The sequence below is a fragment of the Rhinoderma darwinii genome, assembly GCF_050947455.1.
Source record: "Rhinoderma darwinii isolate aRhiDar2 chromosome 4 unlocalized genomic scaffold, aRhiDar2.hap1 SUPER_4_unloc_3, whole genome shotgun sequence".
Lineage (NCBI taxonomy): Eukaryota > Metazoa > Chordata > Amphibia > Anura > Rhinodermatidae > Rhinoderma > Rhinoderma darwinii.
In genome coordinates, this window is record NW_027461758.1 from 116,641 (window position 1) to 188,729 (window position 72,089).

General features: G+C 41.7%; 1 long non-coding RNA gene across 1 annotated transcript; it reads right to left on the bottom strand.

Moving 5' to 3' along the window:
• Positions 1-13,204: 13,204 nt before the first annotated feature.
• LOC142684068 (uncharacterized) lies at positions 13,205-51,784 on the bottom strand. The gene is made up of 3 exons (XR_012853979.1): positions 51,722-51,784; positions 50,336-50,440; positions 13,205-13,264 (listed from the first exon to the last, which is right to left on the bottom strand). It is a non-coding gene; the product is annotated as an uncharacterized LOC142684068 (long non-coding RNA).
• Positions 51,785-72,089: the final 20,305 nt, after the last annotated feature.

A 72,089-nucleotide genomic window follows, 5' to 3' on the forward strand; every position in this document is an offset into this window, starting at 1 on the left:
CTGAAAGACGCGGAAGGAAGCGCCAAAACCTGAAAGACGCGGAAGGAAGCGCCAAAACCTGAAAGACGCGGAAGGAAGCGCCAAAACCTGAAAGACAGGGAAGGAAGCACCAAAACCTGAAAGACGCGGAAGGAAGCGCCAAAAACTGAAAGACTGAGAAGGAAGCGCCAAAACCTGAGAGACGGGGAAGGAAGCGCCAAAACCTGAGAGACGCTGGAGGAAGCGCCAAAACCTGAGAGACGGGGAAGGAAGCGCCAAAACCTGAAAGACGCGGAAGGAAGCGCCAAAACCTGAAAGACGCAGAAGGAAGTGCCAAAACCTGAGAGACAGGGAATTAAGCGGCAAAACCTGAAATACGCGGGAGGAAGCACCAAAACCTGAAAGACGGAAAAGGAAGCGCCAAAACCTGAAAGACGGGAAAGGAAGCGCCAAAACCTGAAAGACGGGGAAGGAAGCACCAAAACCTGAAAGGCGTGGAAGGAAGCGCCAAAACCTGAAAGACGCGGAAGGAAGCGCCAAAACCTGAAAGACGCGGAAGGAAGCGCCAAAACCTGAAAGACGCGGAAGGAAGCGCCAAAACCTGAAAGACGCGGGACGCGCCAAAAGCTGAAAGACGCGGAAGGAAGCGCCAAAACCTGAAAGACGCGGAAGGAAGCGCCAAAAGCTGAAAGACGCGGAAGGAAGCGCCAAAACCTGAAAGACGCGGAAGGAAGCGCCAAAACCTGAAAGACGCGGAAGGAAGCGCCAAAACCTGAAAGACAGGGAAGGAAGCGTCAAAACCTGAAAGACGCGGAAGGAAGCGCCAAAAACTGAAAGACTGAGAAGGAAGCGCCAAAACCTGAAAGACAGGGAAGGAAGCGCCAAAACCTGAAAGACGCTGAAGGAAGCGCCAAAACCTGAAAGACGCGGAAGGAAGCGCCAAAACCTGAAAGACGCGGAAGGAAGCGCCAAAACCTGAAAGACGCGGAAGGAAGCGCCAAAACCTGAAAGACGCGGAAGGAAGCGCCAAAACCTGAAAGACGCGGAAGGAAGCGCCAAAACCTGAAAGACGCGGAAGGAAGCGCCAAAACCTGAAAGACGCGGAAGGAAGCGCCAAAACCTGAAAGACGCGGAAGGAAGCGCCAAAAACTGAAAGATGGAGAAGGAAGCGCCAAAACCTGAAAGACAGGGAAGGAAGCGCCAAAACCTGAAAGACGCTGAAGGAAGCGGCAAAACCTGAAAGACACGAGAGGAAGCGCCAAAACCTGAAAGGCAGGGAAGGAAGTGCCAAAACCTGAGAGACGCGGAAGGAAGCGCCAAAACCTGAAAGATGCGAAAGGAAGCGCCAAAACCTGAAAGACGCGGAAGGAAGCGCAAAAACCTGAAAGACGAGGAAGGAAGCGCCAAAACCTGAAAGACGGGGAAGGAAGCGCCAAATCCTGAAAGACGGGGAAGGAAGCGCCAAAAACTGAAAGACGGGGAAGGAAGCGCCAAAACCTGAAAGACGGGGAAGGAAGCGCCAAAACCTGAAAGACAGGGAAGGAAGCGCCAACACCTGAAAGAATCGGAAGGAAGCGCCAACACCTGAAAGACGGGGAAGGAAGAGCCAAAACCTGAAAGACACGAGAGGAAGCACCAAAACCTGAAAGACACGGAAGGAAGCGCCAAAACCTTAAAGACAGTGAAGGAAGCGCCAAAACCTGAAAGGCAGGGAAGGAAGTGCCAAAACCTGAGAGACGCGGAAGGAAGCGCCAAAACCTGAAAGATGCGAAAGGAAGCGCCAAAACCTGAGAGACGCGGAAGGAAGCGCCAAAACCTGAAAGACGCGGAAGGAAGCGCCAAAACCTCCAAAACCTGAAAGACGGGGAAGGAAGCGCCAAAACCTGAAAGACGGGGAAGGAAGCGCCAAAACCTGAAAGACGCTGAAGGAAGCGGAAACTACTGATCAATAGATGGAGGAATAACCAGAAGAATAAGGTCTTGAGGAGCGGGACCCTGTTTGCGATACTATTTCTCCCACATAAAACAAGGCCTCATACGGCCACGTCAATGAAAACATAATAAAGTTCTGGCTGCTAAAAGGCAGAGAGGCAAAAACAGAAAAATGGCGCTGGTCATTAAGGTCTTTTCAGGCCCAGTCACTAAGGGGTTAAAAACCGGACTAGCTTCATTATATATGCTGCGGACACCCCACTATTCTGCTCTACCCCTCCATTACACGGCTAGGACATCATATATATACATAGACATCCTCTTACTATATTCCATATATCGCTCTCTTCTCACCCGTCAGCCCATGTGGGTTCCGTACAGTACGCATGCGCTACTAGACATTGTCAGTATCCCCATGACATCGCATTTCTCCATTATGCGCATGTGCCAGCCTCCGACATACCATAGAGACATACCATAGAGTCAGACCATAGAGACAGAGACAGACCATAGAGACAGAGACAGACCATAGAGTCAGAGTCAGACCATAGAGACCTACCATAGAGTTGCTTTCACTGCTAAACAGGTGCACCTGCGCAAACCTCCCAGTCACCATAGAGTTTAAACACTCTGGACACCCGACTCTTCCCCTCCCACGACGTTTCCTCAGACCACATTTAAGTAGACAGTTCACCGCGCTCCCACATGATCACCCGTGGTACAAGTTCCCCATCGTCATAGTGCCATTTCCTATAAGGTTTTTCTATTGACCTGCAGCAACAGGTGAGTACAGGTGAGGCTCCTATAGTAGGTAACTATGGACAGTGGCTTTACATAGCTCCTGTTTTCCTCTGACCTCTGCTACTCTGTGGTTTTACATAGCTCCTGTTTTCCTCTGACCTCTGCTGCTCTGTGGTTTTACATAGCTCCTGTTTTCCTCTGACCTCTGCTACTCCGTGGTTTTACATAGCTCCTATTTTCCTCTGACCTCTGCTACTCCGTGGTTTTACATAGCTCCTGTTTTCCTCTGACCTCTGCTACTCCGTGGTTTTACATAGCTCCTGTTCTCCACTGACCTCGGCGACTCCGTGGTTTTACATAGCTCCTGTTTTCACTTGACCTCTGCTGCTCTGTGGTTTTACATAGCTCCTGTTTTCCACTGACCTCTGCTACTCCGTGGTTTTTACAGTTTGTCGTGTGGATTCCGCTTTACATTGTGTCCGGCTGTGTTACATCTGTATCACAAGGTTTTCTTAACTTACCGAGCGGCGTTGTCCCACGGCTAGAGAAGAGGAGCCCCGTACCTCAGGGCATGCAATATTTCTTGTATCTGTGTTGTTATTTTTCCGTATGAGCGCTTGTACAATTCTTTGACGATTGTCGCCATCTCTTATACTGCCCCTCCCGCGGCTGTATAAATCATTATGTAAAACGTTCCTCCTGTGCTGGACGTGGATATCCACGCCACATTCCGTTTTTTCAGTTTTCTCTTTTTTGGTACATACTTGTTGTGTATATACTCTGTTACTAATGTGTATACTATTTCTGCATTTTGTTTTGATAAGGGCCGGATTGTGGCTGAAACGTTCCACCTTTTCTCTTATTTATAATAAACCTATTTTGCATATTTCAACCGAAGGCGTGCTTGAGTTTTTCATTGCAAGTCAACGTCTGTAGACTGCGCAAAAGATCTTTATCCTGAGAGGTGGGGGCATGAAATACAAGACAGAAGGGAAGAGGTAGTGGCTGGTGGCGATGACCTTCACCTGAGGTTTATTACTTCTCACTTACCACACGTCCTATCAATCGGAAGCAATAGAACTGACGTCGTCATATTCGGAGGATCCTTCGTATGGTTGTGGTGGGAACAGAAAATTTTGGCGATCTGAAACAAGAGGGACAAGATGATTATTAATAGTGATAATTTCTGTGTAGAGCGTGCGGAGGGGGAAGAGAAAAAATACAAAAATATATGATGAAAAACCATGGCCACTGGAGCCGACGGTCTAAAGACAGTGGTGGAGGGGCAAACTAATGGCCCTAAATAGAAGTCATTAATGCACAAAGCCCAGAACATGTGGACGTATCTCTACCATGGTGGAGGGGTAAGAAGCCTCTGGAAACTAGTGAGGAGATGCCCAAAGGATCCAGAATAGAGAAGACACTGGGTTCTGGATGAATGGTCGAGGTTCTAGACTGCGCTCGTAAACATCGAAATAACCATCCATACAGTGCATTACTCTTTATACTACTCAATACCATGTGATGTCCTCCCCTTGTGCGCGTGATGTCCTCCCCTTGTGCGCGTGATGTCCTCCCCTTGTGCGTGTGATGTCCTCCCCTTGTGCGCGTGATGTCCTCCCCTTGTGCGCGTGATGTCCTCCCCTTGTGCGCGTGATGTCCTCCCCTTGTGCGCGTGATGTCCTCCCCTTGTGCGCGTGATGTCCTCCCCTTGTGCGCGTGATGTCCTCCCCTTGTGCGCGTGATGTCCTCCCCTTGTGCGCGTGATGTCCTCCCCTTGTGCGCGTGATGTCCTCCCCTTGTGCGCGTGATGTCCTCCCCTTGTGCGCGTGATGTCCTCCCCTTGTGCGCGTGATGTCCTCCCCTTGTGCGCGTGATATCCCCCCATTATGTACATAAGCTCCCCTTCTCTGATATTAGGGATTCAGATAAAAGGATCGGTGGTGTGGTGAGAAACATAAGACGTGCAGACACCATGAGAGGACTCATCGTCAGCTGCTTTCTCTAATGTCAAGTGTGGGGAGACCGAGAGGCAGAATTTCGGATGTTTGTGGTTGGGGTCTCCACACAGTAGTAGTAAATGTTAGGATTTTATCGCCTCTCAGTTTTGAGGGTTTTATGATAGTTTAACTTTCAAAATGTTGTTTTTCGAATGTTCATAAAGTCCCTGAAACTTTGTTAACGTTAACATTGATGTATTTCCCAGGATTCACCGGAGCCGGGTCTATGGGATGGGGGGAATATAATGTAGGAGATACAGGCTTCAGTTCTCTGAGGGAGTTTGGTATGTGAAGGTTGACCCTAAGGAAGTGCAGCTTTACTGTAATATAGAGGTGACAATGGGTCTTCTGTACATCAAGGTCCAGGATAGAAGCTCATATACTGTACTCCTCCCCGGTGCTGTGCTCCATAGAAAGAGATTATATCAACTACTTCTGAAGGTATCTCCCCAACATCCGTCACCAACGTATAAAAAAAAATAATGATCAACCCCCATTCCCAAAATTAAATACTCGCCTCCTTGTCTGTAATTTTCATACCAGTTCTGCTCTTCTGATGACGTGCTGGACGACCTCTTTGAGTTTGTTGACCCTACAAACAAACAGAAGGGACATTTGTGTTAATCAAGTGAACAAAGTGGTGAGTGTGGATGATAAAATGAACGTGGTGGTTAGGGGGGAGTATCAGGTGTACGTGGAGGGGAGTATCAGGTGTACATGGAAGTGAGGGGTGATGATCAGGTGTACGTGGAGGCGAGTATCTGGTTTGCGTGGAGGCGAGTATCTGGTGGAGGTGAGCGGTATCTGGTGTACGTTGAGGTGAGCGGTATCTGGTGGAGGTGAGGGGTGAGTATCTGCTGTACGTGGAGGGGAGTATCTGGTGTACGTGGAGGTGAGTATCTGGTGTACGTGGAGGTGAGTATCTGGTGGAGGTGAGTATCTGGTGTACGTGGAGGTGAGTATCTGGTGTACGTGGAGGTGAGTATCTGGTGTAGGTGGAGGTGTGTATCTGGTGTAGGTGAGTGGTGAGTATCTGGTGTAGGTGAGTATCTGATGTACGTGGAGGTGAGTATCTGGTGGAGGTGAGTATCTGGTGGAGGTGAGTATCTGGTGGAGGTGAGTATCTGGTGGAGGTGAGTATCTGGTGGAGGTGAGTATCTGGTGGAGGTGAGTATCTGGTGGAGGTGAGTATCTGGTGGAGGTGAGTATCTGGTGGAGGTGAGTATCTGGTGTAGGTGGAGGTGAGTATCTGGTGTAGGTGGAGGCGAGTATCTGGTGTAGGTGGAGGCGAGTATCTGGTGTAGGTGGAGGCGAGTATCTGGTGGAGGTGAGGGGTGATTATCAGGTGGAGGTGAGTATTTGGTGTACGTGGAGGTGAGTATTTAGTGTACGTGGAGGTGAGTATCTGGTGGAGGTGAGTATCTGGTGGAGGTGAGTATCTGGTGGAGGTGAGTATCTGGTGGAGGTGAGTATCTGGTGGAGGTGAGTATCTGGTGGAGGTGAGTATCTGGTGGAGGTGAGTATCTGGTGGAGGTGAGTATCTGGTGGAGGTGAGTATCTGGTGGAGGTGAGTATCTGGTGGAGGTGAGTATCTGGTGGAGGTGAGGGGCGAGTATCTGGTGTAGGTGGAGGCGAGTATCTGGTGTAGGTGGAGGCGAGTATCTGGTGGAGGTGGAGGCGAGTATCTGGTGGAGGTGAGGGGTGATTATCAGGTGTACGTGGAGGTGAGTATTTGGTGTACGTGGAGGTGAGTATTTGGTGTACGTGGAGGTGAGTATCTGGTGGAGGTGAGGGGTGAGTATCTGGTGGAGGTGAGTATCTGGTGGAGGTGAGTATCTGGTGGAGGTGAGTATCTGGTGGAGGTGAGTATCTGGTGGAGGTGAGTATCTGGTGGAGGTGAGTATCTGGTGGAGGTGAGTATCTGGTGGAGGTGAGTATCTGGTGGAGGTGGAGGTGAGTATCTGGTGGAGGTGGAGGCGAGTATCTGGTGTAGGTGGAGGCGAGTATCTGGTGGAGGTGGAGGCGAGTATCTGGTGGAGGTGAGGGGTGATTATCAGGTGGAGGTGAGTATTTGGTGGAGGTGAGAGGTGATTATCAGGTGTACGTGGAGGTGAGTATTTGGTGTACGTGGAGGTGAGTATCTGGTGGAGGTGAGTATCTGGTGGAGGTGAGTATCTGGTGGAGGTGAGTATCTGGCGGAGGTGAGTATCTGGCGGAGGTGAGTATCTGGCGGAGGTGAGTATCTGGCGGAGGTGAGTATCTGGCGGAGGTGAGTATCTGGCGGAGGTGAGTATCTGGCGGAGGTGAGTATCTGGCGGAGGTGAGTATCTGGCGGAGGTGAGTATCTGGCGGAGGTGAGTATCTGGCGGAGGTGAGTATCTGGCGGAGGTGAGTATCTGGCGGAGGTGAGTATCTGGCGGAGGTGAGTATCTGGCGGAGGTGAGTATCTGGCGGAGGTGAGTATCTGGCGGAGGTGAGTATCTGGCGGAGGTGAGTATCTGGCGGAGGTGAGTATCTGGCGGAGGTGAGTATCTGGCGGAGGTGAGGGGCGAGTATCTGGCGGAGGTGAGGGGCGAGTATCTGGTGTAGGTGGAGGCGAGTATCTGGTGTAGGTGGAGGCGAGTATCTGGTGGAGGTGAGGGGTGATTATCAGGTGTAGGTGGAGGCGAGTATCTGGTGGAGGTGGAGGTGAGTATCTGGTGGAGGTGAGTATCTGGTGGAGGTGAGTATCTGGTGGAGGTGAGTATCTGGTGGAGGTGAGTATCTGGTGGAGGTGAGTATCTGGTGGAGGTGGAGCTGAGTATCTGGTGTAGGTGGAGCTGAGTATCTTGTGTAGGTGGAGGCGAGTATCTGGTGGAGGTGAGGGGTGAGTATTTGGTGTACGTGGAGGTGAGTATTTGGTGTACGTGGAGGTGAGTATTTGGTGGAGGTGAGAGGTGATTATCAGGTGTACGTGGAGGTGAGTATTTGGTGTACGTGGAGGTGAGTATCTGGTGGAGGTGAGTATCTGGTGGAGGTGAGTATCTGGTGGAGGTGAGTATCTGGTGGAGGTGAGTATCTGGTGGAGGTGAGTATCTGGTGGAGGTGAGTATCTGGTGGAGGTGAGTATCTGGTGGAGGTGAGTATCTGGTGGAGGTGAGGGGTGAGTATCTGGTGTAGGTGGAGGTGAGTATCTGGTGGAGGCGAGTATCTTGTGTAGGTGGAGGTGAGTATCTGGTGGAGGTGAGTATCTGGTGGAGGTGAGGGGTGATTATCAGGTGTACGTGGAGGTGAGTATCTGGTGGAGGTGAGTATCTGGTGGAGGTGAGTATCTGGTGTACGTGGAGGTGAGTATCTGGTGGAGGTGAGTATCTGGTGTACATGGAGGTGAGTACTCGCACACATCCAGTTATGCAGACTCACAAATACACACTTGTACACAGACACTAATGCGCACCCAGTTCTACCCACACATATAAACCTATACATACACCCCTATCCACTCTTACTTATCTCCCCGCAGACACTTTTATAGCGTGGTGACTACGTTAGAGAAAATAAGGGTTTATCTCAGTGTATTCAGATCTTACTTTCTGGTTGTAGTATTAGTGTTGGCCGAGGCTTCTTGGTGGGCACTTGGTACGAGGGTCGGGTTGTTAGAGTGACTTCTATATTGTACAGAATAAAAATAAGACCGCACTTCTTAGGGGACCCCCCTCGTGTAAACAAACTGAATACACAGGGGGGAGCCTGACCGCTGACCGAGAGAGATGGAAGCTTACACCTGTAGCTCCGTCTCACTTGTGCAAGAGTAGGTACTAACGTAGCTCTGCGAACACTGACATGGTAAAAACCAACCCCCAAAAATGTGGGGACCCTCCTGACACCCCCAGATCCGAAAGTAGACAAGCAAGCATGCAGAAGTTCTTCAACAAATGGCAGGTGCAGTCTCCTGCTCGATCTCTCAAGATGACGGAGGGTGCGCGAGCTACAGCAGATAAATCAGACATGGAGAGCCTCCCGGGCGGTGACCACTCAGTCTAACGCTGCTCCGATATCCAAGGTCTTATTAAGGAAGACCTTAATACAGGCTCTGCAAAATGTAATGGCTGAATTAGTGGACATTAAGACTGAAATACTTTATATAGGCGATCGAGTGGAAACACTTAAGACCACATGTGTCGGCATAGCCTCCTTCTCTGAGGAGCTTACACCTCATATTGCGCAGCAGAAAGAATACATAGACAAGGCCTTGTTACTGATCGAAGATCAGGAAAAATGAAGCAGGAGACAAAATGTCCACATTAAAGGTGTGCCAGAAACTTGGGTGACAGACACCCTTCCCAAAGAGGCTGCGGAGCTCTTTACAGACCTCCGGGGACAGGAGTGGGCCTCCGGGGACAGGAGAGGGCCTCCGGGGGTTTCACAGAGCCTGGCATTCAAGACCACGTGCAGACGACCCTCCGAGGGATAGAATATGTGGGCTACTTTCTTACTCTGATACCACTGCGATTCTGAAAGTGGTCAGAGAGACACCAGAAATCAAATATGGCAACGCCACGTTGTCCTATCGGGACATTGAACCATCTACGTTGGCTGAACGCGGCTACTGAGACTGTTACTGGACGCACTAAGAACGAAAAATCTACAATATACTTGGCTCATTCCGTTTGGCCTTACTATACTACAAAATGACAGGCGAATCATCATTCATACAACTGAAGAGCTGGAAGGGGCTTGGCCCTCACCGGACATCTCTTCGATAAAAATTCCATTGTGGATGCCAAGTCATGAGGGTCTAACTCAACTATCGAAAAGTGAACCGTGGAGGCCCTTCACCAAAGCTGAAATCTCCCGAATGTAAGAAGACAGCCACTGAATCTACACCAATGGAGACCTGAGTAGCTGCAGGACACTGACATTGCTCTGTTCGGATCGGATACAATGATGGGGGGGGCACGTACTTTTCTCCATATACTGTATATAAGGACCGTTCTACCATTAATGTCTGTAACGTGATTGCATGGCGAGTGCCGGATGTTATACACCGGTGGGGGGTGGGGGGGGCAGGGGGGGGACACTGGGATACAATGATGAGGGGAGGCACATACTTTTACTTCTTGTTTGATTCCCGCTTCTTCCTACAAACCCAGGGAACGGCGATGGGGACAACCTGTGCACCTACCTTTGCCAATCTGTTCCCTGGATGGTGGGAAGAGGAAATTGCCCTTCCAGATGTATATAGAGAAGATTTCGATTTCGATATGGCGAAGATATATTGACGATATCGTGTTCATCTGGAGGGGCTCGGAGGGCGAATTACACAATTTCATTAAGGAACTTAATACCAATGACTTGAATCTAAAACTGACCCTAAACTATAGCAAGCAGGAGGTAACATTCCCAGATATTAAAATTGGTACTGATCACAATCGTGATATTATCACGAACCTGTATCGGAAAGTGACAGCTACTAACAGCCTGCTAGATGCAAACAGTGCTCACCTCAAGAGAACAATTAGAGGGGTCCCAAAGGGGAATTCCTCAGATTAAGGAGAAACTGCTCTACCTTTGAAAATTTTAAGAAGGGAGCAGTAGACTTGAAAAAAAGACTTAAGGACAGACATTATTCTGGACACCAGATAAAACAGGCATACAACATTGCACTCAGGACAGACAGGGACACATTGCTGGTTACAAAGGCAAAGTTGAAAAGTGAAAATACAGTGAGGTTTATCACCACACTGCACGAAAAGTGGCAAGAAATGCACAACATCATGGCAAAACATTGGCAGATTTTACTACTGGACGAAGATCTCCAACAATATCTGAGCACAACAATCTCCTCAGGATACAGAAAAACCAACACTATAGAACAACACATTGTTAAAAGTCATTTTTCTAGGGATTGTATAAAAAAGAAACAACACAAATACCCAGGGTTCTATCCATGCGGCCTCTGTACAGCCTGTAAAATCCTTATAAAAAAGCAGGGTTTCAAGAATGGAACGGGAGATCATTACAAAATTCAGGAACACATCACCTGTGCCACCAAGGGGGTGATATATGTCCTAAGATGTACGTGTAACCTACATTATGTGGGGAAGACTAAGAGAGATCTCAAAACTAGAATAAGGGAACACATTGGAAGTATAAGAAATTATGACAAATTGGAAATGGAGACAAAAAAACAAAATAAACTGTTTCAACCCACACCAGTGGCCAGACACTTCAAATACAGCCATAATCTCAACCTTAAAGAACTATCAGGCTGGGCCATTTGCCACCTCACCACGGGAATCAGAGGTGGGGATGTGGACTCCATGCTGCTGAAAGAGGAGAGCAAGTGGATCTTTAACATGAACTCTGTGAGCCCAAATGGACTCAATGAATCCTTCAATTTTGGCTGCTTTTTTTAAATATGTGACACTTCCACATTTACTCTATCCACAATATATTCAACTTGCTTATACAAACGATGCCATATGATGTGTTAAAACATGATGTCATAAGCCAAGCTAATAACACAATAAGAAGCCCATTAAAAAACCAGATATAAGAGAGAATTATCATGGCTATATACAATACTGTGCCATGATTTAAAGGAATATCCATAATAAGGGTACATGAAATACAGGATTGGAATATTAAAAGTATTGTAGATGGTTAAAACCTCTGGAATATTAAGGGTATAACAATCATGGGATTGACAAATAAGTGGCAGTGATATCTATACGAACATACTCCATATTAATTCATGTGGAATTATAGCTAATAATCATTTATGTTTGATTCTATTTTAAAAAATTCTTTAACAGTGTGCGAAGAATGCATTATATACACACATGGTTTCTATAAAGAATTATCATAAATGGTATATGGAATACAGCATTTTACCTATAAGGGTTAATTAATAATAAAAATAATAACAAATACAAAAATAACCAAAAACAATATAAAAAGAAAAAATTTAAACTATAAAATGTCACAATAAATAATATTAAAATTAATATACCAAAAAAAAAAAAATGTGAAAGATAATAAATAATAAAATACTTTGGTAGATAATTAAATATAATTTATTGAATGACTTATTAATATGGAGGATAAGAATAGATATCAATTTAGTGAAAAACATGTCGGATTCATTTGCTTGCTTAAATAAACAAGCAAATGCTGAAGAATTTAGTCAATCCATCAAATATTGCTGAAGATAATTTTGTATTTAATGGTGTCAGGTTGCAACTTCTAACAAGGACACATATCAGAGCTTCCTTATCAGAGGAAACAGTGTAACAAGTCACCTCGTGCTGATTGGCTATATTCAACGTCAATCTAATCCTGGGCTATAACAAGCTCTAGAAACAAAGCGCTCCCGCCCCCGGAAGAAGCTGACTCAGTTCAGTGAAACGCGTGTCGGGACATACCGACCCTGACAGTAGGGAAAGATTACAGACTATAGAGGGCAAGATTAGCCTCAATGAAATGTAAAAACGAATCTCACCGCATTTAAGTTCGCTCCTTACATAGCTGGAACGAACGTACGTGGTGGCAATATCACTACAGGCTACTGAGCTGGTAAGTGCCCATGACGTCGCGGCACTCACAGCTAATATTCTGATAGTTTGCCGGCGTAAATAGCCAGCAAGCTTTACAATCTTACGAAGCAGGGCAGTCTGTCTATCAGCCTAAACGCAGCTAAAGCTAATATCTCTGCACTGCCGCCGAATTGAGAATCGCTGAGAATACAAAATACAATATCCTCGGTGACCGGCCAGCTGCTCACTCAGATTGATTACTATTTGTCCGCGTTGCTGTTTAAGTTGTTGCTCCAATTAGGATTGAAATGGTAATGCTGGGAACATAATACATAAAACGCACTTGATGACTAATCAATTGCTCACTGATACAAATCCTAATCTTTTTTGCGCTGCTGCACAACCAATAGATTGGAGCGGCAATGCTAAAATAGGCATTCAGTGACCAGGCAGCTGCTGATCGAGACTGAACACAACCTCCTGCGGAGCGCATATGCAGGGTATTTCACAGTTATAATATAATAATAACCCTTGCAGCACCACCTCCTATATTTCCACTAAAGTAGTAGAGCAAAAAATAGGCTTTCTACTCAGTGGAATCTGATGAAAGTCGTAATTACACTTTGTATTAATTCAATAAAAATACTATGCAATGTGGCAATAAAAGGGGACATTGCACAACATAATCCTTCTATTATACTAGTCGGTATCAATAGAAAAATTGAAGGCGACATTTAATCCACCATGCTCTCTCTTTTTTCCCTCTCTCCCCATAGCTATAATTTCTACGATTCATTAGGTGGTGTACACCTGAGCATGGAGGGATAATTCAATTCAACATCTAAGATTAATAAAAATTGGAGGTCTCCTCTACCAATTACTTTTCTCCATATACTGTATCTACACACACAACCAGCACACTTCTACCCCCAGGCACTTCTATCCACACACAGACACGACCTCCTGTCACACTAGTTCCCTCACGGTTTTGTATTGGGGCAATAGGACGGAGCATCTTACGGAGCCTTCTCAGCCGGTTCGGGTCACCATGTTCGGCCTTCGCTGCTCCTTTTTCTTCTGGATTTGGGGAGGAATCTGGAAAGTATTTTTGAAGGGTTTTTTTTATTAAAGATTCAGAAACATAAAATACAGAGCAGTGTTTAGCTGCGGAGACCTTGTTATAATGGGCCATGTCCACCAGATAATGATAATGCTGTAAAGACCCTCCCCCATGTTTGAGTTCTTACCGTGTCTGCATCTAGAATGTCAACATTTTTTTAATGCAATTAGTTTTCATCTATTTTAGGAACAGATATTTGCGCCTCACGAGGCCGTGTTTAAGAAACGGGCGTGGCTTAATGGCGCAAGCCAAAACCTAGCCAATCAAGAAGGGGTATAAGGAAGAGAAAAGAGTCTCCATCAAGAACTATATCATACAGCGCGTGTGATATATATGGCGCATCTTCACACCGCCTGGTCTAAGTTGATGTGGTTGAAATCTCAGTCCGCTTAGTAAATGTGCCCCGTAGAGTCTTCTGTCTGCGGTCACCTGATGCCTGTACACCCGAGAGACGGGCAAGGTCTGACTAGCCTCTTATATCAGACGCTGGACATATTTATATCCGGCACCAAGAGGAGTGAGCCGGGAGATCAGAACAGAGTGGGAGCCACAAGGGAAGAGCAGGCAATGGCGGATCATAATATGTGCGCTTCAGGCAGCCACCCAGGGAAACCATGCAGCATTGGTATCTGGCCGGTTTGCCAAGGTTTTCACAAACCGGATGTTAAAGTTACAGCTAGATTGGAGAACAGGGGAGAAGCGGGACCCAGAACCGTTCCACTGCACTCAATTGTATCCACGTCCTTAGGACGCGGATACAATTTATCAATCTAGCGTTGGCATGGCACAGAAAATGACCGTTCCCTGCCCCACCATTCGGCACTTTACCAATGATACAGACGTCACATTGCGTCGTCATAATGGAGGATTAATCATGAACGGGGACAGGTGAGCATGTAATGTTTTTTTGTGTTTTGTTTTTTTCTTTAGTGAGCACTGTGAGTGGCACAACCTACAGGGGGCGGTATATGGGGCACAACCTACAGGGGGCACTATATGGGGCACAACCTACAGGGGGCACTATATGGGGCACAACCTACAGGGGGCACTATATGGGGCACAACCTACAGGGGGCACTATATGGGGCACAACCTACAGGGGGCGCTATATGGGGCACAACCTACAGGGGGAGCTATATGGGGCACAACCTACAGGGGGCACTATATGGGGCACAACCTGCAGGGGGCACTATATGGGGCACAACCTACAGGGGGCACTATATGGGGCACAACCTACAGGGGGCGCTATATGGGGCACAACCTACAGGGGGGCGCTATATGGGGCACTATCTACAGGGGGCACTATATGGGCCACGATCTACAGGGGGCTCTGTGTGTGGTGTTATGTAGAGGGGGAAATTTGTGTGACACTTACTATAGGGGGCACTGTTGGTGGTTCAATTTATTTACAGTGTTTGACACAATTCTATTCAGGAGCGCAGCGTATAGTACTATTATATTCAGGAGTGCAGTGTATAGTACTATTATATTCAGGGGCACAGTGTATAGTACTAGTATATTCAGGAGTACAGTGTATAGTACTATTATATTCAGGAGTACAGTGTATAGTACTATTATATTCAGGAGTACAGTGTATAGTACTATTATATTCAGGAGCGCAGTGTATAGTACTATTATATTCAGGAGTACAGTGTATAGTACTATTATATTCAGGAGTACAGTGTATAGTACTATTATATTCAGGAGTACAGTGTATAGTACTATTATATTCAGGAGCGCAGTGTATAGTACTATTATATTCAGGAGTACAGTGTATAGTACTATTATATTCAGGAGCACAGTGTATAGTACTATTATATTCAGGAGTACAGTGTATAGTACTATTATATTCAGGAGCACAGTGTATAGTACTATTATATTCAAGAGTACAGTGTATAGTACTATTATATTCAGGAGTACAGTGTATAGTACTATTATATTCAGGAGCACAGTGTATAGTGCTATTATATTCAGGATCACAGTGTATAGTACTATTATATTCAGGAGTACAGTGTATAGTACTATTATATTCAGGATCACAGTGTATAGTACTATTATATTCAGGAGTACAGTGTATAGTAATATTATATTCAGGAGTACAGTGTATAGTACTATTATATTCAGGAGCACAGTGTATAGTACTATTATATTCAGGAGTACAGTGCATAGTACTATTATATTCAGGAGCACAGTGTATAGTGCTATTATATTCAGGATCGCAGTGTATAGTACTATTATATTAGGAGTGCAGTGTATAGTACTATTATATTCAGGAGTACAGTGTATAGTACTATTATATTCAGGAGCACAGTGTATAGTACTATTATATTCAGGAGTCCAGTGTATAGTGCTATTATATTCAGGAGCACAGTGTATAGTGCTATTATATTCAGGATCACAGTGTATAGTACTATTATATTAGGAGTGCAGTGTATAGTACTATTATATTCAGGAGCACAGTGTATAGTACTATTATATTCAGGAGTACAGTGTATAGTACTATTATATTCAGGAGTACAGTGTATAGTACTATTATATTCAGGAGCGCAGTGTATAGTACTATTATATTCAGGAGTACAGTGTATAGTACTATTATATTCAGGAGCGCAGTGTATAGTACTATTATATTCAGGAGTGCAGTGTATAGTACTATTATATTCAGGAGTACAGTGTATAGTACTATTATATTCAGGAGCACAGTGTATAGTACCATTATATTCAGGAGTACAGTGTATAGTACTATTATATTCAGGAGTGCAGTGTATAGTACTATTATATTCAGGAGTACAGTGTATAGTACTATTATATTCAGGAGTACAGTGTATAGTACTATTATATTCAGGAGTACAGTGTATAGTACTATTATATTCAGGAGTACAGTGTATAGTACCATTATATTCAGGAGTACAGTGTATAGTACTATTATATTCAGGAGTGCAGTGTATAGTACTATTATATTCAGGAGTACAGTGTATAGTACTATTATATTCAGGAGTACAGTGTATAGTACTATTATATTCAGGAGCACAGTGTATAGTACTATTATATTCAGGGGCACAGTGTATAGTACTATTATATTCAGGGGCGCAGTGTATAGTACTATTATATTCAGGAGTACAGTGTATAGTACTATTATATTCAGGAGTACAGTGTATAGTACTATTATATTCAGGAGTACAGTGTATAGTACTATTATATTCAGGAGCACAGTGTATAGTACTATTATATTCAGGAGTACAGTGTATAGTACTATTATATTCAGGAGTGCAGTGTATAGTACTATTATATTCAGGAGTACAGTGTATAGTACTATTATATTCAGGAGTACAGTGTATAGTACTATTATATTCAGGAGTGCAGTGTATAGTACTATTATATTCAGGAGCGCAGTGTATAATACTATTCAGGATTACAGTGTATAGTACTATTATATTCAGGAGTACAGTGTATAGTACTATTATATTCAGGGGCGCAGTGTATAGTACTATTATATTCAGGAGCGCAGTGTATAGTACTATTATATTCAGGAGTACAGTGTATAGTACTATTATATTCAGGAGTACAGTGTATAGTACTATTATATTCAGGAGCGCAGTGTATAGTACTATTATATTCAGGAGCGCAGTGTATAGTACTATTATATTCAGGAGCGCAGTGTATAGTACTATTATATTCAGGAGTACAGTGTATAGTACTATTATATTCAGGAGTGCAGTGTATAGTACTATTATATTCAGGAGTACAGTGTATAGTACTATTATATTCAGGAGCGCAGTGTATAGTACTATTATATTCAAGAGTACAGTGTATAGTACTATTATATTCAGGAGCACAGTGTATAGTACTATTATATTCAGGAGCGCAGTGTATAGTACTATTATATTCAGGAGTACAGTGTATAGTACTATTATATTCAGGAGCGCAGTGTATAGTACTATTATATTCAGGAGTACAGTGTATAGTACTATTATATTCATCACAGTGTATAGTACTATTATATTCAGGAGCACAGTGTATAGTACTATTATATTCAGGAGCGCAGTGTATAGTACTATTATATTCAGGAGTACAGTGTATAGTACTATTATATTCAGGAGCGCAGTGTATAGCACTATTATATTCAGGAGTACAGTGTATAGTACTATTATATTCATCACAGTGTATAGTACTATTATATTCAGGAGTACAGTGTATAGTACTATTATATTCAGGAGTGCAGTGTATAGTACTATTATATTCAGGAGTACAGTGTATAGTACTATTATATTCAGGAGTACAGTGTATAGTACTATTATATACAGGAACACAGTGTATAGTACTATTATATTCAGGAGCACAGTGTATAGTACTATTATATTCAGGACTGCAGTGTATAGTACTATTATATTCAGGAGTGCAGTGTATAGTACTATTATATTCAGGGGCACAGTGTATAGTACTATTATATTCAGGAGTGCAGTGTATAGTACTATTATATTCAGGAGCGCAGTGTATAGTACTATTATATTCAGGAGCACAGTGTATAGTACTATTATATTCAGGAGCGCAGTGTATAGTACTATTATATTCAGGAGCGCAGTGTATAGTACTATTATATTCAGGAGTACAGTGTATAGTACTATTATATTCAGGAGTGCAGTGTATAATACTATTATATTCAGGGGTACAGTGTATAGTACTATTATATTCAGGAGTACAGTGTATAGTACTATTATATTCAGGAGTGCAGTGTATAGTACTATTATATTCAGGGGCACAGTGTATAGTACTATTATATTCAGGAGTGCAGTGTATAGTACTATTATATTCAGGAGTACAGTGTATAGTACTATTATATTCAGGAGCGCAGTGTATAGTACTATTATATTCAGGAGCGCAGTGTATAGTACTATTATATTCAGGAGCGCAGTGTATAGTACTATTATATTCAGGAGTACAGTGTATAGTACTATTATATTCAGGAGTGCAGTGTATAATACTATTATATTCAGGGGTACAGTGTATAGTACTATTATATTCAGGAGTACAGTGTATAGTACTATTATATTCAGGAGTGCAGTGTATAGTACTATTATATTCAGGGGCACAGTGTATAGTACTATTATATTCAGGAGTGCAGTGTATAGTACTATTATATTCAGGAGTACAGTGTATAGTACTATTATATTCAGGAGCGCAGTGTATAGTACTATTATATTCAAGAGTACAGTGTATAGTACTATTATATTCAGGAGCACAGTGTATAGTACTATTATATTCAGGAGCGCAGTGTATAGTACTATTATATTCAGGAGTACAGTGTATAGTACTATTATATTCAGGAGCGCAGTGTATAGTACTATTATATTCAGGAGTACAGTGTATAGTACTATTATATTCATCACAGTGTATAGTACTATTATATTCAGGAGCACAGTGTATAGTACTATTATATTCAGGAGCGCAGTGTATAGTACTATTATATTCAGGAGTACAGTGTATAGTACTATTATATTCAGGAGCGCAGTGTATAGCACTATTATATTCAGGAGTACAGTGTATAGTACTATTATATTCATCACAGTGTATAGTACTATTATATTCAGGAGTACAGTGTATAGTACTATTATATTCAGGAGTGCAGTGTATAGTACTATTATATTCAGGAGTACAGTGTATAGTACTATTATATTCAGGAGTACAGTGTATAGTACTATTATATACAGGAACACAGTGTATAGTACTATTATATTCAGGAGCACAGTGTATAGTACTATTATATTCAGGACTGCAGTGTATAGTACTATTATATTCAGGAGTGCAGTGTATAGTACTATTATATTCAGGGGCACAGTGTATAGTACTATTATATTCAGGAGTGCAGTGTATAGTACTATTATATTCAGGAGCGCAGTGTATAGTACTATTATATTCAGGAGCACAGTGTATAGTACTATTATATTCAGGAGCGCAGTGTATAGTACTATTATATTCAGGAGCGCAGTGTATAGTACTATTATATTCAGGAGTACAGTGTATAGTACTATTATATTCAGGAGTGCAGTGTATAATACTATTATATTCAGGGGTACAGTGTATAGTACTATTATATTCAGGAGTACAGTGTATAGTACTATTATATTCAGGAGTGCAGTGTATAGTACTATTATATTCAGGGGCACAGTGTATAGTACTATTATATTCAGGAGCGCAGTGTATAGTACTATTATATTCAGGAGCGCAGCGTATAGTACTATTATATTCAGGAGTACAGCGTATAGTACTATTATATTCAGGAGTACAGCGTATAGTACTATTATATCAGGAGCGCAGCGTATAGTACTATTATATTCAGGAGTACAGTGTATAGTACTATTATATTCAGGAGCACAGTGTATAGTACTATTATATTTAGGAGCGCAGTATATAGTACTATTATATTCAGGAGTACAGTGTATAGTACTATTATATTCAGGAGTACAGTGTATAGTACTATTATATTCAGGAGTACAGTGTATAGTACTATTATATTCAGGAGTACAGTGTATAGTACTATTATATTCAGGAGTACAGTGTATAGTACTATTATATTCAGGAGTACAGTGTATAGTACTATTATATTCAGGAGTGCAGTGTATAGTACTATTATATTCAGGAGTACAGTGTATAGTACTATTATATTCAGGAGTGCAGTGTATAGTACTATTATATTCAGGAGTGCAGTGTATAGTACTATTATATTCAGGAGTACAGTGTATAGTACTATTATATTCAGGAGTGCAGTGTATAGTACTATTATATTCAGGAGTGCAGTGTATAGTACTATTATATTCTGGATTACAGTGTATAGTACTATTATATTCAGGAGTGCAGTGTATAGTACTATTATATTCAGGAGTACAGTGTATAGTACTATTATATTCAGGGGCGCAGTGTATAGTACTATTATATTCAGGGGCGCAGTGTATAGTACTATTATATTCAGGAGTACAGTGTATAGTACTATTATATTCAGGAGCGCAGTGTATAGTACTATTATATTCAGGAGCGCAGTGTATAGTACTATTATATTCTGGAGCGCAGTGTATAGTACTATTATATTCAGGAGCGCAGTGTATAGTACTATTATATTCAGGAGCGCAGTGTATAGTACTATTATATTCAGTAGTACAGTGTATAATACTATTATATTCAGGAGCGCAGTGTATAGTACTATTATATTCAGGAGCGCAGTGTATAGTACTATTATATTCAGGAGCGCAGTGTATAGTACTATTATATTCAGGAGCGCAGTGTATAGTACTATTATATTCAGGAGCGCAGTGTATAGTACTATTATATTCAGGAGCACAGTGTATAGAACTATTATATTCAGGAGTACAGTGTATAGTACTATTATATTCAGGAGTACAGTGTATAGTACTATTATATTCAGGAGTACAGTGTATAGTACTATTATATTCAGGAGCACAGTGTATAGTACTATTATATTCAGGAGTACAGTGTATAGTACTATTATATTCAGGAGCACAGTGTATAGTACTATTATATTCAGGAGCACAGTGTATAGTACTATTATATTCAAGAGTACAGTGTATAGTACTATTATATTCAGGAGTACAGTGTATAGTACTATTATATTCAGGAGCACAGTGTATAGTGCTATTATATTCAGGATCACAGTGTATAGTACTATTATATTCAGGAGTACAGTGTATAGTACTATTATATTCAGGATCACAGTGTATAGTACTATTATATTCAGGAGTACAGTGTATAGTAATATTATATTCAGGAGTACAGTGTATAGTACTATTATATTCAGGAGCACAGTGTATAGTACTATTATATTCAGGAGCACAGTGCATAGTACTATTATATTCAGGAGCACAGTGTATAGTGCTATTATATTCAGGATCACAGTGTATAGTACTATTATATTAGGAGTGCAGTGTATAGTACTATTATATTCAGGAGTACAGTGTATAGTACTATTATATTCAGGAGCACAGTGTATAGTACTATTATATTCAGGAGTACAGTGTATAGTACCATTATATTCAGGAGTACAGTGTATAGTACTATTATATTCAGGAGTGCAGTGTATAGTACTATTATATTCAGGAGTACAGTGTATAGTACTATTATATTCAGGAGTACAGTGTATAGTACTATTATATTCAGGAGTACAGTGTATAGTACTATTATATTCAGGAGCACAGTGTATAGTACTATTATATTCAGGAGTACAGTGTATAGTACTATTATATTCAGGAGTGCAGTGTATAGTACTATTATATTCAGGAGTACAGTGTATAGTACTATTATATTCAGGAGTACAGTGTATAGTACTATTATATTCAGGAGTGCAGTGTATAGTACTATTATATTCAGGAGCGCAGTGTATAATACTATTCAGGATTACAGTGTATAGTACTATTATATTCAGGAGTACAGTGTATAGTACTATTATATTCAGGGGCGCAGTGTATAGTACTATTATATTCATCACAGTGTATAGTACTATTATATTCAGGAGCACAGTGTATAGTACTATTATATTCAGGAGCGCAGTGTATAGTACTATTATATTCAGGAGTACAGTGTATAGTACTATTATATTCAGGAGCGCAGTGTATAGCACTATTATATTCAGGAGTGCAGTGTATAGTACTATTATATTCATCACAGTGTATAGTACTATTATATTCAGGAGTACAGTGTATAGTACTATTATATTCAGGAGTGCAGTGTATAGTACTATTATATTCAGGAGTACAGTGTATAGTACTATTATATTCAGGAGTACAGTGTATAGTACTATTATATACAGGAACACAGTGTATAGTACTATTATATTCAGGAGCACAGTGTATAGTACTATTATATTCAGGACTGCAGTGTATAGTACTATTATATTCAGGAGTGCAGTGTATAGTACTATTATATTCAGGGGCACAGTGTATAGTACTATTATATTCAGGAGTGCAGTGTATAGTACTATTATATTCAGGAGCGCAGTGTATAGTACTATTATATTCAGGAGTACAGTGTATAGTACTATTATATTCAGGAGCGCAGTGTATAGTACTATTATATTCAGGAGCGCAGTGTATAGTACTATTATATTCAGGAGCGCAGTGTATAGTACTATTATATTCAGGAGTACAGTGTATAGTACTATTATATTCAGGAGTGCAGTGTATAGTACTATTATATTCAAGAGTACAGTGTATAGTACTATTATATTCAGGAGCACAGTGTATAGTGCTATTATATTCAGGATCACAGTGTATAGTACTATTATATTCAGGAGTACAGTGTATAGTACTATTATATTCAGGATCACAGTGTATAGTACTATTATATTCAGGAGTACAGTGTATAGTAATATTATATTCAGGAGTACAGTGTATAGTACTATTATATTCAGGAGCACAGTGTATAGTACTATTATATTCAGGAGTACAGTGCATAGTACTATTATATTCAGGAGCACAGTGTATAGTACTATTATATTCAGGAGTACAGTGTATAGTACTATTATATTCAGGAGCGCAGTGTATAGTACTATTATATTCAGGAGTCCAGTGTATAGTACTATTATATTCAGGAGTGCAGTGTATAGTACTATTATATTCAGGAGCGCAGTGTATAGTACTATTATATTCAGGAATACAGTGTATAGTACTATTATATTCAGGAGCACAGTGTATAGTACTATTATATTCAGGAGCACAGTGTATAGCACTATTATATTCAGGAGCACAGTGTATAGTACTATTATATTCAGGAGTACAGTGTATAGCACTATTATATTCAGGAGCACAGTGTATAGTACTATTATATTCAGGAGTACAGTGTATAGTGCTATTATATTCAGGATCACAGTGTATAGTACTATTATATTAGGAGTGCAGTGTATAGTACTATTATATTCAGGAGTACAGTGTATAGTACTATTATATTCAGGAGCACAGTGTATAGTACTATTATATTCAGGAGTACAGTGTATAGTACCATTATATTCAGGAGTACAGTGTATAGTACTATTATATTCAGGAGTGCAGTGTATAGTACTATTATATTCAGGAGTACAGTGTATAGTACTATTATATTCAGGAGTACAGTGTATAGTACTATTATATTCAGGAGTACAGTGTATAGTACTATTATATTCAGGAGCACAGTGTATAGTACTATTATATTCAGGAGTACAGTGTATAGTACTATTATATTCAGGAGTGCAGTGTATAGTACTATTATATTCAGGAGTACAGTGTATAGTACTATTATATTCAGGAGTACAGTGTATAGTACTATTATATTCAGGAGTGCAGTGTATAGTACTATTATATTCAGGAGCGCAGTGTATAATACTATTCAGGATTACAGTGTATAGTACTATTATATTCAGGAGTACAGTGTATAGTACTATTATATTCAGGGGCGCAGTGTATAGTACTATTATATTCAGGAGCGCAGTGTATAGTACTATTATATTCAGGAGTACAGTGTATAGTACTATTATATTCAGGAGTACAGTGTATAGTACTATTATATTCAGGAGCGCAGTGTATAGTACTATTATATTCAGGAGCGCAGTGTATAGTACTATTATATTCAGGAGTACAGTGTATAGTACTATTATATTCAGGAGTGCAGTGTATAGTACTATTATATTCAGGAGTACAGTGTATAGTACTATTATATTCAGGAGCGCAGTGTATAGTACTATTATATTCAAGAGTACAGTGTATAGTACTATTATATTCAGGAGCACAGTATATAGTACTATTATATTCAGGAGCACAGTGTATAGTACTATTATATTCAGGAGCGCAGTGTATAGTACTATTATATTCAGGAGTACAGTGTATAGTACTATTATATTCAGGAGCGCAGTGTATAGTACTATTATATTCAGGAGTACAGTGTATAGTACTATTATATTCATCACAGTGTATAGTACTATTATATTCAGGAGCACAGTGTATAGTACTATTATATTCAGGAGCGCAGTGTATAGTACTATTATATTCAGGAGTACAGTGTATAGTACTATTATATTCAGGAGCGCAGTGTATAGCACTATTATATTCAGGAGTACAGTGTATAGTACTATTATATTCATCACAGTGTATAGTACTATTATATTCAGGAGTACAGTGTATAGTACTATTATATTCAGGAGTGCAGTGTATAGTACTATTATATTCAGGAGTACAGTGTATAGTACTATTATATTCAGGAGTACAGTGTATAGTACTATTATATACAGGAACACAGTGTATAGTACTATTATATTCAGGAGCGCAGTGTATAGTACTATTATATTCAGGAGCGCAGTGTATAGTACTATTATATTCAGGAGCACAGTGTATAGTACTATTATATTCAGGAGCACAGTGTATAGTACTATTATATTCAGGAGCACAGTGTATAGTACTATTATATTCAGGACTGCAGTGTATAGTACTATTATATTCAGGAGTGCAGTGTATAGTACTATTATATTCAGGGGCACAGTGTATAGTACTATTATATTCAGGAGTGCAGTGTATAGTACTATTATATTCAGGAGCGCAGTGTATAGTACTATTATATTCAGGAGTACAGTGTATAGTACTATTATATTCAGGAGCGCAGTGTATAGTACTATTATATTCAGGAGCGCAGTGTATAGTACTATTATATTCAGGAGCGCAGTGTATAGTACTATTATATTCAGGAGTACAGTGTATAGTACTATTATATTCAGGAGTGCAGTGTATAATACTATTATATTCAGGGGTACAGTGTATAGTACTATTATATTCAGGAGTACAGTGTATAGTACTATTATATTCAGGAGTGCAGTGTATAGTACTATTATATTCAGGGGCACAGTGTATAGTACTATTATATTCAGGAGCGCAGTGTATAGTACTATTATATTCAGGAGCGCAGCGTATAGTACTATTATATTCAGGAGTACAGCGTATAGTACTATTATATTCAGGAGTACAGCGTATAGTACTATTATATCAGGAGCGCAGTGTATAGTACTATTATATTCAGGAGTACAGTGTATAGTACTATTATATTCAGGAGCACAGTGTATAGTACTATTATATTTAGGAGCGCAGTATATAGTACTATTATATTCAGGAGTACAGTGTATAGTACTATTATATTCAGGAGTACAGTGTATAGTACTATTATATTCAGGAGTACAGTGTATAGTACTATTATATTCAGGAGTACAGTGTATAGTACTATTATATTCAGGAGTACAGTGTATAGTACTATTATATTCAGGAGTGCAGTGTATAGTACTATTATATTCAGGAGTACAGTGTATAGTACTATTATATTCAGGAGTGCAGTGTATAGTACTATTATATTCAGGAGTACAGTGTATAGTACTATTATATTCAGGAGTGCAGTGTATAGTACTATTATATTCAGGAGTACAGTGTATAGTACTATTATATTCTGGATTACAGTGTATAGTACTATTATATTCAGGAGTGCAGTGTATAGTACTATTATATTCAGGAGTACAGTGTATAGTACTATTATATTCAGGGGTGCAGTGTATAGTACTATTATATTCAGGGGCGCAGTGTATAGTACTATTATATTCAGGAGTACAGTGTATAGTACTATTATATTCAGGAGTGCAGTGTATAGTACTATTATATTCAGGAGCGCAGTGTATAGTACTATTATATTCAGGAGCGCAGTGTATAGTACTATTATATTCAGGAGTACAGTGTATAGTACTATTATATTCAGGAGCGCAGTGTATAGTACTATTATATTCAGGAGCACAGTGTATAGAACTATTATATTCAGGAGTACAGTGTATAGTACTATTATATTCAGGAGTACAGTGTATAGTACTATTATATTCAGGAGTACAGTGTATAGTACTATTATATTCAGGAGCACAGTGTATAGTACTATTATATTCAGGAGTACAGTGTATAGTACTATTATATTCAGGAGCACAGTGTATAGTACTATTATATTCAGGAGCACAGTGTATAGTACTATTATATTCAGGGGCACAGTGTATAGTACTATTATATTCAGGAGCACAGTGTATAGAACTATTATATTCAGGAGTACAGTGTATAGTACTATTATATTCAGGGGCACAGTGTATAGTACTATTATATTCAGGGGCACAGTGTATAGTACTATTATATTCAGGGGCATAGTGTATAGTACTATTATATTCAGGAGTACAGTGTATAGTACTATTATATTCAGGAGCACAGTGTATAGTACTATTATATTCAGGAGTACAGTGTATAGTACTATTATATTCAGGAGTACAGTGTATAGTACTATTATATTCAGGAGCGCAGTGTATAGTACTATTATATTCAGGAGCACAGTGTATAGTGCTATTATATTCAGGAGTACAGCGTATAGTACTATTATATTCAGGAGCGCAGTGTATAATACTATTATATTCAGGAGCGCAGTGTATAGTACTATTATATTCAGGAGCACAGTGTATAGTACTATTATATTCAGGAGCACAGTGTATAGTACTATTATATTCAGGGGCACAGTGTATAGTACTATTATATTCAGGAGCACAGTGTATAGAACTATTATATTCAGGAGTACAGTGTATAGTACTATTATATTCAGGGGCACAGTGTATAGTACTATTATATTCAGGGGCATAGTGTATAGTACTATTATATTCAGGAGTACAGTGTATAGTACTATTATATTCAGGAGCACAGTGTATAGTACTATTATATTCAGGAGTACAGTGTATAGTACTATTATATTCAGGAGTACAGTGTATAGTACTATTATATTCAGGGGCACAGTGTATAGTACTATTATATTCAGGAGTACAGTGTATAGTACTATTATATTCAGGAGTGCAGTGTATAGTACTATTATATTCAGGAGCGCAGTGTATAGTACTATTATATTCAGGAGCGCAGTGTATAGTACTATTATATTCAGGAGTACAGTGTATAGTACTATTATATTCAGGAGCGCAGTGTATAGTACTATTATATTCAGGAGCACAGTGTATAGAACTATTATATTCAGGAGTACAGTGTATAGTACTATTATATTCAGGAGTACAGTGTATAGTACTATTATATTCAGGAGTACAGTGTATAGTACTATTATATTCAGGAGCACAGTGTATAGTACTATTATATTCAGGAGTACAGTGTATAGTACTATTATATTCAGGAGCACAGTGTATAGTACTATTATATTCAGGAGCACAGTGTATAGTACTATTATATTCAGGGGCACAGTGTATAGTACTATTATATTCAGGAGCACAGTGTATAGAACTATTATATTCAGGAGTACAGTGTATAGTACTATTATATTCAGGGGCACAGTGTATAGTACTATTATATTCAGGGGCACAGTGTATAGTACTATTATATTCAGGGGCATAGTGTATAGTACTATTATATTCAGGAGTACAGTGTATAGTACTATTATATTCAGGAGCACAGTGTATAGTACTATTATATTCAGGAGTACAGTGTATAGTACTATTATATTCAGGAGTACAGTGTATAGTACTATTATATTCAGGAGCGCAGTGTATAGTACTATTATATTCAGGAGCACAGTGTATAGTGCTATTATATTCAGGAGTACAGCGTATAGTACTATTATATTCAGGAGCGCAGTGTATAATACTATTATATTCAGGAGCGCAGTGTATAGTACTATTATATTCAGGAGCACAGTGTATAGTACTATTATATTCAGGAGCACAGTGTATAGTACTATTATATTCAGGGGCACAGTGTATAGTACTATTATATTCAGGAGCACAGTGTATAGAACTATTATATTCAGGAGTACAGTGTATAGTACTATTATATTCAGGGGCACAGTGTATAGTACTATTATATTCAGGGGCACAGTGTATAGTACTATTATATTCAGGGGCATAGTGTATAGTACTATTATATTCAGGAGTACAGTGTATAGTACTATTATATTCAGGAGCACAGTGTATAGTACTATTATATTCAGGAGTACAGTGTATAGTACTATTATATTCAGGAGTACAGTGTATAGTACTATTATATTCAGGGGCACAGTGTATAGTACTATTATATTCAGGGGCACAGTGTATAGTACTATTATATTCAGGGGCATAGTGTATAGTACTATTATATTCAGGAGTACAGTGTATAGTACTATTATATTCAGGAGCACAGTGTATAGTACTATTATATTCAGGAGTACAGTGTATAGTACTATTATATTCAGGAGTGCAGTGTATAGTACTATTATATTCAGGAGTGCAGTGTATAGTACTATTATATTCAGGAGTACAGTGTATAGAACTATTATATTCAGGAGCGCAGTGTATAGTACTATTATATTCAGGAGCGCAGTGTATAGTACTATTATATTCAGGGGCGCAGTGTATAAGTACTATTATATTCAGGAGTACACGGTATAGTACTATTATATTCAGGGGCACAGTGTATAGTACTATTATATTCAGGAGTACACGGTATAGTACTATTATATTCAGGAGTACAGTGTATAGTACTATTATATTCAGGAGTACAGTGTATAGTACTATTATATTCAGGAGCACAGTGTATAGTACTATTATATTCAGGAGCGCAGTGTATAGCACTATTATATTCAGGAGCACAGTGTATAGTACTATTATATTCAGGAGCACAGTGTATAGTACTATTATATTCAGGAGCGCAGTGTATAGTACTATTATATTCAGGAGTACAGTGTATAGCACTATTATATTCAGGAGCGCAGTGTATAGTACTATTATATTCAGGAGCGCAGTGTATAGTACTATTATATTCAGGGGCACAGTGTATAGTACTATTATATTCAGGAGTACAGTGTATAGTACTATTATATTCAGGAGCACAGTGTATAGTACTATTATATTCAGGAGTACAGTGTATAGTACTATTATATTCAGAACAGTGTATAGTACTATTATATTCAGGAGCACAGTGTATAGTACTATTATATTCAGGAGCACAGTGTATAGTACTATTATATTCAGGAGTACAGTGTATAGTACTATTATATTCAGAACAGTGTATAGTACTATTATATTCAGGAGTACAGTGTATAGTACTATTATATTCAGAACAGTGTATAGTACTATTATATTCAGGAGCACAGTGTATAGTACTATTATATTCAGGAGTACAGTGTATAGTACTATTATATTCAGGAGTGCAGTGTATAGTACTATTATATTCAGGAGAGCAGTGTATAGTACTATTATATTCAGGAGTGCAGTGTATAGTACTATTATATTCAGGAGCACAGTGTATAGAACTATTATATTCAGGAGCGCAGTGTATAGTACTATTATATTCAGGAGCGCAGTGTATAGTACTATTATATTCAGGAGCACAGTGTATAGTACTATTATATTCAGAACAGTGTATAGTACTATTATATTCAGGAGCACAGTGTATAGAACTATTATATTCAGGAGCGCAGTGTATAGTACTATTATATTCAGGAGCGCAGTGTATAGTACTATTATATTCAGGGGCGCAGTGTATAGTACTATTATATTCAGGAGTACACGGTATAGTACTATTATATTCAGGGGCACAGTGTATAGTACTATTATATTCAGGAGTACAGTGTACAGTACTATTATATTCAGGAGCACAGTGTATAGTACTATTATATTCAGGAGTACACGGTATAGTACTATTATATTCAGGAGCGCAGTGTATAGTACTATTATATTCAGGGGCACAGTGTATAGTACTATTATATTCAGGAGTACAGTGTATAGTACTATTATATTCAGGAGCACAGTGTATAGTACTATTATATTCAGGAGTACAGTGTATAGTACTATTATATTCAGAACAGTGTATAGTACTATTATATTCAGGAGTACAGTGTATAGTACTATTATATTCAGGAGCGCAGTGTATAGAACTATTATATTCAGGAGTACAGTGTATAGTACTATTATATTCAGGAGCACAGTGTATAGTACTATTATATTCAGGAGTGCAGTGTATAGTACTATTATATTCAGGAGTACAGTGTATAGTACTATTATATTCAGGAGCGCAGTGTATAGAACTATTATATTCAGGAGTACAGTGTATAGTACTATTATATTCAGGAGCACAGTGTATAGTACTATTATATTCAGGAGTGCAGTGTATAGTACTATTATATTCAGGAGTACAGTGTATAGTACTATTATATTCAGGAGTACAGTGTATAGTGCTATTATATTCAGGAATACAGTGTATAGTACTATTATATTCAGGAGCACAGTGTATAGTACTATTATATTCAGGAGTACAGTGTATAGTACTATTATATTCAGGAGCACAGTGTATAGAACTATTATATTCAGGAGTACAGTGTATAGTACTATTATATTCAGGAGTGCAGTGTATAGTACTATTATATTCAGGAGTACAGTGTATAGTACTATTATATTCAGGGGCACAGTGTATAGTACTATTATATTCAGGGGCACAGTGTATAGTACTATTATATTCAGGGGCATAGTGTATAGAACTATTATATTCAGGAGTACAGTGTATAGTACTATTATATTCAGGGGCACAGTGTATAGTACTATTATATTCAGGAGTACAATGTATAGTACTATTATATTCAGGAGTACAGTGTATAGTACTATTATATTCAGGAGTACAGTGTATAGTACTATTATATTCAGGAGTACAGTGTATAGTACTATTATATTCAGGAGTACAGTGTATAGTACTGTTATATTCAGGAGTACAGTGTATAGTAATATTATATTCAGGAGTGCAGTGTATAGTACTATTATATTCAGGAGCGCAGTGTATAGTACTATTATATTCAGGAGTACAGTGTATAGTACTATTATATTCAGGAGTATAGTGTATAGTACTATTATATTCAGGAGTGCAGTGTATAGTACTATTCTATTCAGGAGCACAGTGTATAGTACTATTATATTCAGGAGCGCAGTGTATAGTACTATTATATTCAGGAGCGCAGTGTATAGTACTATTATATTCAGGAGTGCAGTGTATAGTACTATTATATTCAGGAGTACAGTGTATAGTACTATTATATTCAGGAGTACGGTGTATAGTACTATTATATTCAGCACAGTGTATAATACTATTATATTCAGGAGTACATTGTATAGTACTATTATATTCAGGAGTACAGTGTATAGTACTATTATATTCAGGAGCACAGTGTATAGTACTATTATATTCAGGAGCGCAGTGTATAGCACTATTATATTCAGGAGCACAGTGTATAGTACTATTATATTCAGGAGCACAGTGTATAGTACTATTATATTCAGGAGCGCAGTGTATAGTACTATTATATTCAGGAGCACAGTGTATAGTACTATTATATTCAGGAGTACAGTGTATAGTACTATTATATTCAGGAGCACAGTGTATAGTACTATTATATTCAGGAGTACAGTGTATAGTACTATTATATTCAGGAGTACAGTGTATAGTACTATTATATTCAGGAGTACAGTGTATAGTACTATTATATTCAGGAGTACAGTGTATAGTACTATTATATTCAGGAGCACAGTGTATAGTACTATTATATTCAGGAGTACAGTGTATAGTACTATTATATTCAGGAGTACAGTGTATAGTACTATTATATTCAGGAGTACAGTGTATAGTACTATTATATTCAGGAGCGCAGTGTATAGTACTATTATATTCAGGAGCACAGTGTATAGAACTATTATATTCAGGAGTACAGTGTATAGTACTATTATATTAGGAGTGCAGTGTATAGTACTATTATATTCAGGAGCACAGTGTATAGTACTATTATAGTCAGGAGTACAGTGTATAGTACTATTATATTAGGAGTGCAGTGTATAGTACTATTATATTCAGGAGCACAGTGTATAGTACTATTATATTAGGAGTGCAGTGTATAGTACTATTATATTAGGAGCGCAGTGTATAGTACTATTATATTCAGGAGTACAGTGTATAGTACTATTATATTCAGGAGCGCAGTGTATAGTACTATTATATTAGGAGTACAGTGTATATTACTATTATATTCAGGAGTACAGTGTATAGTACTATTATATTCAGGAGTGCAGTGTATAGTACTATTATATTCAGGAGTACAGTGTATAGTACTATTATATTCAGGAGTACAGTGTATAGTACTATTATATTCAGGAGCGCAGTGTATAGTACTATTATATTCAGGAGCACAGTGTATAGTACTATTATATTCAGGAGTACAGTGTATAATACTATTATATTCAGGAGTACAGTGTATAGTACTATTATATTCAGGAGTACAGTGTATAGTACTATTATATTCAGGAGTACAGTGTATAGTACTATTATATTCAGGAGCGCAGTGTATAGTACTATTATATTCAGGAGTACAGTGTATAGTACTATTATATTCAGGAGTACAGTGTATAGTACTATTATATTCAGGAGTACAGTGTATAGTACTATTATATTCAGGAGCGCAGTGTATAGTACTATTATATTCAGGAGTACAGTGTATAGTACTATTATATTCAGGAGTACAGTGTATAGTACTGTTATATTCAGGAGTACAGTGTATAGTAATATTATATTCAGGAGTGCAGTGTATAGTACTATTATATTCAGGAGCGCAGTGTATAGTACTATTATATTCAGGAGTACAGTGTATAGTACTATTATATTCAGGAGCGCAGTGTATAGTACTATTATATTCAGGACTGCAGTGTATAGTGCTATTATATTCAGGAGTGCAGTGTATAGTGCTATTATATTCAGGACTGCAGTGTATAGTGCTATTATATTCAGGAGTGCAGTGTATAGTGCTATTATATTCAGGAGTGCAGTGTATAGTACTATTATATTCAGGAGTACAGTGTATAGTACTATTATATTCAGGAGTACAGTGTATAGTACTATTATATTCAGGAGTACAGTGTATAGTACTATTATATTCAGGCGTACAGTGTATAGTACTATTATATTCAGGAGTACAGTATATAGTACTATTATATTCAGGAGTACAGTGTATAGTACTATTATATTCAGCAGTACAGTGTATAGTACTATTATATTCAGGAGTACAGTGTATAGTACTATTATATTCAGGAGTACAATGTATAGTACTATTATATTCAGGAGCGCAGTGTATAGTACTATTATATTCAGGAGTGCAGTGTATAGTACTATTATATTCAGGAGTACAGTGTATAGTACTATTATATTCAGGAGTACAGTGTATAGTACTATTATATTCAGGAGTACAGTGTATAGTACTATTATATTCAGGAGTGCAGTGTATAGTACTATTATATTCAGGAGCGCAATGTATAGTACTATTATATTCAGGAGTACAGTGTATAGTACTATTATATTCAGGAGCACAGTGTATAGTACTATTATATTCAGGAGCGCAGTGTATAGTACTATTATATTCAGGAGTACAATGTATAGTACTATTATATTCAGGAGCAGTGTATAGTACTATTATATTCAGGAGTACAGTGTATAGTACTATTATATTCAGGAGTACAGTGTATAGTACTATTATATTTAGGAGTACAGTGTATAGTACTATTATATTCAGGAGCGCAGTGTATAGTACTATTATATTCAGGAGTACAGTGTATAGTACTATTATATTCAGGAGTACAATGTATAGTACTATTATATTCAGGAGCGCAATGTATAGTACTATTATATTCAGGAGTACAGTGTATAGTACTATTATATTCAGGAGCGCAGTGTATAGTACTATTATATTCAGGACTGCAGTGTATAGTACTATTATATTCAGGAGTGCAGTGTATAGTACTATTATATTCAGGGGTGCAGTGTATAGTACTATTATATTCAGGAGCGCAGTGTATAGTACTATTATATTCAGGAGTACAGTGTATAGTACTATTATATTCAGGAGTACAGTGTATAGTACTATTATATTCAGGAGTACAGTGTATAGTACTATTATATTCAGGAGTACAGTGTATAGTACTATTATATTCAGGAGTACACGGTATAGTACTATTATATTCAGGAGCACAGTGTATAGTACTATTATATTCAGGAGCACAGTGTATAGTACTATTATATTCAGGAGTGCAGTGTATAATGCTCGTTTATTTAGGGGCACAGCGTGTGGCAACATGATAATTTTATCTTCATTTATATGTGTGGAAATGTTGGAAAAGTGAGGAGCCTAAGATATGAATTGAAACTCCTGCAGAATTGGGTTGTGACCGGGGGAAGTATTTATGAGGATGTAGAAGAACAGAGAAAAATAAACTTCTATTATCTGAGAAGACATCACCTGTGAGTCACTGAATTTATAGAGGATCTGTCCCCTTTCCTGACGTGTGTTATAGGAAATCCTTGTATTCCACAAAAAGTTTCAGTGCAGTCCAGGATCAATACATTCCAATTGTCAGGAGGATTTGTCCCTACACAGTGTGATGCTGTCAGCGATGGTTGGAGACTGTCAGTATGTAGGGACAAAGGGAATCATAACGTCTATTTGTCAATGTCAAGAGCAGAAAAAGGTGTTTACTATAGACATGGTGTGGCAGGGCGGCCGTGGAGTAGGTGGGTCCAAGTTTGAGAAACAGCCCAGGTTTTATGGTTTACTTAATCCGCCATGGAGAGCAGGGACAATATGATGACAGGGAAGAGATGGTACAAGAACAGAGCAGAAATGCCATGAGAACAGAGAAGGTAGTCACAGAATGAGAGGACAATTAGACTGTGACATGGACACCACTAGACCACAAGTGCATCTTGTTCTAATGAAGGGAGCAAAGAAGAAAGACTAAACTCAGGACATGCACAATTCCCCAAAAGCCCCTCTAGCGCATAGGAAGAGACGGGTATTATACATGGCACATGGTAGGTGGGGCCCTGGTACAGATTAGCAGTGAGAATGTCCAGGTTTCTGTAGGTAGCACAGAACATTATATTTGCATGTGAAAAGCTCGTCAGTAGAGAGCGCACTCTGGATCTATAGGATCTCCTGACCTTCATCCCACAGCGTGCAGTGTAGAGATGCCTAGACTATGCAGAGGCCATGGTGGACGTCCAGCGTCATATATGTCACCACATGACTGTGACTCTACAGGAGATCAGGGCCGCACAGTCATCAATGGTGGTGACATAAGACATGGAGTGTGACTGTGCTGGACGAGTAATAACCCTGTGTACAGAGCCTGGTCTTACTCCCAGGATCCTCAGCTGAGCCTCCGTGTAATGAAGTCTATTGATGGTGACGTCCAGCGTCATATATGTCACCACATGACTGTGACTCTACAGGAGATCAGGGCCGCACACTCATCAATGGTGGTGACATAAGACATGGAGTGTGACTGCTGGACGAGTAATAACCCTGTGTACAGAGCCTGGTCTTACTCCCAGCATCCTCAGCTGAGCCTTCGTGTAATGAAGTCTATTGATGGTGACGTGCAGCGTCATATATGTCACCACATGACTGTGACTCTACAGGAGATCAGGGCCGCACAGTCATCAATGGTGGTGACATAAGACATGGAGTGTGACTGTGCTGGACGAGTAATAACCCTGTGTACAGAGCCTGGTCTTACTCCCAGCATCCTCAGCTGAGCCTTAGTGTAATGAAGTCTATTGATGGTGACGTGCAGCGTCATATATGTGACCACATGACTGTGACTCTACAGGAGATCAGGGCCGCACGCTCATCAATGGTGGTGACATAAGACATCGAGTGTGACTGTGCTGGACGAGTAATAACCATGTGTACAGAGCCTGGTCTTACTCCCAGCATCCTCAGCTGAGCCTTAGTGTAATGAAGTCTATTGATGGTGACGTGCAGCGTCATATATGTGACCACATGACTGTGACTCTACAGGAGATCAGGGCCGCACGCTCATCAATGGTGGTGACATAAGACATCGAGTGTGACTGTGCTGGACGAGTAATAACCCTGTGTACAGAGCCTGGTCTTACTCCCAGCATCCTCAGCTGAGCCTCCGTGTAATGAAGTCTATTGATGGTGACATGCAGCGTCATATATGTCACCACATGTCTGTGACTCTACAGGAGATCAGGGCCGCACAGTCATCAATGGTGGTGACATAAGACATGGAGTGTGACTGCTGGATGAGTAATAACCCTGTGTACAGAGCCTGGTCTTACTCCCAGGATCCTCAGCTGAGCCTCCGTGTAATGAAGTCTATTGATGGTGACGTGCAGCGTCATATATGTCACCACATGACTGTGACTCTACTGGAGATCAGGGCTGCACAGTCATCAATGGTGGTGACATAAGACATGGAGTGTGACTGTGCTGGACGAGTAATAACCCTGTGTACAGAGCCTGGTCTTACTCCCAGGATCCTCAGCTGAGCCTTAGTGTAATGAAGTCTATTGATGGTGACGTGCAGCATCATATATGTCACCACATGACTGTGACTCTACAGGAGATCAGGGCCGCACGCTCATCAATGGTGGTGACATAAGACATGGAGTGTGACTGTGCTGGACGAGTAATAACCCTGTGTACAGAGCCTGGTCTTACTCCCAGGATCCTCAGCTGAGCCTTCGTGTAATGAAGTCTATTGATGGTGACGTCCAGCGTCATATATGTCACCACATGACTGTGACTCTACAGGAGATCAGGGCCGCACAGTCCTCAATGGTGGTGACATAAGACATGGAGTGTGACTGTGCTGGACGAGTAATAACCCTGTGTACAGAGCCTGGTCTTACTCCCAGGATCCTCAGCTGAGCCTTAGTGTAATGACGTCTATTGATGGTGACATGCAGCGTCATATATGTCACCACATGACTGTGACTCTACAGGAGAACAGGGCCGCACGCTCATCAATGGTGGTGACATAAGACATGGAGTGTGACTGTGCTGGACGAGTAATAACCCTGTGGACAGAGCCTGGTCTTACTCCCAGGATCCTCAGCTGAGCCTCCGTGTAATGACGTCTATTGATGGTGACGTGCAGGGTCATATATGTCACCACGTGACTGTGACTCTACAGGAGATCAGGGCCGCACGCTCATCAATGGTGGTGACATAAGACATGGAGTGTGACTGTGCTGGACGAGTAATAACCCTGTGTACAGAGCCTGGTCTTACTCCCAGGATCCTCCGCTGAGCCTTAGTGTAATGAAGTCTATTGATGGTGAACGTGCAGCGTCATATATGTCACCACATGACTGTGACTCTACAGGAGATCAGGGCCGCACAGTCATCAATGGTGGTGACATAAGACATGGAGTGTGACTGTGCTGGACGAGTAATAACCCTGTGTACAGAGCCTGGTCTTACTCCCAGCATCCTCAGCTGAGCCTCCGTGTAATGAAGTCTATTGATGGTGACGTCCAGCGTCATATATGTCACCACATGACTGTGACTCTACAGGAGATCAGGGCCGCACAGTCATCAATGGTGGTGACATAAGACATGGAGTGTGACTGTGCTGGACGAGTAATAACCCTGTGTACAGAGCCTGGTCTTACTCCCAGCATCCTCAGCTGAGCCTCCGTGTAATGAAGTCTATTGATGGTGAACGTGCAGCGTCATATATGTCACCACATGACTGTGACTCTACAGGAGATCAGGGCCGCACAGTCATCAATGGTGGTGACATAAGACATGGAGTGTGACTGTGCTGGACGAGTAATAACCCTGTGTACAGAGCCTGGTCTTACTCCCAGGATCCTCAGCTGAGCCTTAGTGTAATGAAGTCTATTGATGGTGAACGTGCAGCGTCATATATGTCACCACATGACTGTGACTCTACAGGAGATCAGGGCCGCACGCTCATCAATGGTGGTGACATAAGACATCGAGTGTGACTGTGCTGGACGAGTAATAACCCTGTGTACAGAGCCTGGTCTTACTCCCAGGATCCTCAGCTGAGCCTCCGTGTAATGAAGTCTATTGATGGTGACGTGCAGCGTCATATATGTCACCACATGACTGTGACTCTACAGGAGATCAGGGCTGCACAGTCATCAATGATGGTAACATAAGACATGGAGTGTGACTGTGCTGGACGAGTAATAACCCTGTGTACAGAGCCTGGTCTTACTCCCAGCATCCTCAGCTGAGCCTTAGTGTAATGAAGTCTATTGATGGTGACGTGCAGCGTCATATATGTCACCACATGACTGTGACTCTACAGGAGATCAGGGCTGCACAGTCATCAATGGTGGTAACATAAGACATGGAGTGTGACTGTGCTGGACGAGTAATAACCCTGTGTACAGAGCCTGGTCTTACTCCCAGGATCCTCAGCTGAGCCTCCGTGTAATGAAGTCTATTGATGGTGACGTGCAGCGTCATATATGTCACCACATGACTGTGACTCTACAGGAGATCAGGGCTGCACAGTCATCAATGGTGGTAACATAAGACATGGAGTGTGACTGTGCTGGACGAGTAATAACCCTGTGTACAGAGCCTGGTCTTACTCCCAGGATCCTCAGCTGAGCCTTCGTGTAATGAAGTCTATTGATGGTGACGTCCAGCGTCATATATGTCACCACATGACTGTGACTCTACTGGAGATCAGGGCCGCACACTCATCAATGGTGGTGACATAAGACATGGAGTGTGACTGCTGGACGAGTAATAACCCTTTGTACAGAGCCTGGTCTTACTCCCAGGATCCTCAGCTGAGCCTTAGTGTAATGAAGTCTATTGATGGAGAACGTGTGGCGTCATATATGTCACCACATGACTGTGACTCTACAGGAGATCAGGGCCGCACAGTCCTCAATGGTGGTGACATAAGACATGGAGTGTGACTGTGCTGGACGAGTAGTAACCCTGTGTACAGAGCCTGGTCTTACTCCCAGGATCCTCAGCTGAGCCTTAGTGTAATGAAGTCTATTGATGGAGAACGTGCAGCGTCATATATGTCACCACATGACTGTGACTCTACAGGAGATCAGGTCTGCACAGTGATCAATGGTGGTGACATAAGACATCGAGTGTGACTGTGCTGGACGAGTAATAACCCTGTGTACAGAGCCTGGTCTTACTCCCAGGATCCTCCGCTGAGCCTTAGTGTAATGAAGTCTATTGATGGTGAACGTGCAGCGTCATATATGTCACCACATGACTGTGACTCTACAGGAGATCAGGGCCGCACAGTCATCAATGGTGGTGACATAAGACATGGAGTGTGACTGTGCTGGACGAGTAATAACCCTGTGTACAGAGCCTGGTCTTACTCCCAGGATCCTCAGCTGAGCCTTAGTGTAATGAAGTCTATTGATGGAGAACGTGCAGCGTCATATATGTCACCACATGACTGTGACTCTACAGGAGATCAGGGCCGCACAGTCCTCAATGGTGGTGACATAAGACATGGAGTGTGACTGTGCTGGACGAGTAATAACCCTGTGTACAGAGCCTGGTCTTACTCCCAGGATCCTCCGCTGAGCCTTAGTGTAATGAAGTCTATTGATGGTGACGTCCAGCGTCATATATGTCACCACATGACTGTGACTCTACAGGAGATCAGGGCCGCACAGTCATCAATGGTGGTGACATAAGACATGGAGTGTGACGGTGCTGGTCGAGTAATAACCCTGTGTACAGAGCCTGGTCTTACTCCCAGCATCCTCAGCTGAGCCTTAGTGTAATGAAGTCTATTGATGGAGAACGTGCAGCGTCATATATGTCACCACATGACTGTGACTCTACAGGAGATCAGGGCCGCACAGTCATCAATGGTGGTGACATAAGACATGGAGTGTGACGGTGCTGGTCGAGTAATAACCCTGTGTACAGAGCCTGGTCTTACTCCCAGCATCCTCAGCTGAGCCTTAGTGTAATGAAGTCTATTGATGGTGACGTGCAGCGTCATATATGTGACCACATGACTGTGACTCTACAGGAGATCAGGGCCGCACGCTCATCAATGGTGGTGACATAAGACATCGAGTGTGACTGTGCTGGACGAGTAATAACCCTGTGTACAGAGCCTGGTCTTACTCCCAGCATCCTCAGCTGAGCCTTAGTGTAATGAAGTCTATTGATGGTGACGTGCAGCGTCATATATGTCACCACATGTCTGTGACTCTACAGGAGATCAGGGCCGCACAGTCATCAATGGTGGTGACATAAGACCATGGAGTGTGACTGTGCTGGATGAGTAATAACCCTGTGTACAGAGCCTGGTCTTACTCCCAGGATCCTCAGCTGAGCCTCCGTGTAATGAAGTCTATTGATGGTGACGTGCAGCGTCATATATGTCACCACATGACTGTGACTCTACTGGAGATCAGGGCTGCACAGTCATCAATGGTGGAGACATAAGACATGGAGTGTGACTGTGCTGGACGAGTAATAACCCTGTGTATAGAGCCTGGTCTTACTCCCAGCATCCTCAGCTGAGCCTCCGTGTAATGAAGTCTATTGATGGTGACGTGCAGCATCATATATGTCACCACATGACTGTGACTCTACAGGAGATCAGGGCCGCACACTCATTAATGGTGGTGACATAAGACATGGAGTGTGACTGTGCTTGACGAGTAATAACCCTGTGTACAGAGCCTGGTCTTACTCCCAGGATCCTCAGCTGAGCCTCCGTGTAATGAAGTCTATTGATGGTGACGTGCAGCGTCATATATGTCACCACATGACTGTGACTCTACAGGAGATCAGGGCCGCACAGTCATCAATGGTGGTGACATAAGACATGGAGTGTGACTGTTCTGGACGAGTAATAACCCTGTGTACAGAGCCTGGTCTTACTCCCAGGATCCTCAGCTGAGCCTTAGTGTAATGAAGTCTATTGATGGTGACGTGCAGCATCATATATGTCACCACATGACTGTGACTCTACAGGAGATCAGGGCCGCACGCTCATCAATGGTGGTGACATAAGACATGGAGTGTGACTGTGCTGGACGAGTAATAACCCTGTGTACAGAGCCTGGTCTTACTCCCAGGATCCTCAGCTGAGCCTTAGTGTAATGAAGTCTATTGATGGTGACATGCAGCGTCATATATGTCACCACATGACTGTGACTCTACAGGAGAACAGGGCCGCACGCTCATCAATGGTGGTGACATAAGACATGGAGTGTGACTGTGCTGGACGAGTAATAACCCTGTGGACAGAGCCTGGTCTTACTCCCAGCATCCTCAGCTGAGCCTTAGTGTAATGACGTCTATTGATGGTGACATGCAGCGTCATATATGTCACCACATGACTGTGACTCTACAGGAGATCAGGGCCGCACAGTCATCAATGGTGGTGACATAAGACCATGGAGTGTGACTGTGCTGGACGAGTAATAACCCTGTGTACAGAGCCTGGTCTTACTCCCAGCATCCTCAGCTGAGCCTCCGTGTAATGAAGTCTATTGATGGTGACATGCAGCGTCATATATGTCACCACATGTCTGTGACTCTACAGGAGATCAGGGCCGCACGCTCATCAATGGTGGTGACATAAGACATGGAGTGTGACTGTGCTGGACGAGTAATAACCCTGTGGACAGAGCCTGGTCTTACTCCCAGCATCCTCAGCTGAGCCTTAGTGTAATGAAGTCTATTGATGGAGAACGTGCAGCGTCATATATGTCACCACATGACTGTGACTCTACAGGAGATCAGGGCCGCACAGTCCTCAATGGTGGTGACATAAGACATGGAGTGTGACTGTGCTGGACGAGTAATAACCCTGTGGACAGAGCCTGGTCTTACTCCCAGGATCCTCAGCTGAGCCTTAGTGTAATGAAGTCTATTGATGGTGACGTGCAGCGTCATATATGTCACCACATGACTGTGACTCTACAGGAGATCAGGGCCGCACAGTCCTCAATGGTGGTGACATAAGACATGGAGTGTGACTGTGCTGGACGAGTAATAACCCTGTGTACAGAGCCTGGTCTTACTCCCAGGATCCTCAGCTGAGCCTTAGTGTAATGAAGTCTATTGATGGAGAACGTGCAGCGTCATATATGTCACCACATGACTGTGACTCTACAGGAGATCAGGGCCGCACAGTCCTCAATGGTGGTGACATAAGACATGGAGTGTGACTGTGCTGGACGAGTAATAACCCTGTGGACAGAGCCTGGTCTTACTCCCAGGATCCTCAGCTGAGCCTTAGTGTAATGAAGTCTATTGATGGTGACGTGCAGCGTCATATATGTCACCACATGACTGTGACTCTACAGGAGATCAGGGCCGCACGCTCATCAATGGTGGTGACATAAGACATGGAGTGTGACTGTGCTGGACGAGTAATAACCCTGTGTACAGGGCCTGGTCTTACTCCCAGCATCCTCAGCTGAGCCTTAGTGTAATGAAGTCTATTGATGGAGAACGTGCAGCGTCATATATGTCACCACATGACTGTGACTCTACAGGAGATCAGGGCCGCACAGTCCTCAATGGTGGTGACATAAGACATGGAGTGTGACTGTGCTGGACGAGTAATAACCCTGTGTACAGAGCCTGGTCTTACTCCCAGCATCCTCAGCTGAGCCTCCGTGTAATGAAGTCTATTGATGGTGACATGCAGCGTCATATATGTCACCACATGTCTGTGACTCTACAGGAGATCAGGGCCGCACGCTCATCAATGGTGGTGACATAAGACATGGAGTGTGACTGTGCTGGACGAGTAATAACCCTGTGGACAGAGCCTGGTCTTACTCCCAGCATCCTCAGCTGAGCCTTAGTGTAATGAAGTCTATTGATGGAGAACGTGCAGCGTCATATATGTCACCACATGACTGTGACTCTACAGGAGATCAGGGCCGCACAGTCCTCAATGGTGGTGACATAAGACATGGAGTGTGACTGTGCTGGACGAGTAATAACCCTGTGGACAGAGCCTGGTCTTACTCCCAGGATCCTCAGCTGAGCCTTAGTGTAATGAAGTCTATTGATGGTGACGTGCAGCGTCATATATGTCACCACATGACTGTGACTCTACAGGAGATCAGGGCCGCACAGTCCTCAATGGTGGTGACATAAGACATGGAGTGTGACTGTGCTGGACGAGTAATAACCCTGTGTACAGAGCCTGGTCTTACTCCCAGGATCCTCAGCTGAGCCTTAGTGTAATGAAGTCTATTGATGGAGAACGTGCAGCGTCATATATGTCACCACATGACTGTGACTCTACAGGAGATCAGGGCCGCACAGTCCTCAATGGTGGTGACATAAGACATGGAGTGTGACTGTGCTGGACGAGTAATAACCCTGTGGACAGAGCCTGGTCTTACTCCCAGGATCCTCAGCTGAGCCTTAGTGTAATGAAGTCTATTGATGGTGACGTGCAGCGTCATATATGTCACCACATGACTGTGACTCTACAGGAGATCAGGGCCGCACGCTCATCAATGGTGGTGACATAAGACATGGAGTGTGACTGTGCTGGACGAGTAATAACCCTGTGGACAGAGCCTGGTCTTACTCCCAGCATCCTCAGCTGAGCCTTAGTGTAATGAAGTCTATTGATGGAGAACGTGCAGCGTCATATATGTCACCACATGACTGTGACTCTACAGGAGATCAGGGCCGCACAGTCCTCAATGGTGGTGACATAAGACATGGAGTGTGACTGTGCTGGACGAGTAATAACCCTGTGGACAGAGCCTGGTCTTACTCCCAGGATCCTCAGCTGAGCCTTAGTGTAATGAAGTCTATTGATGGTGACGTGCAGCGTCATATATGTCACCACATGACTGTGACTCTACAGGAGATCAGGGCCGCACAGTCCTCAATGGTGGTGACATAAGACATGGAGTGTGACTGTGCTGGACGAGTAATAACCCTGTGTACAGAGCCTGGTCTTACTCCCAGGATCCTCAGCTGAGCCTTAGTGTAATGACGTCTATTGATGGTGACATGCAGCGTCATATATGTCACCACATGACTGTGACTCTACAGGAGAACAGGGCCGCACGCTCATCAATGGTGGTGACATAAGACATGGAGTGTGACTGTGCTGGACGAGTAATAACCCTGTGGACAGAGCCTGGTCTTACTCCCAGCATCCTCAGCTGAGCCTTAGTGTAATGAAGTCTATTGATGGAGAACGTGCAGCGTCATATATGTCACCACATGACTGTGACTCTACAGGAGATCAGGGCCGCACAGTCCTCAATGGTGGTGACATAAGACATGGAGTGTGACTGTGCTGGACGAGTAATAACCCTGTGGACAGAGCCTGGTCTTACTCCCAGGATCCTCAGCTGAGCCTTAGTGTAATGAAGTCTATTGATGGTGACGTGCAGCGTCATATATGTCACCACATGACTGTGACTCTACAGGAGATCAGGGCTGCACAGTGATCAATGGTGGTGACATAAGACCATGGAGTGTGACTGTGCTGGACGAGTAATAACCCTGTGGACAGAGCCTGGTCTTACTCCCAGCATCCTCAGCTGAGCCTCCGTGTAATGAAGTCTATTGATGGTGAACGTGCAGCGTCATATATGTCACCACATGACTGTGACTCTACAGGAGATCAGGGCCGCACAGTCATCAATGGTGGTGACATAAGACATGAAGTGTGACTGTGCTGGACGAGTAATAACCCTGTGTACAGAGCCTGGTCTTACTCCCAGGATCCTCAGCTGAGCCTTAGTGTAATGAAGTCTATTGATGGTGAACGTGCAGCGTCATATATGTCACCACATGACTGTGACTCTACAGGAGATCAGGGCCGCACAGTCATCAATGGTGGTGACATAAGACATGGAGTGTGACTGTGCTGGACGAGTAATAACCCTGTGTACAGAGCCTGGTCTTACTCCCAGGATCCTCAGCTGAGCCTTAGTGTAATGAAGTCTATTGATGGTGAACGTGCAGCGTCATATATGTCACCACATGACTGTGACTCTACAGGAGATCAGGGCCGCACAGTCATCAATGGTGGTGACATAAGACATGGAGCGTGACTGTGCTGGACGAGTAATAACCCTGTGTACAGAGCCTGGTCTTACTCCCAGGATCCTCTGCTGAGCCTTCGTGTAATGAAGTCTATTGATGGTGACGTCCAGCGTCATATATGTCACCACATGACTGTGACTCTACTGGAGATCAGGGCCGCACACTCATCAATGGTGGTGACATAAGACATGGAGTGTGACTGCTGGACGAGTAATAACCCTGTGTACAGAGCCTGGTCTTACTCCCAGGATCCTCAGCTGAGCCTTAGTGTAATGACGTCTATTGATGGTGACATGCAGCGTCATATATGTCACCACATGACTGTGACTCTACAGGAGATCAGGGCCGCACAGTCCTCAATGGTGGTGACATAAGACATGGAGTGTGACTGTGCTGGACGAGTAGTAACCCTGTGTACAGAGCCTGGTCTTACTCCCAGGATCCTCAGCTGAGCCTTAGTGTAATGAAGTCTATTGATGGAGAACGTGCAGCGTCATATATGTCACCACATGACTGTGACTCTACAGGAGATCAGGTCTGCACAGTGATCAATGGTGGTGACATAAGACATCGAGTGTGACTGTGCTGGACGAGTAATAACCCTGTGTACAGAGCCTGGTCTTACTCCCAGGATCCTCAGCTGAGCCTTAGTGTAATGAAGTCTATTGATGGTGAACGTGCAGCGTCATATATGTCACCACATGACTGTGACTCTACAGGAGATCAGGGCCGCACACTCATCAATGGTGGTGACATAAGACATGGAGTGTGACTGTGCTGGACGAGTAATAACCCTGTGTACAGAGCCTGGTCTTACTCCCAGGATCCTCCGCTGAGCCTTAGTGTAATGAAGTCTATTGATGGTGACGTCCAGCGTCATATATGTCACCACATGACTGTGACTCTACAGGAGATCAGGGCCGCACAGTCATCAATGGTGGTGACATAAGACATGGAGTGTGACGGTGCTGGTCGAGTAATAACCCTGTGTACAGAGCCTGGTCTTACTCCCAGCATCCTCAGCTGAGCCTTAGTGTAATGAAGTCTATTGATGGTGACGTGCAGCGTCATATATGTCACCACATGACTGTGACTCTACAGGAGATCAGGGCCGCACAGTCCTCAATGGTGGTGACATAAGACATGGAGTGTGACTGTGCTGGACGAGTAGTAACCCTGTGTACAGAGCCTGGTCTTACTCCCAGGATCCTCAGCTGAGCCTTAGTGTAATGAAGTCTATTGATGGAGAACGTGCAGCGTCATATATGTCACCACATGACTGTGACTCTACAGGAGATCAGGTCTGCACAGTGATCAATGGTGGTGACATAAGACATCGAGTGTGACTGTGCTGGACGAGTAATAACCCTGTGTACAGAGCCTGGTCTTACTCCCAGGATCCTCAGCTGAGCCTTAGTGTAATGAAGTCTATTGATGGTGACGTGCAGCGTCATATATGTCACCACATGACTGTGACTCTACAGGAGATCAGGTCTGCACAGTGATCAATGGTGGTGACATAAGACATGGAGTGTGACTGTGCTGGACGAGTAATAACCCTGTGTACAGAGCCTGGTCTTACTCCCAGGATCCTCAGCTGAGCCTTAGTGTAATGAAGTCTATTGATGGAGAACGTGTGGCGTCATATATGTCACCACATGACTGTGACTCTACAGGAGATCAGGGCTGCACAGTGATCAATGGTGGTGACATAAGACATCGAGTGTGACTGTGCTGGACGAGTAATAACCCTGTGTACAGAGCCTGGTCTTACTCCCAGGATCCTCAGCTGAGCCTTAGTGTAATGAAGTCTATTGATGGTGACATGCAGCGTCATATATGTCACCACATGACTGTGACTCTACAGGAGATCAGGGCCGCACGCTCATCAATGGTGGTGACATAAGACATCGAGTGTGACTGTGCTGGACGAGTAATAACCCTGTGGACAGAGCCTGGTCTTACTCCCAGGATCCTCAGCTGAGCCTTAGTGTAATGAAGTCTATTGATGGAGAACGTGTGGCGTCATATATGTCACCACATGACTGTGACTCTACAGGAGATCAGGTCTGCACAGTGATCAATGGTGGTGACATAAGACATCGAGTGTGACTGTGCTGGACGAGTAATAACCCTGTGTACAGAGCCTGGTCTTACTCCCAGGATCCTCAGCTGAGCCTTAGTGTAATGAAGTCTATTGATGGTGAACGTGCAGCGTCATATATGTCACCACATGACTGTGACTCTACAGGAGATCAGGGCCGCACACTCATCAATGGTGGTGACATAAGACATGGAGTGTGACTGTGCTGGACGAGTAATAACCCTGTGTACAGAGCCTGGTCTTACTCCCAGCATCCTCAGCTGAGCCTTAGTGTAATGAAGTCTATTGATGGAGAACGTGCAGCGTCATATATGTCACCACATGACTGTGACTCTACAGGAGATCAGGGCTGCACAGTCATCAATGGTGGTGACATAAGACATCGAGTGTGACTGCTGGACGAGTAATAACCCTGTGTACAGAGCCTGGTCTTACTCCCAGGATCCTCAGCTGAGCCTTAGTGTAATGAAGTCTATTGATGGTGAACGTGCAGCGTCATATATGTCACCACATGACTGTGACTCTACAGGAGATCATGGCCGCACAGTCCTCAATGGTGGTGACATAAGACATGGAGTGTGACTGTGCTGGACGAGTAATAACCCTGTGTACAGAGCCTGGTCTTACTCCCAGGATCCTCCGCTGAGCCTTAGTGTAATGAAGTCTATTGATGGTGACGTCCAGCGTCATATATGTCACCACATGACTGTGACTCTACAGGAGATCAGGGCCGCACAGTCATCAATGGTGGTGACATAAGACATGGAGTGTGACGGTGCTGGTCGAGTAATAACCCTGTGTACAGAGCCTGGTCTTACTCCCAGCATCCTCAGCTGAGCCTTAGTGTAATGAAGTCTATTGATGGTGACGTGCAGCGTCATATATGTCACCACATGACTGTGACTCTACAGGAGATCAGGGCCGCACAGTCATCAATGGTGGTGACATAAGACATGAAGTGTGACTGTGCTGGACGAGTAATAACCCTGTGTACAGAGCCTGGTCTTACTCCCAGCATCCTCAGCTGAGCCTTAGTGTAATGAAGTCTATTGATGGAGAACGTGCAGCGTCATATATGTCACCACATGACTGTGACTCTACTGGAGATCAGGGCCGCACAGTGATCAATGGTGGTGACATAAGACATGGAGTGTGACTGTGCTGGACGAGTAATAACCCTGTGTACAGAGCCTGGTCTTACTCCCAGGATCCTCAGCTGAGCCTCCGTGTAATGAAGTCTATTGATGGTGACGTCCAGCGTCATATATGTGACCACATGACTGTGACTCTACAGGAGATCAGGGCCGCACACTCATCAATGGTGGTGACATAAGACATGGAGTGTGACTGTGCTGGACGAGTAATAACCCTGTGTACAGAGCCTGGTCTTACTCCCAGGATCCTAAGCTGAGCATCTGTGTAATGAAGTCTATTGATGGTGACGTGCAGCGTCATATATGTCACCACATGACTGTGACTCTACTGGAGATCAGGGCCGCACACTCATCAATGGTGGTGACATAAGACATGGAGTGTGACTGTGCTGGACGAGTAATAACCCTGTGGACAGAGCCTGGTCTTACTCCCAGGATCCTCAGCTGAGCCTTAGTGTAATGAAGTCTATTGATGGAGAACGTGCAGCGTCATATATGTCACCACGTGACTGTGACTCTACAGGAGATCAGGGCCGCACAGTCATCAATGGTGGTGACATAAGACATGGAGTGTGACTCTGCTGGACGAGTAATAACCCTGTGTACAGAGCCTGGTCTTACTCCCAGGATCCTCAGCTGAGCCTCCGTGTAATGAAGTCTATTGATGGTGACGTCCAGCGTCATATATGTCACCACATGACTGTGACTCTACAGGAGATCAGGGCTGCACAGTCATCAATGGTGGTGACATAAGACATGGAGTGTGACTGTGCTGGACGAGTAATAACCCTGTGTACAGAGCCTGGTCTTACTCCCAGGATCCTCAACTGAGCCTTAGTGTAATGAAGTCTATTGATGGTGACGTGCAGCATCATATATGTCACCACATGACTGTGACTCTACAGGAGATCAGGGCCGCACGCTCATCAATGGTGGTGACATAAGACATGGAGTGTGACTGTGCTGGACGAGTAATAACCCTGTGTACAGAGCCTGGTCTTACTCCCAGGATCCTCAGCTGAGCCTTCGTGTAATGAAGTCTATTGATGGTGACGTCCAGCGTCATATATGTCACCACATGACTGTGACTCTACAGGAGATCAGGGCCGCACAGTCCTCAATGGTGGTGACATAAGACATGGAGTGTGACTGTGCTGGACGAGTAATAACCCTGTGGACAGAGCCTGGTCTTACTCCCAGGATCCTAAGCTGAGCATCTGTGTAATGAAGTCTATTGATGGTGACGTGCAGCGTCATATATGTCACCACATGACTGTGACTCTACAGGAGATCAGGGCCGCACACTCATCAATGGTGGTGACATAAGACATGGAGTGTGACTGTGCTGGACGAGTAATAACGCTGTGGACAGAGCCTGGTCTTACTCCCAGCATCCTCAGCTGAGCCTTAGTGTAATGAAGTCTATTGATGGTGACGTGCAGCGTCATATATGTCACCACATGACTGTGACTCTACAGGAGATCAGGGCCGCACAGTCATCAATGGTGGTGACATAAGACATGGAGTGTGACGGTGCTGGTCGAGTAATAACCCTGTGTACAGAGCCTGGTCTTACTCCCAGGATCCTCAGCTGAGCCTTAGTGTAATGAAGTCTATTGATGGTGACGTGCAGCGTCATATATGTCACCACATGTCTGTGACTCGACAGGAGATCAGGGCCGCACACTCATCAATGGTGGTGACATAAGACATGGAGTGTGACTGTGCTGGACGAGTAATAACCCTGTGTACAGAGCCTGGTCTTACTCCCAGGATCCTCAGCTGAGCCTTCGTGTAATGACGTCTATTGATGGTGACGTCACCAACTACAAATACATATTCCCTGAACTTACACAAGAACGTCCTTACCGTGAAATGTCACCAGAGGCAGTGGGGGGGCACTACTGAACCCATAATCCTCCTCATCCTCCGGGGGTGTAGTAATGGAGGGCACCAGGGGGATGGCTGCAGGCACTAAACAACCAAAGACAAAGATTCATATAAATGTAGATCTAAAAATATACAACAGAAGACACTACACAACATATAACACTACAAAACCTACAACCCTGCACAACATATAACACAACACTGCCCGACATGCAAGACTGCCCGACATACAAGACTGCCCAACATACAAGACTGCCCGACATACAAGACTGCCCGACATACAAGACTGCCCGACATTCAAGACTGCCCGACATTCAAGACTGCCCGACATTCAAGACTGCCCGACATACAAGACTGCCCGACAGACAAGACTGCCCGACAGACAAGACTGCCCGACATACAACACTGCACGACATACAAGACTGCCCGACATACAAGACTGCCCGACATTCAAGACTGCCCGACATACAAGACTGCCCGACAGACAAGACTGCCCGACAGACAAGACTGCCCGACAGACAAGACTGCCCGACAGACAAGACTGCCCGACATACAACACTGCACGACATACAAGACTGCCCGACATACAAGACTGCCCGACATACAAGACTGCCCGACATACAAGACTGCCCGACATACAAGACTGCCCGACATACAAGACTGCCCGACATTCAAGACTGCCCGACATACAAGACTGCCCGACATACAAGACTGCCCGACAGACAAGACTGCCCGACAGACAAGACTGCCCGACATACAAGACTGCCCGACATACAAGACTGCCCGACATACAAGACTGCACAATATATAACACTGCACGACATGGATACTATGACTGGTATAATGGAGGCTATGAAGTGTGAGAGTGGTACAGTGAAGGTTATGAAGTCGGACTGGTATCATGGAGGCTATGGAGTCTGAGACTGATATCATGGAGGCTATGAAGCCTTCCAGATATGGAATCTTTAAAACGATGGTGTCTTGTGACGGCGTAACTAAAATTCATAGGGCCCTATAAAAAATGAAGATGGGCCACCACAACCTAGTGACAGGAATCAGAAACCGCAGCATAAGAAGCAATAATTACAAGGTATAGATAATAGCGCCACATATATCAGAGGTCCCACATAGAAGTGCTGGAAAACAGAAAGCCACTACCTGGTTCTACCCCACAAAATAGAACAATCTCCTTACAACGGAGTGGCCCCTCCACCTCTGGGCCCTATAGCAGTTATAGCTACACCCATGATGCCCCGTAGACTATGGAGTCATCAAGACAGTGATTTGACCTTAGCTGCCACGTGTAATAACAGAAAAGTGTCAGAAGGATGATAGATGAGACGATGAGGGTAGTGGTCATGTCACCTGGCTCTTTGCTCTGGAGTCTTGAGGTTGGACACAATGTTGAAACTTGCAGTGAAAAAGCTACAAGAAAAGTGAAATAAAATTGTGCCATTTATTATATACTGGACCCAACATACTATATAAGACCCCTCAACTATTATATACTGGACCCTACATACTATATAAGACCCCTCAACTATTATATACTGGACCCTACATACTATATAAGATCCCTCAACTATTATTTACTGGACCCTACATACTATATAAGACCCCTCAACTATTATATACTGGACCCACCATACTATATAAGATCCCTCAACTATTATATACTGGACCCACCATACTATATAAGACCCCTCAACTATTATATACTGGACCTACCATACTATATAAGATCCCTCAACTATTATATACAGGACCCAATATTCTATATAAGACCCCTCAACTGTTATATACTGGACCCAACATATTATATAAGATCCCTCAACTATTATTTACTGGACCCAACATACTATATAAGATCCCTCAACTATTATATACTGTACCCAACATACTATATAAGATCCCTCAACTATTATATACTGGACCCAACATACTATATAAGACCCCTCAACTATTATATACTGGACCTACCATACTATATATGACACCTCAACTATTATATACTGGACCCTACATACTATATAAGACCCCTCAACTATTATATACTGGACCCACCATACTATATAAGATCCCTCAACTATTATATACTGGACCCACCATACTATATAAGACCCCTCAACTATTATATACTGGACCTACCATACTATATAAGATCCCTCAACTATTATATACTGGGCCCAACATACTATATATGACCCCTCAACTATTATATACAGGACCCAATATTCTATATAAGACCCCTCAACTGTTATATACTGGACCCAACATATTATATAAGATCCCTCAACTATTATTTACTGGACCCAACATACTATATAAGATCCCTCAACTATTATATACTGTACCCAACATACTATATAAGATCCCTCAACTATTATATACAGGACCCACCATTCTATAAAAGATCCCTCAACTATTATATACTGGACCCAACATACTATATAAGACCCATCAACAAATATATACTGGACCCAACGTATTATATAAGATCTGTCAACTATCATATACAGAACCCACCATACTATATAAGATCCCACAACTATTATATACAGGACCCAACATACTATATAAGATCCCTCAACTATTATATACTGTACCCTACATACTATATAAGATCTGTCAACTATCATATACAGGACCCAACATACTATATAATACCCCTCAACTAATATATACAGGACGAAACATTCTATAAAAGATCCCTCAACTATTATATACTGGACCCAACATACTATATAAGACCCCTCAACGAATATATACTGGACCCAACATATTCTATAAGATCTGTCAACTATCATATACAGGACCCAACATACTATAAAAGATCCCTCAACTATTATTTACTGGAGCCAACATACTATATAAGATCTGTCAACTATCATATGCAGGACCCAACATACTATATAATACCCCTCAACTATTATACACAGGACGAAACATTCTATAAAAGATCCCTCAACTATTATATACTGGACCCAACATACTATATAAGACCCATCAACGAATATATACTGGACCCAACATATTATATAAGATCTGTCAACTATCATATACAGGACCCAACATACTATAAAAGATCCCTCAACTATTATTTACTGGACCCAACATACTATATAAGACCCATCAACTATTATATACTGGACCCACCATACTAGATAAGATCCGTAAACTATTATATACTGGACCCACCATACTAGATAAGATCCCACAACTATTATATACTGGACCCAACATATTATATAATATCCCTCAACTATTATATACTGTACCGTACATACTATATAAGATCCCTCAACTATTATATACTGTATCCAACATACTATATAAGATCCCTCAACTATTATATACTGGACCCACCATACTATATAAGATCCCTCAACTATTATATACTGGACCGAACATTCTATATAAAGATCTGTCAACTATTCTATACTGATCCTACCATACTATATAAGATCCCTCAACTATTATATACTGTATCCAACATACTATATAAGACCCGTCAACGAATATATACTGGACCCAACATATTATATAAGATCTGTCAACTATCATATACAGGACCCAACATACTATATAAGATCCCTCAACTATTATATACAGGAGCCAATATTCTATATAAGACCCCTCAACTATTATATACTGGACCCAACATATTATATGAAGATCCCTCAACTATTATATACTGGACCCGACATACTATATAAGATCCCTCAACTATTATATACAGGACCCAACATACTATATAAGATCCCTCAACTATTATATACTGGACCCAACATATTATAGAAGATCCCTCAACTATTATATACTGGACCCAACATACTATATAAGATCCCTCAACTATTATATACTGGACCCAACATACTATATAAAACCCCTCAACTATTTTATATACAGGACGAAACATTCCATAAAAGATCCCTCAACTATTATATACTGGACCTACCATACTATATAAGACCCCTCAACTATTATATACTGGACCGAACATTCTATATAAAGATCCGTCAACTATTCTATACTGATCCTACCATACTATATAAGATCCCTCACTGTATCCAACATACTATATAAGATCCTTCAACTATTATATACTGGACCCACCATACTATATAAGATCCCTCAACTATTATATACTGGACCCAACATACTATATAAGATCTGTCAACTATTATATACTGTACCCACCATACTATATAAGATCCATCAACTATTATATACAGGACCCAACATTCTATATAAGATCCCTCAACTATTATATACCGGAACCAACATACTATATAAAGATCCCTCAACTATTACTACTGGACCCAACATACTATATAAAGATCCCTCAACTATTCTATACTGGACCTACCATACTATATAAGATCCCTCAACTTTTATATACTGTACCTTAAATACTATATAAGATCTGTCAACTATTATATACTGGACCCACCATATTATATTAGATCCGTCAACTATTATATACTGGACCCAACATACTATATAAAGATCCCTCAACTATTCTATACTGGACCTACCATACTATATAAGATCCCTCAACTATTATGTACTGGACCCACCATTATATAAAAGATCCCTCAACTATTATATACTGGACCCAACATACTATATAAGACCCGTCAACGAATATATACTGGACCCAACATATTATATAAGATCTGTCAACTATCATATACAGGACCCAACATACTATATAAGATCCCTCAACTATTATATACAGGAGCCAATATTCTATATAAGACCCCTCAACTATTATATACTGGACCCAACATATTATATGAAGATCCCTCAACTATTATATACTGGACCCGACATACTATATAAGATCTCTCAACTATTATATACTGGACCCAACATACTATATAAGATCCCTCAACTATTATATACAGGACCCAACATACTATATAAGATCCCTCAACTATTATATACTGGACCCAACATATTATAGAAGATCCCTCAACTATTATATACTGGACCCAACATACTATATAAGATCCCTCAACTATTATATACTGGACCCAACATACTATATAAAACCCCTCAACTATTTTATATACAGGACGAAACATTCTATAAAAGATCCCTCAACTATTATATACTGGACCTACCATACTATATATGACCCCTCAACTATTATATACAGGACCCAACATACTATATAAGACCCCTCAACTATTATATACTGGACCCAACATACTATATAGTTACATAGTTACATAGTTTGTACGGTTGAAAAAAGACACATGTCCATCAAGTTCAACCAAGGGATGGGAAAGGGGAAGTAAAAAATTTCTACACATAGCAGTTAATATTTTTTTGTTCTAGGAAATTATCTAAGCCTTTTGTAAAGCCATCTACTGTCCCTGCTGCGACCAGCTCCTGCGGTGTCTACTGTCCCTGCTGTGATGGCTCCTGCGGTGTCTCCTGTCCCTGCTGTGACGGCTCCTGCGGTGTCTACTGTCCCTGCTGTGACGGCTCCTGCGGTGTCTCCTGTCCCTGCTGTGACGGCTCCTGCGGTAGGCTATTCCATAGATTCACAGTTCTCACGGTAAAGAAGCCTTGTCGCCTCTGCAGGTTGAACCTTTTTTTCTCCAGACGGAGGGAGTGCCCCCTTGTTTTTTGAGGGGGTTTTACATGGAACAGGATTTCACCATATTTTTTGTATGCGCCATTCATATATTTATATAAGTTAATCATGTCCCCCCTTAGTCGTCTTTTTTCAAGGCTAAATAGGTTTAATTCTTTCAATCTTTCCTCATAACTTAGATTCTCCATGCCCCTTATTAGCTTCGTTGCTCTTCTTTGTATTTTTTCCAACTCCAGGGCATCCTTTCTATGAACTGGAGCCCAGAACTGAACTGCATATTCTAGATGAGGCCTCACTAATGCTTTGTAAAGTGGTAATATTACATCCCTGTCCCGCGAGTCCAGGCCTCTTTTGATACACGACAATATTTTGCTGGCCTTTGAAGCAGCTGATTGACACTGCATGCTGTTATTGAGTTTATGATTTACAAGTACACCCAGACCCTTCTCAACAATTGACTCCCCCAGTGTAGCTCCCCCTAGGACATATGATGCTGCAGGTTTTTCGTACCCAGATGCATAACTTTACATTTATCTACATTAAACTTCATTTGCCAAGTGGACGCCCAAACACTTAGTTTGTTTAAATCTGCCTGCAATTCATGAACATCTTCCATAGACTGAACTATATTACATAGCTTGGTGTCATCTGCAAAAATAGAAATAGTGCTATTAATCCCATCCTCTATATCATTAATAAATAAGTTGAATAATAGTGGTCCCAGCACTGAACCCTGGGGTACACCACTTATAACCGGGGACCATTCAGAGTAGGAATCATTGACCACAACTCTCTGGATTCGGTCCTTGAGACACTTCTCAATCCAATTACAAACTATACTTTCTAAACCTATAGTCCTTAATTTACCCATTAGATGTCTATGAGGGACAGTGTCAAATGCCTTTGCAAAGTCCAAAAACACTATATCCACAGCGGCCCCTCTGTCTAGGCTTCTGCTTACCTCTCATATAAACACTATATCCACAGCGGCCCCTCTGTCTAGGCTTCTGCTTACCCCTCATATAAACACTATATCTACAGCGGCCCCTCTGTCTAGGCTTCTGCTCACCCCTCATATAAACACTATATCCACAGCGGCCCCTCTGTCTAGGCTTCTGCTTACCTCTTCATAAAAACAGATTAGGTTAGTTTGACAACTTCTGTCCTTAGTAAAACCGTGCTGGCTGTTACTTATAATACTATTTATTGTCACATAATTCTGTATATAGTCCCTCAATAGCCCCTCAAACATTCTCCCCACGATGGATGTTAAGCTTACTGGTCTATAATTACCCGGCGAAGACCTAGAGCCCTTTTTGAAAATAGGCACCACATTTGCCCTGCGCCAGTCCCTTGGCACTATACCACTCATGAGAGACTCTCTAAATATTATGAAAAGGGGGACAGAAATAACTGAACTAAGCTCTTTAAGAACTCTAGGGTGTAACCCATCTGGTCCCGGGGCCTTGTGTACATTTATTTTATTTCATTTAGCTTGGACCATCTCTACATTCATCCAATTCATTATATCAACTGATATATTAACAGCACTGGCACCGGCTACATCAGCTGCTCCTTCTTCTGTTGTATATACAGAGCGGAAGAACCCATTTAGTAACTCTGCCTTCTCTTGATCCCCTGTGACCAACTCCCCATTACCATTATCTAGGGGTCCTACATGTTCAGACCTGGGCTTTTTTGCATTTATATGCTTGAAGAATTTTTTAGGATTTGTTTTACTATCCTTGGCCACCTGCCTTTCATTTTGTATTTTTGCTGATTTTATTACATTTTTACAGATTTTATTAAGCTCTTTATATTTTACAAAGGCTGCAGATGTACCCTCAGATTTGTATTTTTTAAATGCCCTTTTTTTTGTCATGTATTGCCCCTTTCACAGAAGGTGTAAGCCATGTGGGGTTTAATTTGAGTCGTTTATACTTGTTACCTATAGGAATAAATTTTGCACTATAATAACTCAAAGTAGATTTGAAAATCTCCCATTTATCATTTGTTCCATTATTTGACATTAGTTCTTCCCAGTCTATATCCTGAATTGCCGCCTCATCCTGGGGATATCGGCTTTCTTAAAATTAAATGTTTTTGCCCTCCCAGCCTGCGTTTGTTTTTTACAGTATAGGTAAAATGTAACTATATTATGATCACTGTTACCGAGGTTTTCACGAACATTGACATTCCCAACAAGCTCTGCATTATTAGAAATGACCAGATCCAACAGAGCTTCACCTCTAGTCGGGTCTTCCACAAACTGGCCCATAAAATTTTCCTGCAACAGGTTGAGGAAATGTCTCCCCTTTGCAGTTGAAGCTGAACCATGACACCAATTAATATCCCGATAATTAAAATCTCCCATTATCACTACAGTGCCCACCTGTGCAGCCCGCTCCATCTGTTTATATATTTGACGTTCCATCTCCTCAGTTATATTGGGGGGTCTATAGATTACACCAAAAGTAATTTTTTCAGTGTTTACCTCCCTTTCTAGTTCCACCCACAAGGTTTCAACCTCCTCACAGTCTTCACCCTCTAATGTCTCATTTACACTCACCTTCATATCACTTCTCACATACAGACATACACCACCGCCTTCATATCACTTCTCACATACAGACATACACCACCGCCTTCATATCGCTTCTCACATACAGACATACACCACCACCTTCATATCATTTCTCACATACAGACATACACCACCACCTTCATATCACTTCTCACATAAAGACATACAGCACCGCCTTCATATAACTTCTCACATACAGACATACACCACTGCCTTCATATCACTTCTCACATACAGACATACACCACTGCCTTCATATCACTTCTCACATACAGACATACACCACCGCCTTCATATCACTTCTCACATACAGACATACACCACCACCTTTCCTATTTGCCCTGTCTTTCCAAAACAGTGTAAAACCCTGTAGATTTACAGCCCAGTCATGTGAAGAGTCCAGCCATGTTTCAGCAACACCAACTATATCTATATGTTCCTCCAATATTAAGGCCTCCAGCTCCCCCATTTTGCTTGCTAGACTTCTGGCATTTGTGAACATACACTTTAACTTGCCTTTAAATGTTTCACTTTCACTATCAGAAATGTGATTATTTGACATTTGGGCCTTTTTATTTTCACTGCTGTTTTGTAACGAAAGGATCTCCTTATCTTGTTGTCTAGTCCTCTCCCCACCGTCTGTTTCTCCCCCCACCAATATAGTCTGACCCCTCTCTAACCTAACTACCCCTTTATTTTCTACATTGGCCTCCCTCCTCAGCCCTAGTTTAAACACTCCGCCACCCCAGCTAGAATTCTCTCCCCCAGCACAGCGGACCCCCTTCCATTTAGGTGCAAATCATCTGCAGAATACAGTTTGTACCCCAATGAAAAGTCAGCCCAGTGCTCTAGGAACCCAAATCCTTCTCCTCTACACCAAGACTTCAGCCATGCATTTAACTCCCTGAGCTCCCGCTGTCTTTCCTGTGATGCGCATGGCACAGGCAGTATTCCTGAGAATACAACCTTGGAGGGCCTTCCCTTCAGCTTGTAGCCTCTCCTCCACCTACCATTTATTCTGTCGTTGGTACCGACATGGACCACGACAGCTGGATCATCACCAGCCCCTCCCAGCAATTTGTCCACCCGTTCCACCACATGCCGAACCCTGGCACCAGGGAGACAGTAGACCATTCGGTTGAGGCGGTCTTGGCGACAAATTATTCTATCCGTCTTCCTGATTATAGAATCCCCTACGACTATCAATTGTCTTGGCTTACCTGCATTACCATCCCGCCGACTACTAGCTGGGCTGTTCTCCCGGCTGTTAGGGAGATCAGTATCCACTAGGGCTGCCTTTTCTGAGACTGACACCCTGGCATCATCACCCAACTTGGCAATTTTGCCTGGAATGCCAGAAACCGGATCGGCCTTCCTTGTCTTTGACCCCTTTCTACTGCCCCTAACTACATTAACCCAGCTACTTACCTGATCCTGCTCACCCATGTCTTCACCCTCCAGTTGTAACCCACTGACTGCATGCTCCGTGAGCAGCAAGCTCAGCTCAAGATTGTCTATCCTCCTCAGTGTTGCATTCTGCTCCTACAGATCTCTAATACGAGCTTCCAGGTGAACAACATGCTCACATCTGCCACAGAGGTATTCACCCTGGAACTCTGGCTCCAGTCGTGCATACATATGGCAAACTGTGCACTGAAGAAAACCTCCAATCTTGCTATCCATTATCCAAGTTACACCAAAACAGCGAACAATTGTCAAAGTAAAAGAAAAGAAGAAGAGTACTTACTGGGGCTTCAACTCCTCTTTTCAACTCCGGTTTTAGAACTCCACTTAGTTCACAAGCCACTTAAACCACCAAGCTCAGAAAGAGCAAGCTCAAAATGAGGTCTGCTGACTAATTTATACCACCTGTGTCCATATAAGATCCCTCAACTATTATATACTGGACCCAACATACTATATAATACCCCTCAACTATTATATACTGGACCTACCATACTATATATGACCCCTCAACTATTATATACTGGACCCTACATACTATATAATACCCCTCAACTATTATATACAGGACCTACCATACTATATATGACCCCTCAACTATTATATACTGGACCCTACATACTATATAATACCCCTCAACTATTATATACTGGACCTACCATACTATATATGACCCCTCAACTATTATATACTGGACCCTACATACTATATAAGATATGTCAACTATTATATACTGTACCCAACATACTATATAAGATCCCTCAACTACTATATACTGGACCTACCATACTATATGACCCCTCAACTATTATATACAGGACAAAAATACTATATAAGACCCCTCAACTATTATATACTGGACCTACCATACTATATATGACCCCTCAACTATTATATACTGGACCCTACATACTATATAAGATCTGTCAACTATTATATACAGGACCCACCATACTATATAAGACCCCTTAACTATTATATACAGGACGAAACATTCTATAGAAGATCCCTAAACTATTACATACTGGACCCAACATACTATATAAGACCCATCAACTATTATATACTGGACCCAACATACTATATAAGACCCCTCAACTATTATATACAGGACGAAACATTCTATAGAAGATCCCTAAACTATTACATACTGGACCCAACATACTATATAAGACCCATCAACTATTATATAGTATGTTGGGTCCAGTATATAAGACCCCTCAACTATTATATACTGGACCCAACATACAATATAAGATCCCTCAACTATTATATACTGGACCTACCATACTATATATGACCCCTCAACTATTATATACTGGACCCTATATACTATATAAGATCTGTCAACTATTATATACTGTACCCAACATACTATGTAAGATCCCTAAACTATTATATACTGGACCCAACATATTATATAAGATCTGTCAACTATTATATACTGGACCCACCATACTATATAAGATCCCTCAACTATTATATACTGGACCGAACATTCTATATAAAGATCCGTCAACTATTCTATACTGATCCTACCATACTATATAAGATCCCTCAACTATTATATACTGTATCCAACATACTATATAAGATCCTTCAACTATTATATACTGGACCCACCATACTATATAAGATCCCTCAACTATTATATACTGGACCCAACATACTATATAAGATCTGTCAACTATTATATACTGTACCCACCATACTATATAAGATCCATCAACTATTATATACAGGACCCAACATTCTATATAAGATCCCTCAACTATTATATACCGGAACCAACATACTATATAAAGATCCCTCAACTATTACTACTGGACCCAACATACTATATAAAGATCCCTCAACTATTATATACTGAACCTACCATACTATATAAGATCCCTCAACTTTTATATACTGTACCTTAAATACTATATAAGATCTGTCAACTATTATATACTGGACCCACCATATTATATTAGATCCGTCAACTATTATATACTGGACCCAACATACTATATAAAGATCCCTCAACTATTCTATACTGGACCTACCATACTATATAAGATCCCTCAACTATTATATACTGGACCCAACATACTATATAAGACCCGTCAACGAATATATACTGGACCCAACATATTATATAAGATCTGTCAACTATCATATACAGGACCCAACATACTATATAAGATCCCTCAACTATTATATACAGGAGCCAATATTCTATATAAGACCCCTCAACTATTATATACTGGACCCAACATATTATATGAAGATCCCTCAACTATTATATACTGGACCCGACATACTATATAAGATCCCTCAACTATTATATACTGGACCCAACATACTATATAAGACCCATCAACTATTATATACTGGACCCAACATACTATATAAGACCCCTCAACTATTATATACTGGACCCGACATACTATATAAGATCCCTAAACTATTACATACTGGACCCAACATACTATATAAGACCCATCAACTATTATATACTGGACCCAACATACTATATAAGACCCCTCAACTATTATATACTGGACCCAACATACAATATAAGATCCCTCAACTATTATATACTGGACCTACCATACTATATATGACCCCTCAACTATTATATACTGGACCCTATATACTATATAAGATCTGTCAACTATTATATACTGTACCCAACATACTATGTAAGATCCCTAAACTATTATATACTGGACCCAACATACTATATAAGATCTGTCAACTATGATATACTGGACCCAACATATTATATAAGATCTGTCAACTATCATATACAGGACCCAACATTCTATATAAGATCCCTCAACTATTATATACCGGAACCAACACAACCAGGCCCACACCTATTGTATACTGGACAAAACACATTACATACCAGACCCATCACTAATTATATACTGGACCCAACACATTATATACCAGACCCCTCACTAATTATATACTGGACCCAACACATTATATACCAGATCCCTTATTCATTAGAACTTTAAGTCACTATATAATAGACCCAACTCATTACCACTGACACTTTTACTAGTGAATGTAGATAAAAATTATCATGTATCAAAGAAACTCCACATACTGCACAGCAGCCCTAAAAACGTATCCTCATGTATCTTACCGTCCCGCTACCAGTTCTCACACATTACATGGATTGTATACCTGCCTGGTTACTGTGATCACATATTACACTGGTTGTATCTCCTTACACACTGGTTGTACCTCCTTACACACTGATTGTACAGCTGCCTGGATACTGTGATCACATATTACACTGGTTGTATCTCCTTACACACTGATTGTACACCTGCCTGGTTACTGTGATCACATATTACACTGGTTGTATCTCCTTACACACTGATTGTACACCTGCCTGGTTACTGTGATCACATATTACACTGGTTGCATCTCCTTACACACTGATTGTACACCTGCCTGGTTACTGTGATCACATATTACACTGGTTGTATCTCCTTACACACTGATTGTACACCTGCCTGGTTACTGTGATCACATATTACACTGGTTGTATCTCCTTACACACTGATTGTACACCTGTCTGGTTACTGTGATCACATATGACACTGGTTGTATCCTCCTTACACACTGATTGTACTCCTGCCTGGTTACTGTGATCACATATTACACTGGTTGTACCTCCTTACACACTGATTGTACTCCTGCCTGGTTACTGTGATCACATATTACACTGGTTGTACCTCCTTACACACTGATTGTACACCTGCCTGGTTACTGTGATCACATATTACACTGGTTGTATCTCCTTACACACTGATTGTATACCTGCCTGGTTACTGTGATCACATATTACACTGGTTGTATCTCCTTACACACTGGTTGTACCTCCTTACACACTGATTGTACAGCTGCCTGGATACTGTGATCACATATTACACTGGTTGTATCTCCTTACACACTGATTGTACACCTGCCTGGTTACTGTGATCACATATTACACTGGTTGTATCTCCTTACACACTGATTGTACACCTGCCTGGTTACTGTGATCACATATTACACTGGTTGCATCTCCTTACACACTGATTGTACACCTGCCTGGTTACTGTGATCACATATTACACTGGTTGTATCTCCTTACACACTGATTGTACACCTGCCTGGTTACTGTGATCACATATTACACTGGTTGTATCTCCTTACACACTGATTGTACACCTGTCTGGTTACTGTGATCACATATGACACTGGTTGTATCCTCCTTACACACTGATTGTACTCCTGCCTGGTTACTGTGATCACATATTACACTGGTTGTACCTCCTTACACACTGATTGTATACCTGCCTGGTTACTGTGATCACATATTACACTGGTTGTATCTCCTTACACACTGATTGTACAGCTGCCTGGATACTGTGATCACATATTACCCTGGTTGTATCCTCCTTACACACTGATTGTACACCTGCCTGGTTACTGTGATCACATATTACACTGGTTGTATCTCCTTACACACTGATTGTACACCTGCCTGGTTACTGTGATCACATATTACTCTGGTTGTATCTCCTTACACACTGATTGTACACCTGCCTGGTTACTGTGATCACATATTACACTGGTTGTATCTCCTTACACACTGATTGTACACCTGCCTGGTTACTGTGATCACATATTACACTGGTTGCATCTCCTTACACACTGATTGTACACCTGCCTGGTTACTGTGATCACATATTACACTGGTTGTATCTCCTTACACACTGATTGTACACCTGCCTGGTTACTGTGATCACATATTACACTGGTTGTATCTCCTTACACACTGATTGTACACCTGCCTGGTTACTGTGATCACATATTACACTGGTTGTACCTCCTTACACACTGATTGTACACCTGCCTGGTTACTGTGATCACATATTACACTGGTTGTACCTCCTTACACACTGATTGTACACCTGCCTGGTTACTGTGATCACATATTACACTGGTTGTATCTCCTTACACACTGATTGTACACCTGCCTGGTTACTGTGATCACATATTACACTGGTTGTATATCCTTACACACTGATTGTACACCTGCCTGGTTACTGTGATCACATATTACACTGGTTGTATCTCCTTACACACTGATTGTACACCTGCCTGGTTACTGTGATCACATATTACACTGGTTGTATCCTCCTTACACACTGATTGTACATCTGTCTGGTTACTGTGATCACATATTACACTGGTTGTATCCTCCTTACACACTGATTGTACACCTGCCTGGTTACTGTGATCACATATTACACTGGTTGTACCTCCTTACACACTGATTGTACACCTGCCTGGTTACTGTGATCACATATTACACTGGTTGTACCTCCTTACACACTGATTGTATACCTGCCTGGTTACTGTGATCACATATTACACTGGTTGTATCTCCTTACACACTGATTGTACTCCTGCCTGGTTACTGTGATCACATATTACACTGGTTGTATCTCTTTACACACTGATTGTACACCTGCCTGGTTACTGTGATCACATATTACACTGGTTGTATCTCCTTACACACTGATTGTACTCCCGCCTGGTTACTGTGATCACATATTACACTGGTTGTATCTCCTTACACACTGATTGTACACCTGCCTGGTTACTGTGATCACATATTACACTGGTTTTATCTCCTTACACACTGATTGTACACCTGCCTGGTTACTGTGATCACATATTACACTGGTTTTATCTCCTTACACACTGATTGTACACCTGCCTGGTTACTGTGATCACATATTACACTGGTTGTATCTCCTTACACACTGATTGTACACCTGCCTGGTTACTGTGATCACATATTACACTGGTTGTATCTCCTTACACACTGATTGTACACCTGCCTGGTTACTGTGATCACATATTACACTGGTTGTATCTCCTTACACACTGATTGTACACCTGCCTGGTTACTGTGATCACATATTACACTGGTTGTATCTCCTTACACACTGATTGTACTCCTGCCTGGTTACTGTGATCACATATTACACTGGTTGTATCTCCTTACACACTGATTGTACACCTGCCTGGTTACTGTGATCACATATTACACTGGTTGTACCTCCTTACACACTGATTGTACACCTGTCTGGTTACTGTGATCACATATTACACTAGTTGTATCCTCCTTACACACTGATTGTACTCCTGCCTGGTTACTGTGATCACATATTACACTGGTTGTATCTCCTTACACACTGATTGTACACCTGCCTGGTTACTGTGATCACATATTACACTGGTTGTATATCCTTACACACTGATTGTACACCTGCCTGGTTACTGTGATCACATATTACACTGGTTGTATCTCCTTACACACTGATTGTACACCTGCCTGGTTACTGTGATCACATATTACACTGGTTGTATCCTCCTTACACACTGATTGTACTCCTGTCTGGTTACTGTGATCACATATTACACTGGTTGTATCCTCCTTACACACTGATTGTACTCCTGCCTGGTTACTGTGATCACATATTACACTGGTTGTATCTCCTTACACACTGATTGTACTCCTGCCTGGTTACTGTGATCACATATTACACTGGATGTATCTCCTTACACACTGATTGTACTCCTGCCTGGTTACTGTGATCACATATTACACTGGTTGTACCTCCTTACACACTGATTGTACACCTGCCTGGTTACTGTGATCACATATTACACTGGTTGTATCTCCTTACACACTGATTGTACACCTGCCTGGTTACTGTGATCACATATTACACTGGTTGTACCTCCTTACACACTGATTGTACACCTGCCTGGTTACTGTGATCACATATTACACTGGTTGTATCTCCTTACACACTGATTGTACACCTGCCTGGTTACTGTGATCACATATTACACTGGTTGTATCTCCTTACACACTGATTGTACACCTGCCTGGTTACTGTGATCACATATTACACTGGTTGTATCTCCTTACACACTGATTGTACTCCTGCCTGGTTACTGTGATCACATATTACACTGGTTGTATCTCCTTACACACTGATTGTACACCTGCCTGGTTACTGTGATCACATATTACACTGGTTGTATTTCCTTACACACTGATTGTACACCTGTCTGGTTACTGTGATCACATATTACACTGGTTGTATCTCCTTACACACGGATTGTATACCTGCCTGGTTACTGTGATCACATATTACACTGGTTGTATCCTCCTTACACACTGATTGTACACCTGCCTGGTTACTGTGATCACATATTACACTGGTTGTATCTCCTTACACACTGATTGTACACCTGCCTGGTTACTGTGACCACATATTACACTGGTTGTATCCTCCTTACACACTGATTGTACTCCTGTCTGGTTACTGTGATCACATATTACACTGGTTGTATCCTCCTTACACACTGATTGTACACCTGCCTGGTTACTGTGATCACATATTACACTGGTTGTATCCTCCTTACACACTGATTGTACACCTGCCTGGTTACTGTGATCACAGATTACACTGGTTGTATCCTCCTTACACACTGATTGTACACCTGCCTGGTTACTGTGATCACATATTACACTGGTTGTATCCTCCTTACACACTGATTGTACACCTGCCTGGTTACTGTGATCACATATGACACTGGTTGTATCCTCCTTACACACTGATTGTACACCTGCCTGGTTACTGTGATCACATATTACACTGGTTGTATCTCCTTACACACTGATTGTACACCTGCCTGGTTACTGTGATCACATATTACACTGGTTGTATCTCCTTACACACTGATTGTACTCCTGCCTGGTTACTGTGATCACATATTACACTAGTTGTATCCTCCTTACACACTGATTGTACTCCTGCCTGGTTACTGTGATCACATATTACCCTCATTGTATCTCCTTACACACTGATTGTACACCAGCCTGGTTACTGTGATCACATATTACACTGGTTGTATCTCCTTACACACTGATTGTACACCTGTCTGGTTACTGTGATCACATATTACACTGGTTGTATCTCTTTACACACTGATTGTACACCTGCCTGGTTACTGTGATCACATATTACACTGGTTGTATCTCCTTACACACTGATTGTACACCTGCCTGGTTACTGTGATCACATATTACACTGGTTGTATCCTCCTTACACACTGATTGTACACCTGCCTGGTTACTGTGATCACATATTACACTGGTTGTATCTCCTTACACACTGATTGTACACCTGCCTGGTTACTGTGATCACATATTACACTGGTTGTATCCTCCTTACACACTGATTGTACACCTGTCTGGTTACTGTGATCACATATTACACTGGTTGTATCTCCTTACACACTGATTGTACTCCTGTCTGGTTACTGTGATCACAGATTACACTGGTTGTATCTCCTTACACACTTATTGTACACCTGCCTGGTTACTGTGATCACATATTACACTGGTTGTATCTCCTTACACACTGATTGTACACCTGTCTGGTTACTGTGATCACATATTACATTGGTTGTATCTCCTTACACACTGATTGTACACCTGCCTGGTTACTGTGATCACAGATTACACTGGTTGTATCTCCTTACACACTTATTGTACACCTGCCTGGTTACTGTGATCACATATTACACTGGTTTTATCTCCTTACACACTGATTGTACACCTGTCTGGTTACTGTGATCACATATTACATTGGTTGTATCTCCTTACACACTGATTGTATACCTGCCTGGTTACTGTGATCACAGATTACACTGGTTGTATCTCCTTACACACTGATTGTACACCTGCCCGGTTACTGTGATCACATATTACACTGGTTGTATCTCCTTACACACTGATTGTACACCTGCCTGGTTACTGTGATCACATATTACACTGGTTATATCTCCTTACACACTGATTGTACACCTGCCTGGTTACTGTGATCACATATTAGATGGCTACGTTTCTATGATAGAACAGTTACTTCCGGGTTGTGCTGACGCCTGCGCAGTAACACATCCGGGACGCGAGACTGAGGGGCACTACGAGGTTCAGCAGCAACATCTAACAGCATGTAAGTAATATACAACATGTTTTATCACAAATTTGATTCTTCTTATATAACAGCACGTTCACATGTGTCTCATGGGAGTGTTTGTAGTGCTTCATTTTGATTGGAAACAATGATGTATAGGGACATGTATATATAACCCACATTTGATTGCAGGAGTCTTTGTCAAGCATAAATTTCTTGTGGAGTCGAAACATAACACTTCATTACTGTGATGTGTTAATAAACACCTATTATTTTGACATACGGATGCTTTAAGTTTTGTGGTACTTATCGAGTGTCTGGAAGGGATCCCTGGACTAGGAATTTGCATCCTGCTGAAATTTAATGGATATAGTCTGATCGAGTGAGTGCTGTGGATATCTATTTTGCAAGATGTGTCCACCTACGGGATTGGAGCAGTTCTTAGCCATATAATCGTGGCTGGGCATGAGCATCCGGTTACTTTCATCAATTGTAAGCTCATGGATCGGGAAGTTGCCTATGCTTCTTCTGTTCCGTGGCGTCGGGAGTATCGTCGGCAGCAGCGTTGGAGCTGTGTCCGCACGGTCTCACTCTTCAGCTCTCGGCAGAGAAGGACGACAAGACCGTGTGAGCTAGTCCGAGAGAAATGACACAACACTCGCAACTAATTGGACAGTGTCACTGTGATAGATAACACGCCCTCTTGACAGTTCAGGTGGTTATTTACATATCGGGAGCCAAATAGCACGGCGCCGATATCCAAATAATGGAGGAGGATAGAAATTTTTTTGATAGTGCCCGAGGGTTTGCGCAGCCCGGTCTATTACATGCTGCACATTTATGGGCAGGCGAAAGGTTCTCCTTAACAACGGCCTTTCCAGATGAGTTCCCGGAATGTCCAATGATGTCATTTTGACGTGTACATTCTGACTTTACATCCAAGCGGACAATTTGTCTAAATTTTAAAAATATTTGAGAATACGAGCTCCGGTTACTATCAGTGTTTGAACATTTCTGACATTTGGGGTTATTTCGCTTGTGATAAAGACTTTGTCGTAAAATTCATGAAATGTCCTCGTGGCCTTGGATCTATTAGAGGAAGGACCAGACTCCCTGGGAACCGTATCTCCGAACATTAATCATCCTTCAGGAGTGGGCAGATCGTTTCCACCCCAGCTGAAGCGATCCCTAGAGACCCGTAACAGCCGCAGGTTCTGAATATGAACCATCTCTAGCTTTGATTTGGGTTCTAGGTATCAACAAGTGACTTCCAACATCTCACACCCTCTTCTATCTCCGATTACAGATCTGTCTCGTATTGGATGAGGGACCATCTATGAAGCAACGACGCACTGACAGCCTTCATCTACTCACACAACGAGTCACTAAGGTCGAGTACGGCACATTTCATAATAACGACGTGACTATTTGCTGTACACGTCATTTTTAGGTCCCTCGGCCTGTAGTAACGACCTCTTGGAGCCGTTCCTTATATTTAGTGATCAGCGATTTCCTGAAATGTCCAATTGAATTCTCCGCGAATTATAAGTCCCCCAATAGCCCTGCCAGACCCTTATGTCTTTAAGGACAATATCCGAAGTCTAGAAGACGTCAGAGATTCAAACAAAGCAAATCGGGGCACTTGTGATTCCGCTAAAAATAAAAACCCTCACCGGAGGTCAACCTTACAACATGGCGGTCGTCCTTACAACATGGGGGTCGTCCTTACAACATGGGGGTCGTCCTTACAACACGAAGGTTATCCTTACACCATGGAGGTCAACCTTACAACATGGGGGTGTTACGTTGTGGTTTACCTTTGGATAGTTTGATATCTGATTGGACTGCCGGAGATTAGTATGTGGTCGGTAGTTGACATCACAGATTGACTACACAGATAGCACAGAATAGGAGACGTCTCTGTTTCTGACCTGGCAGCTTGCTCTCTCTTGAGTTCCAGTGCTCGTAGCTCCTGGGCAGTGATGCATTTTGTATGGGGATTTCTGAAATATAAAGATAAAAAGTGATGAATTTATTGGTAAGATCTACACTATGGATGACATGAAGGGATAAGCGTGACCGGCGCTACATCTAGATACAGAAACAGCAGGAGATCTGAGGAGTAGGAGAAGACCGGAGACGTCTGAGAAGGTTTTTCTAACGTCACCTGAAGGGATCCACTCCTGTTATTAGGTAAGAGATTACAGACCTAACACTGACCAAATATGAGCGGCTCCTGAGAAAGAAGGACATGATAGAAAGCCAAGTGGTCATTTCAAGACGCTCCACCACCATCTGCCCTGCTCCTTCATTCACCGAGACCTGTTACTGAGAGACTGGCGGAGGCCGAGGAATAAGTCCGGTTTACAGGAGGACTGGAGGCCATAGCATCACGGGCAGTGTAAGTCATCAGGGGGTGAGGGGATGATTGTACTTATCCCTATAGGTGGTAGGTGAGTACAGAAGCCCCACCACCATGTGTAGGACACATCCTCCTGTCAGACTGATACACATGAGTACAAGATTATCCACATCCGTATCATCAGAAAGTAGTCTGACTGCAGCCACCTAAACAATGATGGGGGTGGTGGTCAAGGTTTACAACTGAGTACATTATAAAATCATGCGGAACCGGGTCAGACAGAAGAAATATCCAATGGGAAATACTTGTGTGTCAGAAAAAGGCAGAACGGCAAACCATTTTTCTGGTAATAAAGGTTGAGTGACGCTGCTTGAGGTTTACAACAGGAAATATGAGATGGAGGATGACTGATCACCGTTATGTCGGGGGTGGGGCTGCCGGTGATTACGTGGAAGTATTTCCTGGATAAAATGTGAGTGCGAGAACACGACATCTTCACAACAAGAAGGAAAAGCAACTTCATGGGATGAGACAAAAAACTGAGGAACAAAGATGAAAATAATCTCTTGTAGAGGAGGAACGTTCCAGAAGACCAAAAACGTATATGAATGACCCCCAAAAATAATACATTATAAAGCTGCTCCATGTACAGACGAGCGCCC